Genomic DNA, 72089 nt, shown 5'->3' with positions numbered 1-72089 from the left:
GAACATAGACAGAGTCAGACCATTGGTCCATCTGGCTCGCTACTGTCTACACCAGTGATGGCCAAACTTGGCCCTCCAGCTGTTTTGGGGCTACAACTCCCATCATCCCTAGCTAACAGGACCAGTGGTCAGGGATGATGAGAACTGTAGTCCCCAAACAGCTGGAGGGCCAGGTTTGGCCATCACTGGTCTACACTGATTGGCAGCAGCTCTCCAGGGCTCAGGCAGAGTATCTCCCAGCCCTACCTGGAGATTCCAGGGATCGAGCCCAGGACCTTTTGCATGCAAAGCAGATGCCCAAATATTGATCTATGACCTTTCCCCTATGTTTAAAGTGGTCATTGAGAGGGCATCCCAGGCCCATAGAACAGAGCCAATTCCCTTCTCTCTGGATGGAGAAGGGTAGCTGATGGGTCTCAAACCCTCAGTGATTTAGGGACATGCCTTTCCTGTGAAGGCAGGATCCAGCAGATTGAGCAGATTAGACCAATAGTGGGCCCAACGGTCAACAAGGCAGTTTCTGCATGTGCTGTGGAGGGAAGCGGGGGCGATGGGGCTTGTAAACCTGGGAAGGCAGCCCACCTGGGAGAAAGGAAATTCTGATTGTCTCCACTGCCCTGCAGGATATCTTTGGGAGAAGAAAAGGCTGAGGAGTAAACCCTACACAAATCCAGAGTGGAGTCTGCAAGATGGTTGGATGGCGACTTGTATGCAATGCTTGAAACTTCCATTGTTCTAGGTGCATTTTGTGACGGGGAACATTAGTGCAAGCAGTTTCTGAATTCTGAGAGCAGTGCTGCACCTAAGATTTCAGTGTGCAGAGTGGAAGGAAAGGAGGACCTTTTTCTACCTTCCCACTTCCAGCTACTCTCTGAAGACTAGAGAAGAGGCCCTCTTAAGAATATTAGCGGGGTGGGCAGGAGAAGGACTAGACCATGTGAAAATGAACTTATATTTTAGTTGCAGTTCATTCATTTTCAGCTTTGTATTCTTGTTATAAAAAAGCACGTCAAGACATTTCATTGTTGCACCCATAACCTAGGTTTAAGGTGCCATTTCGCTCCTAGCTTTCATATCTCAGTTTCTAACACTGCTTGTATGCCTCCTTCCAGCAACTCCTACAGCCAAGCTGGTGACAAGTGTATTGCTCTGCTTTCCTTTGGACCATATCAGTGAGGCAGAGAGTGGGGTCATGTTGTCTGGGCAGCCCAAGACCTCCATAAACACTCCATATTCCGCCCCGCCCTCAATGGAGGTCACTTAGGTGCTGATAATGCAGCAGTTTGACTTCACCCCAGGGGGCACACACCATTGTCTCTCAAGACAGATGGATGCAAACAAGAAGGATGGAAAAGAAGGTTTGCAGCTGTGGAAACCTCCGTCTACTGGATCCAAAGATCTACTAGATCCAAAGATATTCCCCTAACACACACACACAGAGAGAGAGAGAGAGAGAGAGAGAGAGAGAGAGGAGGAGGAGGAGGAGTACGGTACATATATGTACTTTCCCTTCCCACTGTGATCAACAGAAGGGGAAATAATAAAAACCAATGGAAGAGACAGAGCAAGAAAGCAAAAACACTTCCCACGTACCTTATATGCTGGCATGAGGCTAACAGGGCTTTGGCCACTGATGGCTATGGTCTACCTCCACTGATAGTAGTGGTGTGCTTCTGGAAACCAGATGCTGGAAACCACAGGAGGGGAGAGTGCTGTTGACCTCAGGTCCTGCTGGCATGTTCCCCATAGGCATTGTGAGAACAGGATGCTGGACTAGATGGACCACTGGTCTGACCCAGCAGGGCTCTTCTTATGGATTTGGTGGTTTGTCCACCTTCAATAGTCTTACTTCCTACCGCTTCTGGATAGCTCTGCCTCTCACACATGGAAAACAGTAGGATTTTGGCATGCTGCGCAATTAATTTTGGCTGGATCAAACCTTAGTTATTTCCTGTGGCATCTAACCATCTAAAACAAATCCTTATGACAGCTGGTCAGTTGGAGGATGGATGGCGGCTAATGGATTGAGGTTGAATCCTGACAAGACAGAAGTACTGTTTTGGGGGACAGGGGGCAGGCTGGTGTGGAGGACTCCCTGGTCCTGAATGGGGTAACTGTGCCCCTGAAGGACCAGGTGCGCAGCCTGGGAGTCATTTTGGACTCACAGCTGTCCATGGAGGTCAGGTCAATTCTGTATCCAGGACAGCTGTCTACCAGCTCTACCTGGAACACAGGCTGAGACCCTACCTGCCTGTGGACTGTCTCGCCAGAGTGGTGCATGCTCTAGTTATCTCCCGCTTGGACTACTGCAATGCACTCTACGTGGGGCTACCTTTGAAGGTGACCCGGAAACTACAACTAATCCAGAATGTGGCAGCTAGACTGGTGACTGGGGGCGGCCGCCGAGACCACATAACACCTTGAAAGCTGTTCCCTTGAGACCTACATTGGCTCCCAGTACTTTTCTGAGCACAATTCAAAGTGATGGTGTTGACCTTTAAAGCCCTAAAGGGCCTCGGCCCAGTATACCTGAAGGAGCGTCTCCACCCCCATCGTTCTGCCCGGAGGCTGAGATCCAGCGCCGAGGGCCTTCTGGCGGTTCCCTCATTGCGAGAAGCAAAGCTACAGGGAACCAGGCAGAGGGCCTTCTCGGTAGTGGCGCCCACCCTGTGGAACGCCCTCCCATCAGATGTCAAAGCGATAAACAACTACCTGACATTCAGAAGACATCTTAAGGCAGCCCTGTTCAGGGAAGTTTTTAAGGTGTGATTTTAGTGTATTTTTGGTTTCTGTGGAAGCTGCCCAGAGTGGCTGGGGAAGCCCAGCCAGATGGGCAGGGTACAAATAATGAATTATTATTATTATGGTCATCTCACACAAGAAGGCACACACGGCATAGAAAAATTGAGAGAGAGGTCATGGGGTGACTTTGAGTTAATCTCTCTCTCTGTCTCTGCCTAACCTATCTCAGAGAACTGTTACCTTGATCTCCTTAGCAAATGTAGGAGAAAAATATAATACAGTCATACCTCGGGTTGAAGTAGCTTTGGGATGAATATTTTCGGATTGCGCTCTGCGGCGATCCGGAGGTAACGGAGCGCGTTACTTCCGGGTTTTGCCGCTCGCGCATGCGCAGACACTCAAAATGACGTCACGCGCATGCGCGGAAGTGGCGAAATACGACCCACGCACGCGCAGACGCACAGTCGCGTGTTACGTCTGTTTCAGGATGCGAACGGGGCTCCGGAACGGATCCCATTCGCATCCAGAGGTACCACTGTAACCATGTGGTGGCTGCAGGATCCAATGTTGACTTGAAGTTGGGATTGGCCATGATATCTATCATGATAAGATGGTTCACATTATGTGCTGTTGCCCAATTCAGAAAACAAGGGATGGTGATAATCACATAAGGGAGGGGAGTGGGACAACGTTCACTTGCCCCACTCCTGCTGTATCCCATCATGGCCCCTCCCCAAGAATGTCTAGATTCGTCTGTGATGGGGCATGACTGAAGAATGTGCATAGGTGTCCCCCTGGCTGCATTTCAACGATGTGTTTCCAAAGCAAGAAGCTATTTGAAGGACAACTGAGCTTTCTTCCTCGTCACATCCTATTGCCGTGCTCTTCTACATCATGCACAGCCGCTCCACTCTTTCTCAGCTCCTCCACAACTTGTTATGTCGGGTTAGCCTCAGAGACTGAAATGAGATGCAAAGCAGTAAATCACCAATGGCAGAACACAACAATATCTTATTAACCCCTTTCCTGCCTTTTTATGCATGTGCAGAAGAACACCAGAGCCAAAGCTATGCATACTGTGTGCTTTTAAAAGAATTTTAAAAGAATTTGGTATCCAAATTCTACACACAAATAAGCTTAATTTCCTATGGATTTGCTGATGGTGCGAGGACTGAGCACGCTAAACCACCTGCTCCCAGCCACTGATAATCTTATACTGACCCTTTCCTCATACCTAGATTTGCAGAGCCATTGCCATGTGCTTTCAGTCATATGCTCAGAGTCATAAGGATTTTCCCCTCTCTGAAATACAAGTCCAAATGCTCCAGTAGTTATATTCTGTGCCCTCTGCTGCATTCCACACCTCTGCACTTCTGCTGCAAAAAGACAGGTCAGTTCACAACATTCTGTTTCTGGTGTTTTATTGCAGCTGTTTTCTGCAACAGACTCTTGCTTCCCCAATGCTACCACATTATTGCTGTCCAGCTTAGCACAACAAAAGCAGGAGAAAACCAAACCAGAACATTTGTAGTATAAAAAACAAACAAGATTTTGGTAGGAAGTTGAAATATTTTGGTAGGAGATGAAATAGTGTCAGTGGCGGAGGAAGGAGGCGGGGAGGCGGTCCACCCCGGGTGCCATGTCTGAGGCGGGTGACAAGAAGGCACCCCGCGGGGGGCTCGCCCAGCCACCGCCATTGCAAATCAACCATTGCGCTCCTGCAGCCGCAAGCGGAGGATCCCGCCACCGTCCATATAGTGCTCAAGTGGCGCCGTCAGTACTGGTGCCATGTGTGCACCATACGTAGCAGCGCTGCACATGCGCCACCGGGCAGTTTGCTCTGCCCCTGTGGGCAGTTTGCCCCGCCCCTCAACACCCCGCACCGGGTGCCAAAGAGCCTTCTTTCACCCCTGAGTAGTATGATCCTTGCTGGCACAAGGAGTATTGAAAGTGGGATTGCATGTGATCACCCTGATAGCATCATGATCGTCATGAATGCACCACAAAAAGGATGTCTGTGATAAGAAATTGGGACAGCGTGTTTCCAATTTCTGCGAATCTGTTCTTCTCCCAGAAGAAATGGAGCAACCAAAACTGTGTAAATCAACCAAATTTGGAATACAAACAAAAATGCAATGGAAATGTTTCTATTTTATTTTATTTTGAGCAGTGGTTCACTCAAGCTCCCTGAAATGTTACCACTTTCTAAATGTAGTAGAATTACCACCACCAGAGAAAAAGGGTGAGGTCAGAGGCAAAAGCGAGTGGAGCAACAAATGTAAATTTCACCTTTGTACACTGGGCTTGCTTATACACACACCCTTCTTTACTCTCCCATCCAGCGAAGCAAGAGACGTTATCAGAGCTCAAGGACACATTCCAGCCAGGCATAAACACCCGGGAAAGGAACAAAGCATGGCCAATGAGAGTGTGTGGCCTGGGGAAAGGACCAGACCGAAGGATGTAAAAACCACATTTGAGCTGGGCCTAAAGTCCCCCACCTCTAATGTACGGTACTTGATATTCATGTTTGCAAACTAGGATTTCCACATACGCTTCATCTCTTGTAGTACATACTTAAAAAACAGCCCAGAGCCTTGGCTGCATAAAGTTCTGATACCCCATATGGTGTTAATTCATTGCAGCTATCCTACATTTCCTTAATGGCTGTGTACACACCATACATTTAAATCGCACCCTCCCCCCAAGAATCCTGGGAACTGTGGTTTGTTAATGGTTCTGGAAACTGTGGTTCTGTGAGGAGTAAACTACAGTTTCCAGCATTCTTGGGGTGGGCGGGTGCTTTAAATGCATAGTGTATATGCAGCCATTTCCATGTTTAAGAAAGACTAGCACCCATTTATCCAGTGTCTAGCCACGTCCACTTGGCAAAAGGAGGGTCTACAGTACCCTGCCAAGTGGTGATGAGCTTCTCTGGATTCCCAATCCAGTGCAAAAGTGCTGCAAAATAGGTGAGGGGCCACATCTATCTACATGGTAGAACATATGATCTGCATGAAGAAAGGCCCAAAATCAATTCTCCACATCTTCAATTTCATGGATGCTTTAGCTGAGATTCCTGTATTATAGGGGGCTGTGGACTAGATGACCCTTGTGTCTCCTCCAACTCTGCAATTCTATGGTTCTATGATTCTAATTTTAAACACACACCCCTTTAGGTAGCAGGGCTGGGAATGTTGCCTGAAATCTTAGGATGCAGCTATCAGAGAAGATGGGATAGATTAGGCCCAGTAATCCAATCACAGCTTCATGGGTTCATATGAATGGATTATACACACAACATTTAAAATTGGCTAATGATCACTTGCAGTCACCCAGTAGTCTACAGGAATATGGTGTCATCCTCACTTTAAAGTACAGAACACCATGCTTGAAGTATAAAGTGGAACGTGTCCAGAGGAGGGCAACCAAAATGGTCAAAGGCCTGGAAACGATGCCTTATGAGGAACGGCTAAGGGAGCTGGGCATGTTTAGCCTGGAGAAGAGGAGGTTAAGGGGTGATATGATAGCCATGTTCAAATATATAAAAGGATGTCACATAGAGGAGGGAGAAGGGTTGTTTTCTGCTGCTCCAGAGAAGCGGACACAGAGCAATGGATCCAAACTACAAGAAAGAAGATTCCACCTATACATTAGGAAGAACTTCCTGACAGTAAGAGCTGTTCGACAGTGGAATTTGCTGCCAAGGAGTGTGGTGGAGTCTCCTTCTTTGGAGGTCTTTAAGCAGAGGCTTGACAACCATATGTCAGGAGTGCTCTGATGGTGTTTCCTGCTTGGCAGGGGGTTGGATTCGATGGCCCTTGTGGTCTATTCCAACTCTATGATTCTATGATTCCATGTTGTACTTCTAATGCCTGGGTGTTCTGACATCCCTTGTAACCTGATACCATAAGATCAGTGTTAACTATTACTCATTCTGTGTAATGTTCCCGATCCTCCCACGTTAGGGGCAGAGGCACACTGGGGAAAGTGTTGGCTATGGGCATGTCCATGTGACTGTGGTTTATAAGCCTTTAGCATGTGCTTAGATTAAGTCCATCACAGCTGAGCTCTTGACAAATGACTCCTAAATGACAGCTTGCCACACCTCTTAAGAACTGGTTTTTAAGATGTAATCTTCAACAGAACAAGACAGATTGCCTGCTAGAGTATTTGACTGAGTTATGCAAAGCAGCAGGAAGCACACAGCATCAACCTGAAGCAGTCTTAAGTCATCAGTTCAGCTGCCAGGAATCATGGCAATCTTTGTTATAAAACGCATTAAGAAAACGGTGTTGAAAATTCTTATGTTCTATGGAATTGTAAGTCCCTTGCAGGAAAGTTGTGACCATTATAGCAATTTAAATATGCAATCTAATACAGGTACATCTATCCTAAGATGACTACATCATATGTTTAAGAGGGACAATGCCTATTTCTTACTATGAACTGGATAGTGAGCAAAAACTAGTATTTAACACTGGATCATCTCCACCTTAATCTCTTTGGATGCCAAAGTATCACTTATCCTAAGAACTGAACTTTGCTAGCTTCAATTTTGAAATATTGAAAATGTTAGTATTTTTAAAGCAAGATTAATGAACACACATACGACATCTTAATTTGAAATTTGGGGTAGTAAGGGAAGTGTATGTGGTAAGATTATTTCTTGTTATTTATCCCACTGGTCATCCAAGGAGCTGAACACAACACACAGGGTTCGCTCCATTACTGTTACAACCACCCTGAAAGGTAGGTTAGGTTCAGAGAGTGACTGGCTCAAGGTCACCCAGGAAGCTTCATGGCAGGGTCAGAATTTGAACTCAGGACCTCCCCAACCTTAGTCCCACACTCTAGCCATTACAACACACTGGATCAAGTTTGAGTTGAAGCTAGCAATTTAAAAAAAGGGCTTGTGTCGACAGAACTCCTAGACACAGCTTTCTTATTTGGCTTCCCATTATAAACAAAAACATTTCTCAAAACATTTAGCCATTCAGGAGGAAACTGCCAACAACAGAATGTGTGTCAAACTCTGCAGCTTCTGGAAAGAACAGTCAGTTCGTTTTTGTTTCGCAATCCCCATATAAAGGAGGACTGTGTTGTTGACAGCGGGAGCGGATGAGGCAAGCAAAGAGCTGGAGATCCATGATTCATGGTTGCAGCCGCAAGATCAAAGGGAGATGGGGCCTGAATCTGACCTTTTCAATCGAACAAAGCCAAATCTTTGGGTTTTTAAATATTTTTTTAAAATTAGTTTTCCAATATACCCCCAATAATAGCCAAATTATAACAACAACAACAAAAAAACAAATCTTTGGCTTCGGGTCTCTTTTATTTCTTCCACTCATTACTTCCCCCTTTGTGCACAAACTGCTGCATCATTTCGGCCCCTAGCAGAAACTGAGTTCCGGAGAAGCTGACCCTTTGCTTTTGGCCACAAAACCTGCTTTCATTTTCAAAACTAGGAATGGAGCCAAGTGTCTTGTTTGCGCTTGCTCGCTGCTGCTGCTGCTTCTGGAATGGTGACTCATCACATTTTGTCAGTCCAGCAAACAGTAATGCATTCTAATGAGACAGTACTGTATTTTAGCAAATGCAAGGCAGAGGGAGGTAATGGAATGCGGCTCAGAGAAACGCGGGACAATACATCGATGATGATCTCTGGGTACGGGATGACTAACCATCCTGTCATCCTGATGCCACTGTGCAAAGATACTGTCATATCAAAGTGGTTATGAATCCAAGAAGTTTCAGGGTTTAAAGTATCAGTGAGATGTCTAAAGCTGAAGACAGGTGTGGAGGTGGAGAGGTGGGCGGCTTATTTGGAAACCGGTTGCATAAAGTCCATCGAAAACTGAAACCCTGAGAGTTGATCAACAAGGGCAGCTCTACCATTAGGCAAAGTGAGGCACCTGCCTCGGGCAGCAGATTTTGGGTGTCATGAAAAGGTAGCAAATGATTATTTGTTTCTAACTGATAAAGAAAGGGAGAGGTGCTTGTGGGACTTTCTTCCTCAGGTGCCTGTATTGGGTATTTTGCATCTTGAGATGGTGAGGGAACAAGACACCATTTGCTGCTCTTCCTTAGATGGCAAAATGTCTTGGAGGGGTGTGATTTGAGAAGGAAGGAGCCAAGGGTCCTACTGATTCCTGCACTGGATAAGGTTGGACTAGATGACCCTTGGGTCCCTTCCAACTCTACCATCCTGTGATTCTATGCTACCCTGTGCCCAAGGGCCCCCTTAAACCTGGAACTGGCCTTCGCTAATACATTGGCGGCGGTGCAGAGGGCCAAGCCACACACAGTGAACCAGACCCAGGAAATCCTGCTGGCATCCCTGGTGTGCACCATACATTTAAAGCACATTCAAAACACACACCCTGAATAATTCTGGAAAATGTAGTTTGTTAAGGGTGCTAGGAACTACAGCTCTCTGAGGGGTAAACTACGGTTCCCATGATAGGCTAGGGTGTGTGTACTTTGAATGCACTTTAAATTTATGTGTATGCAACCAGAGTCAGACCATTAGCCCATCTACCTTGGAATTGTCTACTCCAGGGTTTGACAACATGGTGTTTTTCAGATGTGGTTGGACTCCCAGCTCCTACCAGCCTGAACCAATATGGCCAGTGGTCAGGGATGCTGTGAGTTGGCCTCTCACAACCTATGGGGGGCATCACAGTGCACAGTGATTGGCAGAGACTCTCCAGGTTTTCAGACAGCAGACATTCCCAGCTCTACCAGGAAATCCTGGGGATTGAATCTGGGATCTTCTGCACACAAAGTCGTTGATCTGCAACTGAGGTACAACCCATCCGCTTAAGTTCTTAAAACAGGAAATTATTTGATATCCTGCTTTATACTCTTGCTTACCTTAACAGAATGTATTCCCTCCACCCAGTATGATGTCCTTTATAAAATCCCTTTCTTATTGACTTGGTAGTTATAAAAATGCTCTTGGCAAAAAAATATGCTCAGAACAAAGCAACAGCAGCAAGCACACACCTACAAGCAGTTTCCCCTCTGCTTGTTTTGGAATCGTCATAAGCCCTTCTTTTTATGAAGACCAAAGTGCAAATACCTCCACACTATTGCTGCCTTGCGACAAATATCCAAACATTCTTGTGTATGAAGGTTCTCAGAAGACTGGCCATTCTGCAGTTAATGTGTTTTTAATAATGAAAAGAACCCCCTCCATGCCCAAACAGCTGGCTCATGGACTTAGGAACAACGGTATGGTGTCAGCACATTTGGAAACAGCCACAACCGAAAGGCTAATTGAGTGTTAGGAGGAAAATCATATATATACACACATACACAGAGGAAATGCCTGCTAGATATTTGAGTAGAAGCAGAATTAGGCTTTAATTCTAGTATTAATATGATCTATTGGCTTGGCTCAAATCTTACTCATTACACAGTCCTGCCAGGACCAAGAATTTACTTGAATGCAGTTACAGTGGTACCTTGGGTTAGGTTACATACGCTTCAGGTTACAGAATTAAATACTTAACCCGAGGTACCACTGTACTTAGAGCAGCTTTCTCTGATCTGGTCCCTTGTAGATGTTTTAGACTACAACTCCCATCAGCCCCAGCTAGCACAGGCTGAGGCAGCGCCACTAGAGACAAAACAGAAGATACCACCCCCTCCTCCTGGACTCTGTGTTATTTAAGTGACCTTACTAACATGAGCTGCCTAGAGACCTGCACTATGAGTTTAGCTCCAAACTACACAATGCCTGGTCACATCTAACATATCTGGGTTTGTTTTGCTTTCTTTTGTTAAAATAAGTATCTGTGTTGGGGGAAGGAGAGATTTGAACTGCAGTGGGTGAGAAGGGGAGGGTTAATTCTGGAGAGCCAGAGTGGTGTAGTGGTTAAGAGCAGTAGACTCGTAATCTGGGGAACTGGGTTCGCGTCTCCTCTCCTCCACATGCAGCTGCTGGGTGACCTTGGACTAGTGACACATCTCTGAAGTCTCTCAGCCTCACTCACCTCACAGAGTGTTTGTTGTGGGGGAGGAAGGGAAAGGAGAATGTTAGCTGCTTTGAGACTCCTTCGGGTAGTGATAAAGCGGGATATCAAATCCAAACTCTTTCTTTTACCCTGTGCTATGGTCCCAAGAAAAACCACTCCACCTCCCAAAATTGCTTTTTTTGCTGCAAGTGGCAAAAGTGTTGCAAGCTCCTTCCTGCTGCCAGCATTCCCAGTGAATTGTTTAGTTATACACAGTAGAGCCACAATTTACACATTTAACTTGTACGCATTCAGCTTTATGCGCTTGGCAAAAGAATTAAAAAGGAGGCAGAAATCCGGCGGGGGGGAGAGACTTTGGTAATCTCATGCACCACTGCACCCAATGCGTTTTGACTATGCGTGATTTTGGCTTTATGTGCTTATTTCTGGAATGCAACACCTGCACAAGCTGAGAGTCTACTGCATTAGATCCATGTTTCCGGAGCCTCTGATATTCATCAAACGCAACAATTCAGTTAAAAGGTTTAAAAATGAAAACCATAAAAGAAATGGATCCATGAGAAGAGAATGGTTGAAAGACCAATTTTTAAAAATAATACCAGCAAAGAAATTATAAATTATCTTTATAGACTTGGGCTGGGTATATAACATCTTACATATGCACCAATTTTTCTCTGCTTGGCTGGAGAAAATCTCTTCTCTACATTTATATTTTTTAGAGGTCAGATTTACTACTGTACTTTAATTACCTGGGACACCTCCAGACATCCTTTTTATCGCACATTTGATGATTTGTGCTTATGATGGTATAAGCAACTGTAAAATGGACATACTGCTTTGTTTCCAATCAGCGCACATCCTTTAACAACCTGCCGAATATTCTGTGCTACAAATGTTCTTTCTCTCTCTGTGTGTGTCCTGCTTTCATCATCACCATCATCATCATTTTTATTTGTATGCTGCCTTTCCACAGTTAAAAAAACAATGCTCAAGGCGGCTTACAGCATAACAAGATTTACATAATTACAGAAGTCATAAACAATAAATAAACCACATCAAAAAAATACACAACCAAATGGGAAACAATTTCCACATAAATCAAAATCTAAAACTAAGAATACAGCATTAATATCACAGTTTAAAATGACATAGGTAAAAAATAACAGCAATTTAAAACAAAACAAAACGGAGCCCTTTCTGCCCAGCAGCTGCAGCAGCAGCAGTCCTTTATAGAGCCCATCAGGCCGCGCCCCAGGCCAGATGTTGAGTGGCAGGACTGGGGTCCTCAGGCGCTGAGCAGGGGAGTTATAGTGCAAGTGGGTCCCTCCAGAAGGCAAACATGCATCTATATTTTTATTTAAGAGGATTTATATACTGCTTAAAAGGGACGCGGGTGGCGCTGTGGGTTAAACCACAGAGCCTAGGACTTGCCAATCAGAAGGTCAGCGGTTCGAATCCTCGCGACGGGGTGACCTCCCGTTGCTCGGTCCCAGCTCCTGCCAACCTAGCAGTTCGAAAGCACGTCAAAGTGCAAGTAGATAAATAGGTACCACTCTGGTGGGAAGGTAAACGGCGTTTCCGTGAGCTGCTCTGGTTTGCCAGAAGCGGCTTAGTCATGCTGCCCACATGACCCGGAAGCTGTACGCCGGCTCCCTTGGCCAATAAAGCGAGATGAGCGCTGCAACCCCAGAGTCGGCCACGACTGAACCTAATGGTCAGGGGTCCCTTTATACTATATACTGCTTAATCATCAAATTCCAAAGTGGTTTACACTGTGGAAGATTACAGAACAATTAAAGCGGTTAGAATGTTGGACTAGAGGCCATGACTCGGTCATCAAGCTCACTGGTTGTCATTGGGCCAGTCAATCACTCTCAGCCCTACCTACCTCACAGAGTTGTTGTGGGAATTAAATGAGGATGGGGAGAACCATGTACGCCACCTTGAACGCCTTGGAGAAAAATGGTTGGGTGTTAATGCAATAAATAAAAATAAACTAAACAAATAAAGTGGAAGGAAGTGTGGACTGGTATAAATCCACCACTACTGCACTATTATTGTGTCAATGATGTGTTGCAGAATACACCTGCCAAAAAAACCCCCCCACCAGTCTGGAAGGGGCCCCTGCAGTCAGAACTAGCAGCAGATGAAGTGGATGAAATAAACAAATGGGATTCAGAGCCTGCTGGAGCAAGAGATCTGTGGACTTGAAAGCGCCCCTGCCTGATGCTACAAGGAGGGACGAAAACCGCTGTTTTCAACCTATGAGATGTGAAACCAGCTAGGAAATGAGATTAGCCCTGCATCCTGGAGAAATCCAGCCAGTGTGTGAATTTTCACAGCACTTCCGGAAGGCCTTAAGCAATCTTTAATATCTAATGGGGGGTTTCTTCCTCCCTTCCCCTCCTATTCTAACTTCCTTAGTTCCTTAATAGGTTACAGAAAAGCCATTTACCAAAGTCCCTGTATCTGGCTCGGCAGATGGGTTTCTAGTTTCCTTAAGGTTTTCCTTAGCCTCCCCATATTTTATGTCACTCTCTCACACGCAGGTGCTTAAGCTGTGATCCTCCCCACCACACACACACCAACACACCTCCCCCCCCCCCCGCCACAATTAGGCTTGTGTTCCCTTTTCTCAAGGCATCATCCATATGGCCGTAATCTAGGGGATCAGGTGAACTCAGAGAACAGCCAGTCTCCACAAGAGAAACAGGCAGGTGCTGCAGCTAAATGCTGGGCTGCGCACCTGAGATGAAGGTAACTAGGCAGAGCTATTGGGCAAAGCACCTGTGCCAGGTGCAACCTGGACAAGGGCACAAAATGAACACCCAGACTCCTGTATTATATAAACAGTTGTGCTCTTCTGTTTTTAAGAAGGAATAATGTAACTAATGTGTGACTTTGGGGATGGAATAATTAGGCATGTTTTCAAGTTAAAAGGCATACAGAGCTGATTCCTCAGAGGCTAAGTGAGGGCAGCAGGCCAGATACCTGCCCCGTGCCTGTCATCCAACATAGTACAAAACACCTTCAGACACTGAATTCTGCAGCTGCTGCAGGAAGAGGTGTGGGGGGGGGGAGAGATTAGAAGAATAGCCAGCTGCTGATCTAATAGCAGCAGGATTTTTGTTAAAACACACACACACAATTCCCTTTGAGCAGGAGCAGTCTACCTGATAAACAAGAACTTTTCAATGCATAGACATGTGACTGTTTTGAAGCTCCACAGCCATTTTTAATATCTGTGAGGTGTGTCGGCGCACATACATGTTTATGGTCTCAGGATATGAAGATTAGGACTGGGTCTGCTCAGTGTCTGGGTGAGAAATCACCTGGAGATCCTTCATATTCTCCCCTAAGTTCTATGGAAGGAATATGCAGTTCCGTAAAACTGTTCATTTGGCATCCTGCTGCGAGATGAGCAATTTATTTTCGCTGAGCGGAAATGATGAATGTCACAAGACAGAATCTTCTATTTGTAAATATTTTCAAACAAGATTAAAGGAGAAGAGGTTATTACAACTGCGTGGATCTCACTTCTTAAATAAAAAAAAATATCTGTTTTGAACAAAAGCAAACTCTTTTTTTAAAAAAAATCTTCTTTACAGTTTAGAAGACTTGGCAAGTTGGTTGACAGTCATTTGGCAACTCAACATCCATTTAGAAAAGCTGTGACAACTGGTAACTTCCATATGGTGCAAGTAGACTCTCTTAATACAGGACATATGCCCTGTTGCCTTAGTTCGTTCATTTCAATGAAGAACAACACTAGAAGCCTATGGGTGCTGGTTCATTAGGGCGGATGGAGTGCTGCTCCATCAACCTTGGCACTCCCTGGCTATGTACACACCATACATTTAAAGCACATCCCACCAATAATGAATCCTAGGAACTGTAATTTACCACTCACAGAGCTATAAGTCCCAGCATCCTTAACAAACTACAGTTCCCAGGATTCTTTGGGGAGGGGGCAAATGTGCTACAGCTGTATGGTATGTATGCAATCTTAAATCGGGCAGGTTACCAGTCAATAGTTTGCTTTCTGCCATCTGGTTCTTCATAATTCTCAGGGATCCCACTGCCTTCCTAAGACCAGATGAAATTGTCTTTCCAAAACGTTCAAGGTGACTAAAAAACACTAAGACTTAATAACTTCAAATAAGAAGTCTTGACTATGCTACCACTCAGTGGATTTGTAACTGGCTGACTGACCGAACCCAAAGGGTGCTCATCAATGGTTCCTCTTCATCCTGGAGAAGAGTGACTAGTGGGGTGCCACAGGGTTCTGTCTTGGGCCTGGTCTTATTCAACATCTTTATCAACGACTTGGATGATGGACTCAAGGGCATCCTGATCAAATTTGCAGATGACACCAAACTGGGAGGGGTTGCTAACACCCCAGAGGACAGGATCACACTTCAAAACGACCTTGACAGATTAGAGAACTGGGCCAAAACAAACAAGATGAATTTTAACAGGGAGAAATGTAAAGTATTGCACTTGGGCAAAAAAAATGAGAGGCACAAATACAAGATGGGTGACACCTGGCTTGAGAGCAGTACATGTGAAAAGGATCTAGGAGTCTTGGTTGACCACAAACTTGACATGAGCCAACAGTGTGACGCAGCAGCTAAAAAAGCCAATGCAATTCTGGGCTGCATCAATAGGAGTATAGCATCTAGATCAAGGGAAGTAATAGTGCCACTGTATTCTGCTCTGGTCAGACCTCACCTGGAGTACTGTGTCCAGTTCTGGGCACCACAGTTCAAGAAGGACACTGACAAACTGGAACGTGTCCAGAGGAGGGCAACCAAAATGGTCAAAGGCCTGGAAACAATGCCTTATGAGGAATGGCTAAGGGAGCTGGGCATGTTTAGCCTGGAGAAGAGGAGGTTAAGGGGTGATATGATAGCCATGTTCAAATATATAAAAGGATGTCACATAGAGGAGGGAGAAAGGTTGTTTTCTGCTGCTCCAGAGAAGCGGACACGGAGCAATGGTTCCAAACTACAAGAAAGAAGATTCCACCTATACATTAGGAAGAACTTCCTGACAGTAAGAGCTGTTCGACAGTGGAATTTGCTGCCAAGGAGTGTGGTGGAGTTTCCTTCTTTGGAGGTCTTTAAGCAGAGGCTTGACAACCATATGTCAGGAGTGCTCTGATGGTGTTTCCTGCTTGGCAGGGGGTTGGACTCGATGGCCCTTGTGGTCTCTTCCAACTCTATGATTCTATGATTCTATGATTCTAAGAAACAGAGCAGTAAAACCCATGAAAATAAAGCCAAAAGAACACCAATAAAAACCTATCAATCCAATCAGCAGATGGATTCTCCCAAGGGCTTCATGATAATGTCAAACATATGGGTACAAGATGGAACCCCACGGCACCCCATCAGCCAAAGACTCTGGAGTGTGTGACTAGGCTTAGTTGTAGGAATCATGGGTTTTCACTTTAGGATTCTTTTCTGTTCCTCAGTTGTTGCATCCTGTGTTCTGGATTACAGAGACTGATCCTCAGGTAGACAGTCCTGGCATTTGGCTCCCTTTACCATCAGAATTATTCTTTTGTTAGCTGGGAAAAGCCTGCTTGGTTTCCCCCCTGCTATCTCTAAATCTCAGATACTCTGAAAGAAGACATTACTTTAGGAAGTGTAGGATGCAGAACACTTCAGTGGTAGACATGCAAATCACGTATCTATACACCAGTTAATATGATATGCAAAATCCCTAACACAGAGGTTAAACTCTGCAGTCAGAGTTCCTTCTTCTTGCAAAATTCTTTCTGCCTGTTAAATGCTTTGATTGTGAGCAGGAAAATCTCAGCTGCTAAGTTCCTTTATGTGGGAGTTGCTCTCAGCTGTTATAGCAGTTTCAGTTATACTTTCATGGTGAATCATTTGCTTCTGAAGCTTGCAGCAAGTCACGCAATTCCCCAGACTCTTATTTTCACACTAGCTTTATAATGCGGGGGGGGGGGGGGAGCGAGAATTGCTTGCAGCAATAGTCGTGGCATAAAGCCATAAAGTGATCAAAAGACATAAGTTAGTGTTTACACACACTTGTATAGTCTTGTTTCCCAGTCCTTTTGTCCTTTTCTCTAGATCAGGGACAGGTAATTGGATCTGGTCAGAGGGCTGGATCCAGAAGTGGCCAACGCTCTGTTGGCCGTTTTGACAGGTGCACAGCACTGCCCATCTGTCAATCACCTGACAGAGCAAGATGCCAGGTGACTGTAACTGCAATCCGCAGCTGCAAAGGAAGAGTCATAACACAGGATGAAGGCTGACAATTCTGCCCTCTTGCAGGGCCACTGTCACTTTCAAAGAGCTCTTTCACAAGTGAAAGTAGGATGGCGCTAAAGGTTTGTGCTCTCACTTACTCAGCAGTAAACCTTTCCTCCCCTTGATTCTGAAGCCAGTTAGTAAACTGACCACAACAATTTCCTTTTTTAAAAACTTAAAGAAAGCTTAATAAAATATGCAGTGTCACACTGGATCTTCTTGTGCTTATTATAAAATCAATGCCACTCAGTGCAACATCCTGCGGGAACATCTGGATGGGAAGTTATAGGTAAGATGGAAGGAAAATCCAGTGCATTCTAGAGCACGTGAGCACACTCTGGAAACATTTTCACAAAAAGCACAGCCAAACTCCAGGCACATAAAAAATGAGTGCAGCAAAACAAGACTGGTGAGCTACAAAGGACTCAGAACAGAAAATCAAGTTTGTCCCTGGAGAAAGAGGAACAGCTGGAGTGCATAATGGTGTTTTCTCATACATAATCCTAATCAAAAGTCTGTGCACAAATTTGTGAGCTAGGAACTAAGTATCCAAATGGGAGCCTGCGATTTGTCTGGATCAGGGCCAGGGTCCTTTGCCATGAAGCACCAAGGGTGATCCACACATGGAAACTGGTTTCTAAAGTCTTTCCAGCCGCAACCTGAAACTCGTTTTGCACCTAGCATGATCTAATCTGATTGTGATCTAATCTAATTAACCCTGAAGTGCGTGCTGTACTAAAGGTTATACAGAAACTTCATATTCAGGAAAATAAGTGACTGGTGCTTCTGACTTATTAAGAATATGTTTCTTCAGCACCTTTGGTGGGTTTCATGGTTTCACTTCCCCAACTCTTCACCCGCCCTCACTCTTTTGCTTTTTGCATGCATGCAGGTTTAACAACCCTAAGAATTCCAAGGAACATGTCAGTGGATCCTAATAAAGATATTTACCCATTGCTACTGGCTTTCTTTTGGAGCCTCATGGGCAAAAGACACACACACACACACACACACACACACATATCCTGCAGCGAATATGCTGACATTAATACTACTAAATCAACAATAGCTATTTTAGGGAAAGGGTGGTAGCTCAGTCTCAAGAGCATCCGCTATGTATGCAGAACGTCCCCGGGGGAGGGGGGTTGTTCCTGAATTAGCTTCTCAGTTCCAGGTGATGATTAGCACTGGCAGAGCAGAGTCTGTGTATTCCTGGATAGACACTACAATTTTACAGAAAGCAGGCTGGCAACTCTTCAACTCCCCAAACCCAAATAACATTTTGAAAGGTCCTTTAAAAAGAAAAACGAATGAGGAAGGAGAAATAAGATTACACCACTTTAGCCCAGTGCTCAAGTTCAGCTTTTCAACCACAAGACACTAAATTCCCAACCCTCTGATATTCTTAGCATAAAGGAAATACTTTGCCTCCAAACTAATAATGCAGTATGAGAGCTGACGATTCTGCCTTCTTGCAGAGCCATTCTCAGTTCCAAAGTGTTTTTTCACAAGTGACCCCTTTGTAGCACCGTAGGGTGGTGATAAAGGTTTGTGGGAAAATATGCTCTGCTACAAGGTCTATAAAAAATACCGGAAGCTTGCAACAGGAAGCATTTTCAAATTCACATTGTTTATAGTACTAGATAAAATTTAGCTGCATCTGCTAAGGATGCCTTTTCTCAAGGCTGGAAGCTGATCTTGGGAAATCCAAAAGCAGCCAATCTTTTGAACAGCAGACTGGTTGTGGTATCCTTACAACAAATATGGTGGTTCTTCTCTGATCAACAAGTTGTAATGCAAATGTACCATATTTCTCTTAACTGATAAGAAATAAACTCAGTTTGTGGAAATCAATTATGCCCACTTTAGCTTCAGGCTGTGTTCCCCTGCTTTTCCTCTTCCTTAAAGGGGCAAAATCAATACAGAATCTTGTAGCACCTTAACAATAAAGGCTGCATTCCAGAGTGGGGGAGTTAATTTGCAAATGGGGTCCTTGAGATACTGCAAATGCGTCATTAGCAACAGGTTTGCATATTTTTACTTATCAGATTTTTCCTGGAAAGAATAGAACCAGATTAAGGTGAGGGGGGTACAGACTCTGCAAAAGCAACCCCCTCCCCCCCCAAATGTTTGCATGACTTGCACTGATCCCACAATAAACACCCAGCCAGAAACATCCTAACATATTTTATTATGGAATAACTGTGGACATAAAGATGCTCCAAGACTCTTTGTTGATTTTGCTTCTGGAAGTTCTTAAAGGGCCAATATGCAACAGAGGACGAGATAGTTGGACAGTGTTATAGAAGCGACCAACATGAATTTGACGAAACTCCAGGAGGCAGTGGAAGACAGGAGTGCCTGGCATGTTCTGGTCCATGGGGTCACGAAGAGTTGGACACAACTAAACAACAACAAAAGGGAGGGGTAAAAAGGGAAATGGGAATGGCAGCACACAAAGCTCCACAACAATTCAAAAGGTGCTTTCAGGCCATCACAATGTTTGGGTGGGATTCAATTACATACCAGCAAATTAAAGTTGTACAAGCTATTCCCCATGAAATCTGCTTCCCCCCCCTGCCCCCAAAATGGACTTTTTGCAATAAGGGAAATGATGGGAAAAGGCAGCGTTTGTGCAATAGCCAGTGTCATCTAATCTCCCTGAAACAAATGCTCAGTAAACAATTTGTCTGGAAATGGCCTCAGATTCATATACTCTCTCCACCTCCATGAACCCAGTCCACTCCACTGTGTTCAATGCGAGGCAGTATTTAGCTAGCTGCACTCATAGGTTGTCTCCTCTATTTCTGTAGCCTCAAAGGCCCAGTAGCAGTCCTGTGTGGCTAGCAGATGGGTGAGTAGCTTGACACTCCTGCGCTCACCCGGAGGCAACTGCTGCACTCTCTGCAAATGAGCAGGGAAACTGCACATTACAAGCCTTTTATTACAACCAGATTGTGAAAGAGATGCAGTATCAGCAGCAGTAGACAGAGGCCACGTTCACCCTACACATTTAAAGCACTATGATACTACGTTAAACAGTCATGACTTCCCCCAAAGAATTTTGAGAACTAGTTGAAGGGTGCTGAACATTGCTAGGAAAACCCTATTCCCCCTCAAAGAACTACAGTTCCCAGAGTAGTTTAATAACTAGTCCCTCTTCCCAGGGAACTCTGGAAATTGTAACTCTGTAAAGGGAATAAGAGTCTCCTAACAGCTCCCAGCACTCTTATCAAACTATACTCCCCATAATTCTTTACCATGACTGCTTCAAGTGGGATCATGGTGCTTAAAACGTATGGTATGGATTTATTTTTGTTAAGTGTATACCGCCTGATTATAAATAAAAACCCTCAAAGGATGGGAAAGGATGATTTCAGAAACTGGTGCAGTCAATGGGTGCAACTTCCTATAAAAATCCTTTGCCTGATTTCCGTCTCGTGGACAGCTGATGAACTCTCATCTCCCCCGCAAAGGGTCAAAAGTCACAAAGGTCAGCTGGGAGACGGCAGTTCATTGCATGGCTGGCGGGAAGCTTCATAGGGGTGGCACTCACAGAATTTCCAGGAGGCTGATAACAGAAGGCCCATGACTTGGGAGATTTCCCAGCAACTGCTACCTTTCCCCACCAAAGGGAGACAGAGTTCCTAATGGCAGCCATTCATGATGCCATGCTGTAAAACCTTCAGAGAAAGGGGTTTTTTTGTCCTGTAATGGTACACATTATTATTATTATTATTACACTATCCCCCTTTCTTGAAGTCAGTCAAGCCAAGCAAAATGACTTTAGTTAGTGAGCTATATATTTCTTGAAGTGTTCACATCCCATCTTTCTACCTGGTCAGCGTAACCCACAAAATTAGCAACACAATATAATAAAAAATAATAATCACATGGCAAATAAAACAGCCTAGCAGACAAAATAGGGACAGGGAGCCTTTTTCAGAGTAAAAGGGCTGAAGTTCCCCCATGGATAACCTTCCAAAGACCGCATACCACTGGCAGGCAGGGTCAGAGGCTGATATCATGTTGGAGAAATACAGTAAATACCTATTTGTTTAGGCTATGGTGCAGAAGGACCTAAGAAGAGCCAGTGGCCCATCTACTTCTGTTCTCACACCAGATGCCTCTGGGAAGCATGCAAGCAGGAACTGCATGCAGCAGCACTCTCAAAGCCTGAGGCTTCCAGGACCCAGGGCTAGCATGAGGCATTATGGCACCTGGGGCAAACCACCAAACGGTGCCCCTCCCTGCCAGGGAAGAAAGGGTGAGTGAAGAGTCATAAGGGCCAAACTCTCCTCAATTTTATTGCAGTTATTAACTTGCAGTTCTGTAAGCATGCAGAAAGTCAACAAGCCAGTCACTTAAAACACACAAAACAAAAACAAAAAATAATAATAATAAATAATAATAATAAATTTTATTTATATCCCGCCCTCCCCAGCCGAAGCTGGGCTCAGGGCGGCTAACAACAATCAAAATAGTCCATCATTCTAAAAACATTCATTATAAAATTAATTAAAATCAAATTAAAATCAAATTAATGGCAACCATCAAGCAAAATTCTGTGCAGTAAGTTGCCTCTATCTATACCAGCAAGTAAGTTGCCTCTATCTATACCAGCAAGTAAGTTGCCTCTATCTATACCAGCAAGAAAGAAAAGTGGGAGGTTCTAAGAAACCAATGTGGCTGCATGAGGAGCTCACAGATGAGCTGAGAGTTAAGAAGGGCATGTATAAGAAATGGAAGAAAGGGGAAATCACAAAGGAGAACTGGGCACAAGCTAACAAAATGAATTTCAATAGGGACAAATGTAAGGTTCTGCACTTAGGCAGGAAGAATGAGATGCACAAATATAGGATGGGGGACACCTGGCTTACTAGCAGTACATGTGCAAAGGATCTAGAGGTCTTGGTGGACAGCAAGCTTAACATGAGTCAACAGTGTGATGCAGCAGCAAAAAATGCTGATGCTATTCTAGGCTGCATCAACAGAAGCATAGTGTCCAGATCAAGGGAAGTAATAGTACCACTCTATTCTGCCTGAGTCAGAACACACTTGGAATACTGTGTCCAATTCTGGGCACCACAATTTAAGAAGGATGTTGACAAGAACGGGTGCGGACAAGGGCAACAAAGATCATCAAGGGCAGGTGTCGACAACCTAAGGCCCATGGGCCACAAGCAGCCCACGGGGGTCATTTTACCAGCCCACAAGCCACCCCCGAACCGAACTGGCCGCTCAGCGACTCCCAGTGCGCTGCACTAAACCGGTGCAGTACGGCACGGGGACTTGCTTCTGGGGTGTTGGAAATCGTGTCTGCACATGCACAGAAGCCGGAAATCGCACCTGTGCAGATGCAGACGCCAGAAATTGCGTCTGTGCAGACGCAGATACTGGAAATCTCACACGCGCCCAATATCTGGCCCATGGAGGAGGCCACGTGGCAGTGAACTGGCCCAGGCAAGGTAAGCCTTGCCGACCCCTGATCATGGGTCTGGAAACTAAGCCTTATGAGAAGTGCTTGAAGGAGCTGGGTATGTTTAACCTGGAAAAGAGGAGACTGAGAGGAGATATGATAGCCATCTTCAAATATCTTAAGGACTATCACATGGAGGAGGGAGCATGCTTGTTTTCTCCTGCTCTGGAGGGTAGGACTCGAACCCATGGCTTCAAGTTGCAAGAAAGGAGATTCCGACTAAACATTCAGAAAAACTTTCTGACAGTAAGAGGTGATCAGCAGTGGTACAGACTCCCATGAGAAGTGGTGAACTCTCCTTTCTTAGAGGTTTTTAAGCAGAGCTTGGATGGCCATCTGTCATGGATGCTTTAGCTGAGATTCCTGCATTGCAGGGGGTTGGACTAGATGACCCTTGGAGTCCCTTCCAACTCCAAGATTCTATGAATCTATCTTTCTTCTCGAGAACAAACCCTGGAAGCGCATGGAATCCAGTAACCAGGCCTGCCTTTAACAAGTCTCTCATGCTAATAGGCCATTTTCAATAGATCTCCTTTTCTTTCGTTATGTGCACAATCTTGCAAACAGCACATTTTTGCCATACTGTGTTCCAAAAGGTTAAAAAGAGATCCTGGGTTTTAAAATATTTTTGCAGTACTTTTCACAAGACAGAAACAGCAACTGCAATTAACTAAGAGAAGAATAAAAGAAGAGTATGATACTAGTTTCAAAAGAGATAAAAGCTGACGCTGCGACCAATCTTTTTTACCCTGAAACTATGGACAGCAAGAATGTCGAATCCTCTGGAGAGTTAAGTGGGAGGTGGTCATTTTGCCCCTGCAGAAGTGAACTGGCATACCATATAAATTTTAGCTACAGTCCAGAATCATAGAATGCTTAAAATAGCACTATGCAATGCATTGTTTTTAGGTTTTACATTCCCCACCCTCTAATATGTTGTGTAGCACAAACACAGTTTCTCAGTCACTGGACAACGCCCTACTGGGTGACACTACAATATGTACCTGAACTCTACATGTGTACAATGTGTATCAAGGCTCCCTCACCCCTCCCTTGTTCTTTAAAAATCTAGGCAGCCACAGTAGGTCAGAAGTACTTGGATCACAGCCCAAATCAGATTAAATTCTCATCACACTTCTTTGGCAATAAATGCCACTGAATCCTCAGTGAGGATTACTTCCAAGTAAATGTGTTTAGTGCAGAAGTGCCAAACACCGTAGTTTAAATCCTGTTACTTCAACTAAACTGGGCTGTGAGTTACGTTCTGTCTTCAGTCAATTGCCAATTCATTCAAGAATGTGTTTTATTATTTACATTAAGTGCCTGAGATTTATTCTCCTCCTCCTCCATTTCTCTCCCATAAATGTGTAGTGCTTAGAAAAGGAGACGGCATGGGATGTTTTAGCGCTGCCAGATCTTCAGGTCTCACCTGAAGTCTCCAGGTTTCCCGGGCCCTCTCCAGGTGGCAAGTGGAAGGCTTAACTCTCCAGGTGAGTGGAAGTCCCTTTAATTAAATAATAACAATTAAGAGGACTGTGCATGCAGCTTGCAAGATTCAGCCCAGCAGAATCTAGCCGCAAATTCTAGCATAGACATTTTTTTTGGGGGGGTAGGTCCTTGCCCTCCTTAGCTCACCTTTCCCAATTAGCCGCCATCACTGTTATTTTACCGGGGCACCCCATGAAGCATGACAGAATGGCTAGTTGGCTGAAACTCCAGCCGACGGAATGAGGAATTCAATTCAGTTCACATTTAAAGTTTAATTTATCATATTTCAACTTTTCAAAACAAAATGTGAACTGAAACACAGTCATCCTTCAAATTCCCTATTTTTTCAATGCAGCTTCTCCAACCAAATGATGGTAACAAAAATGCACCTATTAGGGGAAAGTGTGCCGAAAAATGAATGTATACCGGTATATTAGTGAAAAGAACATACAAAATGTGTTATATTAGTAAAGGTTGTTTGCGAAAATATATGCATTTGTCAAAACTGCATACAAAAATGTGTCCATTAGGAGAAATTCATATTAAAATGCTCAATAAGTTTCATGAGAATTTATTCATAGATTGTTAAAGAAATGTGGAAAATTGAATTTAAGATTGGAAAGATGAAAAACTGAGAGAACCAAAACTGACAGATCGTTCCACACCTATTCTGCTTTCAGCATATTGCAGGTTCTACTTGTCTTTGCTATCTTTGCCTTAAATAAACAAATAAATTAAAATTATGTAAGTATAAACTGGTGATTTGGGAGGGACCTCAAAATTGTGCAATAAGTGACTATGAGGCCACTGAGAGATGAGGGGGAATGGAATGGGTTATCTTGGAAAAGGTTATGACTGAACCCTGAACAAGGTGACACCCATACTGCAACATTTCATTGCAGCTACCAACTTATATCTTTTTCTGGAACAAAACAGGAAAAGTCATTTAGAAAAGCTACTTTCCTTTTGTGGCTAATTGGCTTCAACATTGTTAAACAGCTCTACATTTCAAGACAAACTAACAAGTTCTTAGCCTAGGAGTTTACAAATTTGGAATTAAATTTCTTTTTACTAGGCTCTGAATGGGGTGGGTTTTTTAGGGTGAGGTGGAGAAAACTGAATGGGTGTCCTAAGAATCTGATTCCTCCTATAAAATATCAATAGGGACAAGGATTTTATTGGCTAAAATTATCAACTAATCCCACTAACAAATGTTTGAGAATAAGAGAATGGATTGTTTCAACCAGATTTGCTTCTTCTTATGCAATAACATTTCTTCATTTACCAGCCTGTCTTCACCTTTATATTTTAATGCTCCAAAGCTGATACTCAAGCTGTCATTAACCTCCATAGGAGGAGAACAGGTTTTGGATTTTTGTGTGAAGCAGTCAACGTTCAAAACTTTGTTTAGCTTTCTTTTAAAATGTGAAATATTTTCTTCCAGCATTATTTTTGGGTGAACATGAGCCTGTGCATTGCTTCATCTGAAAACAATGGACAAGTAAAGGAGAAGGGAGAATTATTTTATCCCTTGTTTCCATTTGTAGAGACAAGAAACACTGGAAATGCCGTTGAGCAGTGCAGAACCACTGAGGATACTCTGTTAAAATACATCATTGTCTAGTATAAATATAGGCATGTTCCATATGGTAGTGTTGCACAAAAGGGATATAAGACTGAATCTGAAAAGGTTAATGAACTTCTCTGTAAAAATAGCTGCAGATCTTTTGCATAATTCTTTGGGAAGTGTTTGTTCAATTATGGGCCGCATTAAAGGTGCATCTGGTAGAAAGAATTTGCATATAATTGATGGATGTGTTGTATGTTTTGTCTTAGATCAGTGGTTACCAAACTCCCCACCGCCATGTGATCTTTCTGCCTGTTGTATCAATTGCATTGTGCTATGGTAGATGCTGTATGATTTTTTCAGCGTATTTTATTGCTTCTTTTATTTCTTATATTGTATGAGAATTCTACGTCCTGCTTGCAAGTTTCCCACAGGCCATTGTGAGAACAGGATGCTGGACTACACGGGCCATTGGCCTGATCCAGAAGGCCCTTCTTATGTTCTTACATAAGAAATAAAATAAACAATTAAAACACAATTAAAAATCAATATTATTGCTTAATGCAGACATGCCACAGCCCACCTGAATATAGCTTGAAGACCACTGGTGGTTCACAGACCACAATTTGGGAAAGGAAAGGCATATAAACGTAGGCTAAAACTGTTCCTGTATTGCTCTAAACCACCAAACTGGTGCATTATTAGAAATATACCTTTTTTAATCAGGAAAAGGTTTTTAGAAAACTTGCAGAGGCAAAAATATCAGCATGCACAATAATTTTAAGACTATCCAAGTGAATATTGATACTTTGAACTTCTTTATTCTTAGAACTATCCTAACAGCGCCATGGGGCGATCAGAGTGAAGAGTTAATGATGTATTGAAAACAGTGTTGGCTCCTGCTGGTCATGGTGACAGGGCTTCTTTTGAGGGGAGGGCAAGTCTTGGGGAGGGGTCTGGCCAGCCTAATTCTGTCCCTTAAACACCCCATTTTGGGACCCAATTCCGGCTAAATTAGTAGCTTTCCATCTACAGTGGTACCTCGGGTTAAGTACTTAATTCGTTCCGGAGGTCCGTTCTTAACCTGAAACTGTTCTTAACCTGAAGCACCACTTTAGCTAATGGGGCCTCCTGCTGCTGCTGGGCCGCTGGAGCATGATTTCTGTTCCCATACTGAAGCAAAGTTCTTAACCTGAAGCACTATTTCTGGGTTAGCGGAGTCTGTAACCTGAAGCGTATGTAACCTGAGGTACCACTGTACTCTGGTGGAGGTCCTGCCTCTGCAACAGCAGCAGCACAGTCCTCCATCAGCAGTGCTTCATACTAACCCTCACTCCAGCCATTAACATCCATTGGGACAGGATTGCTCTCCAAATTAGATTATCTGGCTTGGATTTGTTTATTTTATTTTTTAAAAAACACCAATTATACAAAGCAGAAACGGAATGAAGCACACACTTGCTGAGCCCTAGTAATCCTCAAAGTTTGGAATCTCTTGCAGGAGCAAAGCAGTTTTTTAAAGTCTCCTTTTTAAAGCCAATGCACTGGCAGAGGAAGTACTAGAAGGAAATTTATCAGCACCTTTGCCGTTGGCTCTGCTGTAACGAGCAAACAAGAAATAACTCGAATGACTCCCCTATCAGCTGCGAGAAGAAAGCACGTGACAATCATTAAACCTAGAGTACATTAGACTGTACCGCTGCTGCCAAAATTTGATAACTACATGTTTGTAAAGTGTACAGCCCTTTAAAAACAAAGCATGGACTTTCTTCCACAGTCCACACATTTTGTAAAAGACACAGATGATTCAAGGAAACTACAGAGGGGAGGAGAACAAGAATTCTGCTGTATGTTACAGGGGGGTCAAAAGAGAAGTGAACAAGTTGGTGTAATGGTTGGCATGTTTGTGATTACTTTGGGATCAAGGTCCAAATCCTGTGCTGCCATGAAATTCACTCACCAGAGGGGGGCCCTTAGAATCTGGGATAGCAGACCCTAAGCTGTGAAATTTTCTCCCCACAGCAAATTCTGAAGATGCACCTCTTTATCCTGGTCTTTGATCGTTGAGATGTATATTTTTAGGACCTACCCTATTCTTGAGATCTTGTGTGTAATTTGTTTTAAACTGTTTTTAATGTTTTGATTCAAAGTCTTGTGACCTGCTCTGGAACCCTAGGGTGGAGGAAAAAATAATGGTAATAATAATGATAATGATAATAATAATAAATCTCACTGAATCTACCTTTCAGGGTGGTCGTGAAATAGAAGATCTCTATTGCACTTCCTTTTTATTTATAATAAACTAAACAATAGTGATAGATCTATGAGAATAGTACTGTGGTGAATTTTTTTCCTGTGGGGAGGGTGGGGGGACCATTTCCCAGCAATTAATTTAAAAAAATTGCATTTGAAAATTATCAATTGGGAGAGAAAAATATGGTTGGGGAAGGATATTGCTTTTATGTGTTTATCTTTGAGGTAGCTGAGAGGTTTTGTAATAAGGTTGCTTTAAATGGACGGTGTGGATATGACCTTTCTTTCATCCTACACATCACCTCACCAGAGGTCTACATTCTGCACCCTCCCCAGAAATCAAACTTTTAGTGTGGCAGCACTCACACCTTGGAACTCCCCACTTATTGATATCAGGTAGCGCCTTCACTGTATTCTTTTTAGCACCTGCTAAAAACATTTTTACTTAGGCAAGCCTGCCAGACATGTAGAAGCTATCACGTGTTTTAATCTGGATTTAGTTTACTGAGTTGTTGGGGTTTGATGTTTTAAATACTTGTTTTTAACTGCCTATTTTACTGATAATTTTATTGTTATATTTATTTATTGGGGGGGGGCAAACAGCTTTGAGGTTTCATTACAATTAAGCAGTAAATAAATGTTGTTAGATAAGTATATTATTCACCTTGGAGTTCAGAAAGGGAGTAAAAACAGGGCTAAAGTGACTAAAATGTTTGGCAATGATTGTGCCCCCCGCGCTGGGATTGTGTGAGCAATTAAGAGTGGGTTGTTTTATTTATTTATACAAGTATTTATATACTGCTCTTTCCCAAAACGTTAAGAGGTGTGTATAACAACATAAAAATATTTAAAAGCAATACAATTAATTAACACGTTTAAGTAAAGTGAATATGCAGAGGGAGACAGAGGGAGGTAGCTGCACCCATGGAGCTTTTTTCACATCTGCAAGCATGGGCAGCCTGGTATGGTGCTAAGTCTTGGAGAACCATTCCCTGGAACGAAAAAAGCACAACCCACAATCTTGTGCCACTTTGCAATGCTAAGGTAAACTCAAAACACAACATCTACTGAAATCCTAAAGCATTCTGAAAGTGAGGCAGAAAAATTGAAGACTTTTTTGTGTGCAAGGGAAGATAACTATTGAGTAATTGTAGGGCAGATTTTGGCACAGCATTCATGAAATTGTGGATCACATTCCAGCGGTAGGGAGGGTTTTGAAAGTCCTATGCCTGTTTACTGATCACCACGAAAGAAGAGCATAATACAGAGGGGAAAGCAGTTAATCATGTGATTAGCTGATGGTTCAAGAATGCAGTGACTTGGAGCCTTCTCATCAGAGCTCTTGTCTACAGTTTTGTAAATGTAATCATGTGAGTCTATTAGTCAAATCTGCTACCACATCAAGAATGGCAAACTGTCTGCATAGCAATCACTTCCTGTAAACATACTACTGTGTATATCCTTAAGAGAGGCAAAAAGAAAGAAAGAAATCTGCAGGACTCAACCAACCTGTGTGCTTGCATTTCCTTACTCCACTTGCCACTGAGTTAACACTGAAACAGCTCAGAAACAAGCAAAGAATCCCCCAGTCTTCCTGAGAACTGCAAATGAAGATAATTTCTACCTAGAAGACTTTAATACAGTAGACTTCTCCAAACAGAATCCTGTTTATCCTCCCATCTTTTAGTCATGCTAATAGGCATGTGAGATTAATTAACATAGGTATCTGGAGCAGAGTCTCTCTTTACACACACACACACACACACACACATACACACACACACACACACACACACACACAATTTCCTGGTGCAGCTGCAGAGTTCTGAACAATATGTTCTATGGAACTTTTGGACTAGGATGTTTTTACAATAATGGTCTTACATTTAATATATAAAGAGCACACACACAGGCACACTGTGACATTTAGTGTTCCTATCAGAACAATCCTAACCCCCAGATATGCTGGCGGGAGGCAATCAGGATTGTGCAGAAATGCCCCACAACTAGCAGAGAGAAGCTCCCTGAGCTTAGCTTTAAGTACCAGTGGTAGCTGGCATTAGGCTTTGTAATGTGGTCTTATGGGAGGTGGGACAGAAGTGGCGTTCTCTGGCGAGTCCCCAGTATCAGGGCCCACCCACTACCATCCACATCAGCCTGGAAATGGTATAAACAACCCCCTCCCTGAAACTAGTGGCTTGGGGAAAATGGGTGGGTGGAAGTTCTGGTCAACGCCAGCTCGCAAAACTTTGGAAGTGCTCAGCAGCCTCACTTAGGATTTGCAAAGTAAGGAGCAACACCAGTTTCAAATCAGTATTTATACTTAAGCATATTCCATTTACAGTTTTATCGCATTCGCTTTTATCCCAGTTTTAGAGGACCCTTAGGCAAGTTACTTATTTGTTAAAATATTTGATCCCCCCACCTTATTTTGCTACCCTATGTAATGTGTAAGTTAGCACTTTAATACTATTTTTAAATTATATTTTAAAAAAAATCAGGACAATGGGCAACAGCCTGTGATTACATAGGCAATAAGAAAGGTATACAACTTGGACATGCATTACTAGTATTTAAACAATACTTTTACTAATACCGTATACATATAAACCTTAAGGGGAGGAGAGGAGAGGGGAAACCTTTTTTCCAGGAACATGATTTGTTTAATCCTTGTGAAACACTTCAGAATGTCATTACATTCTATATAAATATACTAATATAAGTAATTAAATTTCTTTTGATCTTTCAAACTATAAACTGAAATTCACATATGCACTTATTGTAGTTATGTATAATCTGAAAAGGGCAAGTAGTAATTTAAAATACCTATTAGTAAGCAGGATAGATAAGAAGTTTCTCCCAGCCCTTAAGCTACAGTACTGTTCTACTCTCCTGGCTTGTTGTTTTAAGTTGGATGTGGTGGGCTGATCTGACAAATAACAGAACAAAGTTTACCCTCTCTGTCCCTTCTGTGCATAGTTTTTATTTATACTGAAGAAATAAGTTGCTGCAACAACTGTTAAAAGGTGGATACAAAAGGAAGGCAAAAGAAGAGAACTAGCATATTTGTACATATTGATGCCTCCCATGTATTAAAATGAGCAGAACTATGAAGCCCTGTACATCTCCATGACTAATGGAACCAATCAGCAAAACATAATGGGTGGTATTCAACTAAGTTTTACTCAAGAGAAGAATTAATGAACCTAACTTAACCTTATGGGGTCTGCTCTGGGTAAAACTTAGTTGAATACCACCAAATAGGATTAATTATTGCATCAATGTGCTATCTGTGATATATTTTAAGAGTGTATTAACAAAATCCCGTAACTTCTGAATATGTAAATTGCATATTTTATTAAACAGCAAAGCATGAGCAGAGGGGATGAAATGCCTTAAAGATATGTGGTGGCTTGCCATATGTAGCTCTGAACTTGTGTCCTTTAGATAGCTGGGGTCCTGCTCATTTTCATAAAGCAACTTACACTTGAATACCTGTTGGAAGACTGGTTGAATTATATATATAATTATATATATTTATTTAGCAATAGATATAGTGAGAATGTCAAAAGCCAGAGTATGTGTGATATGACCTATAGGAGAAAACTGCAGGCTGGAAATGCAGAGAGCGAGTCATGGCTGATTTCCGCTTGAATCCAAGACCGTGGCTATGGGAGAAACAATATCCTTTCAACATTTTAATACTATGAGCCCCTACATCACATGCTCAGATTGTATACATGTGTAAATAAACCATCATAAGGACACCAGTCTTCTCTGTGCCTCATTCCCAAAAGGAAACACAACCCCTAGGAACGCGCCTGGAACCGTTGGAATTGCACATTGCTCAGAGATTGGGATGGCGTACAAAAATATGTCGGTCACCATAAAGTGTTTCATCTATTTTAATGGAGCTACATTTTATTTTGTAAGAACTTGTAAAACTAGCTTCTGTTTTCTACCAAAATACCCAACCAGCAAAATTAATGAATGCACCCTCAGCCCAGGACTGTCACTATCCAACATTAAAGAACCAGGGAAAACACCATCCCTTCCTAAAATACATGATGAAACATACAGATTTTAAACAATATTTCCAAATTTGTTTCCTCAGTCAGGAATGCAACAACCTTGAGTCTTTAAGCTGCATGAAAGCCAAGAATCTCATGAATCCATGAGCTAAAACTTAAAAGGGAAAAGTATATAAGTGAGATAGTAAAATTATGTGGGGTTTGCATGACACTTCCTACTGACCACTGAATTGTGATTCAAAGCTGAACATAGTTTTCCAAGAACAGGTGTGTCAGGTTTAATCCCCAGTGAACAACACATTCCATTTGCATAGTACTACTAACAGCAGCATTCGTTTACACCACACTACCCAAGTGATCAAAATTATGTGTGTCTTCTGAGTTTTGAGTCCATGTAAAGATATGCAAGCATAAACAAGGTTTCCATGGTGCAATCTGTAGCGTGCCCAAGCTACAACTTGACAAAGGATAACCCTGCAGCTTCCAAGTTTCTCCTTAACTCACATTTTAACCTCCAAAGGCAAGCAGGCAAAGGCTATGCAATGCTTAGTTGACACTAGTTATAAATTGGAATGATAAACTGTATTCGCAGGAACAGGGCAGGGATACTATGGAAAACATTGCATAGTGGTGCTTACAAGGATGAGCGCTGTGTTGATCTCAAAGCTAAGGATATAAAATGGTTCCCTTTTTTACTGAGTCACACAGGCTCCTTTTGTTCCTGTCTGAGGATACATGGTTGTGCCTCAATCATAGCCCCTGCCTGTGCCCTGTGCAGCTTCTCATACTGCATGGTTTAGTGCTGTTGTTAGTCCAAGGCAGTCCTCCCAAATTCAAGGGAGTACTCTTATCTGTCTACATAATTGCAGTTCCCAGCATTCTCTCTTTCTCGCATTCTTTATCACCCAAGATACTGTCACACTCCAGTGTTGCCAGATTACTGATATTAGATATTTATCCCAAAGCCTACAGATTCTTGTTTTCTGATAGCTAGAACCTCATACACACTCACTCACCAACTTTAGTTTCCTTCTATCCCCCTCCTCTTTGTGGCCACAAGCTTCTCCCTGCGCCTAAATAGTTTAAAGATTCTCCTCCTCCTATGTTCTTTTATATCTCTCTGTGGGTGGGGGTGGGGACTTTAACTTCTCATTCATCACTTCCCTAGCAGTACTGCTAGATCTACTGCAAATCCCTTGCTGATCTACTGCAAAGCTCTCAGAACTCTAGCAGTAGATTTTGATCTACATTCTGCTCTCCGCTGTAGGGCTTTCTCAGTGGTGACCCACAGGAGGTCCACTTCTCTTTTTCTTTTGCTGTTTTTCAAACAGATGGCAAATGTATATATAATTTAAAATCCATTGGATATTTGGGGAGCATAGTGTGTTAAGGGTTTGCTGTTTGCTGTTGTCTTACATACACCAAATTCTGGTTTTTATGTATTCCTTTTAGGTTTTTTATGCTAATTTTAAATTCATTTTTTGTGAACTTTTTCCTCCACTAAAGAGAGGAATGTAAATATTGTGGGTGGTTAGAGGAGAAAGAACACAGTATCAGAACTCTCCTTTGTGCCTGCTTGGGGCAATGTCAGTAGCAAACTAGGAAAAAATAACAGTCTCCAGCACATTCTCCCATGCAATGATCTTGCCTGAGTCTTCCTGTACACAAGAGGAAATTCCTTCTGTGCTGCTTTTTTCACTAAGAAGCCCTGAATAATTGTGCTAGGAGACCATCTGCCTGCAGCTATTCCTCAACAAGAAGTTTCCATTGCGGCTAGTCCTTATAAGAACTGAAATTCTGAGAATGGGTGTCTGAGATTGCTTTCTTCCTCCTCCCTCTTCCCTCCACATCCCTTTTTCCTTTTGTGTTGTGTCATCTGAAATGCAAGGCTGAGAACAGGGACTGTCTTGCAATAGACTCTAGGTGCCCTTTTGGCTGAAGAGCAGGGCATCAATCAATCAAACAGTCTTATATATGAACAGGAATTGTTATGTATCTGGTAACACTGTTAAGAAACAACCTGGACCAGGGATGTGCAGGTGACAGGGTGGAGTTCTGCTCAGAGAGTTGGCTCAGATCTCAGAAATTCCCACTGAATTCTGTTACATCACAGTACATTAGCAAAACCTCACGATGACTCTGAGTGTGCACGTTATCCATTAGAAATTAATGGATGACATTCATTTCTAGGAGGGAAGCCTATCGTGAGGTGCTTGGAGACGACATTCCAGTGCAGACAAAACATGCACGCTCAGCCAGTGCCAGTGACCTGGTTGCACAGAGAAGGTCGCCAATGAGGATAATGTGCTTTAATATGCAGGGTACATAGGATGTGTACACATTACTGGCTTAAAACATAGCCAGGTCATTCTTTAGTTCTAATTTGGATTCAAGTTGGTCTGGAGGGGAAATGCCAAAGGGATGCCACTAATTTTTCAACCCGGAATCACATAACCTGAAGCGTCTGTAACCTGAGGTACCACTATACAGTTCAGCTGCCAGTCAGATAGGCAGGCTTCTCTATGTGGAACTGGGAGCAAAGTGCCTTATTTGCTTATTTTTTATTAAAATATTTCTATACCACAAATATTTCTATGCCCACCACAGCCGTCCTGAGGCAGCATAGCATCTATATCATCATCACCATAGAACTGTAGAGTTGGAAGGGATACCAAGGATCATCTAGTCCAACCTCCTGCAATGCAGGAGTCACAACTAAAGAATCCCGAACAGATGACCATCTGTCCTCTGCTTAAAAACCTCCAATGAAGGGGAGTACACAACCTCCCAAGTAAGTTCATGCCATTATCAAACAGCTCTTGCTAGAATACAGCTGGAAAGCACAGATGTATTTTTGGTGCATCAAAACAGCTTCTATCTGCCTATCTGAGCTCTGGCCTTGTGGCTTCTAATGCCAGAAGTGAGCCTGGCTGGGAAAAATGTATGGGGATGGGCTGCTGGAAAAACGGGAAGAGTACAGCACAAATACCAGCTTATCCTTTTAAAGTGCAGCCTCACCTTACTGAGTGGGTAGACGTGTGTTCAAAGATCTAGGCAGTCATCACAAAAATATCTGTCTTTGCTCTTTTTGTTTCATCCTTATATTGATATGTGTGGGAAAGTGTTAATGTATTCTAAATAAATGCAGCCTGACTGCCACACTTCCAAGATTCCAATAGGTAAAGACAGTAACAGTATTGGATACAACATTACCGTAAAACACAGTCTTCCAAAACTGCACAGCTGCTGTTTATTGTTGCTGCAGTAGCCTTGGAGGACAGAGCAAAACAACAATACCTATTATTTCAAATTTACAGAATGCTGCAGTTGTTGGGTGCCTGTTAACCTTACCTATGCCAAAGGAAGTCAGATAGAAGAAACAAAGTAAAATTTACAGTAGTGTCCTCTTCACTATTTAAAGAAGAAATTTACATACACACAGAGAAAAAGAGTTTGCTCAAAATGTACTTGCAGTGATAAAGAACAACTCAACTTTTGTTAATAACCTTAGTCACTATTCCAAAGCAACCTTGAAAGCTGTTGTTTTGATTGATGAGGTACAACAGCTCAGGCCCAATGCATGGCCTGCTCTAGAAATGTACTGCTCTATCTGACCAAATTGTAAGAGTAAGGAGTAAATTACAGAACTCCATTCTCCTCACCACAGTTGTGACCATTATTTCTCCTACTTGTTGCTCAGTCCCTTTATTCTTGCTGGTCCTCCATTGTTTTTAAATTAATTCTTACACCACTTAAAATGCACTGAATAAATAGGGACACATTTAAAAAAGTACTAGCAGTGCCTTTTTTGATTCACATGCACCAATTTTAAACAGCACCATGCTAGGTTCTTTGCTGCATTGAGAGACACGCACCACCCCATACAGTGATAGCATTTTGTTTTGCTGCACTTTATGTGGCAGTCCAGAGTTCAAATCTCACCCCAGTCATGGTTGCCATCCATCTGTCTCGGGAGACAATGGAAGAGTGCGCCATTCGGGGTAAAGTCAAACTGCTGGTGAATTACAGCGTTGTAGAGGATGTAGATACCAACATGGGAGAGACATGTTATACTGCAGCTGGGGCAAATGAAGCCATTCTATTAGACAAACCTCTATCACTCAACCTGAGGACCTCACCTACCATTTAGAAATAATAATGCCAGCCTGCCTTACCGAGATAACACGAGGCATTTCAAATGCTTAAATATTGTTTTATAACTATTAAATAATATATCAGAGAGCCAGAGGGTTGCAGGTAACGCAGGGGAGATCCACCCCCATGACCTGGATAAGTGACCAATAAGACACTAGTTTTTGGCCTCACAGATGAATAGGGAACATCCCCCCCCCCCGCTACATCTTGGGGGGCAACAGTTCCCCACAGCAGGCCTAACTTACCTCACAAGGGTGTGAGCCTGTGAGAGTGCGGCCCCATGCACAACTCAATGTGCCAGATTCAGGGGTGGGTGGGTGACTGCACATAGTGGGGAGTGGGACAACACTGACCAGTAAATAAATACTGTATAAAACAAATGTATCTGCCTCCCAAAGCTAAACCGAAAGCATTTTTTCTTGGCCTCATAACTTCCTCACTTCCCTTGTTCTTCATCCATGTCTGAAATCTTTGGCCCGCCCCCCCAAAACAAACCCACACATTTTCTCTCCAAAACCCTCCTCAGATTTAGGGAGGCGGAAGATAAATAGCATTTTTCTTTGTTTCGGGGTTTTTCTTTATCGCCACGACTAGTCTTGCCTGAGACGTTCCCCACGGCAGGAGCTAAGCGGCCTGCAGCCCGCGGAAGCCGACACCACGGTAAATTTTGCTGAATCTTTTAAGGTGCCCCCCCCACGCACCCAAGGCCCCCTCGTTGTCCCCTGCTCTCACAGACTAGGGAGGAGGGGGGGCGTCTCTCTCTCTGGAAACTTTATTAAAATGCCCCCCCTCTCCGCCCTAGATGAAAGAGCCCCATCACCAACAACTCCTTCTTCTCCTTCCCGCCCTCAGGCCCAACTGCCTTCCTTGGCGCGCGCGCGCGTGTGCCTTGATCTCCTCAGGCAGCGGCGGCCTCATCTCTCGATTCCCTCCTCCGAGCTGTTGGGGCTGAGGCGCCACGAGGGCAAGGGAAGAGCGGAGGAGGCCCCGAGGCGAGGGCTGCGGGGAGGCCGAAGCGCCTTGCCCGCTGCGTGGCGGACGACGAGGCTGGGCCTAGCCGAGTGGGCCGCCATGGCGACAAGCCAGCTCCTCAGCTTGGGCGAGTCACTGTGCAGGGAACCTGCAAGGCCACTAAAATAGCCCCTTTCCCTGTGGGATTTTGTGTGCTTGACTATGGGGATTATGGCTCGAGGGTCATTTTTCCTCTCGAAGGTGACTAGCCTTCCCCCCTTTCTCCAGAGGATGTGCCCATGGGCAAACCACTAAACGTTAGGCCGCGCTTTTGTAACCACTGCCCCGGGAGTAAATGCCATTGAACTCAATGGGGTTTTTTATCTGAGTAGACGGGGATAGGACTGTGCTTTAAGGATTCCGCCCCCACCCGCCCCCTGCTTCCATCCAGAGGGATTAAAATAACAGAATTACTGCCTTCAGAGCTGGCACTTTGCGTTGGGGAATTGTTATCATCCTCATAATCATTTATTAAATTTGTATTCCACCCCTTCATCCAAAGATCACAGGGCGGGTCGCAATTTCAAAATACAAAATAACACAAAATGTGTAACGAACCAACACACACACACACACACACACACACACACCCCTACCTCCCACAAACACCTTTAAAAGACTTTAGAATATTTCTTTCAGCCAAAGGCCCAGGTTATACAGAAACGTTTTTTGCCTGGTGCCTCAATATATGTTATAATCCCACTATTTTTTTGTTGCTCAAGTGTGTTTGATGAGGAACGAGGCATCTCTGGAATGAGGTGTTGAGTTATGGGATTAGGGGTTTAGGCCGCAACCTTTGGGCGCATGCACCCACAAATCCCATTGTGTTCTGTAGGTTTGTTTTTTTAAACGTCTTAGTAGTTGTGCCAAGGACTGTTCACTACATAGGGCCTCAGCGGATCTCAGCAAAGCCTTGTGACATGGCAGTGGGTATGGCGCTTAACAGCATCCTAGATAAGTTTTGAAACGGCTTAGTATTTGATTGTTATGGTAATGATGCATTGATTCTCATTTTAGTTGTTCTTTCGTAAGCATATTAACATGGAAAAGTGGCTTACTAAGTGGCTTGCTTCAAGGAATATTATTAGTTTTAGATTTTATGATTTATGTGTTTTCCATTTGGTTGTGTACTTTTTGATGTGTTTTATTTATTGCTTAAGACTTTTGTTATGTTGGTAACTATGTAAATCTTGTCATGTTGTAAGCCACCTTGAGCATTGCTTTAACTATGAAAAGGGGGCATACAAATAAGATGATGATGATGATGTTTACAATTTAAAATAATTGAGGAGGGCATGTAGACACTTTAAAAAGCATTTTATATGGGAGGGGTCATAATCCTGTCCTGAAATTTTGTAGGGAATTATGGAGAAAACTATGGCAACGGGATGATGTGTATGTACTCTTTAATCAGTACAGTGGTACCTCAGGTTACATACGCTTCAGGTTACAGACGCTTCAGATTACAGAGCCCGCTAACCCAGAAATAGTACCTCGGGTTAAGAACTTTGCTTCAGGATGAGAACAGAAATCGTGCTTTGGCGGCGCAGTGGCAGCAGGAGGCCCCATTAGCTAAAGTGGTGCTTTAGGTTAAGAACAATTTCAGGTTAAGAACGGACCTCCAGAAAGAATTAAGTTCTTAACCTGAGGTACCACTGTATTTTAGTGTGCGATTGTGTTTTCATGTTCCTCTTTCATTCCTTTTGGAACTAAGGCAGTGTATACATGTTTAATGTAAAGTAAGCAAATGAAGTGTCCTTTCATACACATCCTTGCTAAACCCTGGGACATAAAAGGTGGCACATTAATTCATCTCCGCCGTTGAATTGGGGAGGAATCGCCCCCTCCCCAGTAAAAGTGGACAGGTGTGTGCTTGCATACACCTAACTCTTCTCCCACCCATCCCTTTTCAAGACTGGTGGTTTCCAGCAGTGCCCTCATTGCAGCATCTCTCCTCCTCCAATGACTTTTGTTGGGAAATGCCCTCCCTTAACCTTTCTCCCAAATCCTCCTTTTCCCCAAATGGTATCAGGAAGAGAAAAGCCAAAAGGATCAGGTGTGTGTGTGTGTGTGTGTGTGTGTGTGTGGCTGTAGCTCACGCAACCAGCCTTAAAAAAAAAAAAAAGCTAACTCCCAATAGCCCTCCTTCCTCCTCCCACAAGAATCCCTCCTCCCTCTCTTCTTTCTCATTCAAACGCAGCAACTCCTGTTGTGTCAGTTTTTATCTTCTTCCTACCACCACCAACAGCCACCACTAGGCAGAGGAAGATCAGCAGCAGGTAAAATAAACCTCCCTCCCCCCCCTCAAAAAAAGCACCCCATTTTAAAGGTCTCGTCGTTATGCTATATTTCTTCCTCTTTCTTTCCACCCCTCCCACCCACTAAAAGGGAGGAAGATAAATAGATGAGGAAGGGGAAGATTAGCCTCGCTTCCTCTAAACTTCTTGCTGTGTGTGATTTCTGCCTCGTCTCTTCTGGCTTGCAGCCTCTCTCTCTCTCCCTTCCTTCTTTCTCTGCCATCCAAGTAGAGGTTTGAAACTTCCATTAGAGACATAGGTATTTGTTTTCAATACTCGATATGTCGATCTTAAGGAGGAGGAGGTGGGGGGAAGAGGAAGGATCTTCTTTGTGAGTCAGGGATGTTCCTGGAGGAAAGGTTTGCAATGTGTTTTGCTCATGGTTTGGGGAGGGGGTGCGCGGGTGGAGGGGGGGGGGGCTTCAGATTTGCTAATGAAAAGTTTATTGATCCGTTTTTGTCAGTTTCATTTTGAATGCTGCTTCTGCGGAATCTAATCTGCCCCGGGGCGTTGCAGAGTTATTTCTCCCCCACCTCAAATTGTGTGTGTGTGTATACAGTATATATATATATGTGTGTGTGTGCGTGTGTACACAATTTTTTTAAAAAAAAGGGGGAGTGGAAAAGGAAGAGCTGTGGCTCTTCAACAACAATAGACTTTGCTAGGAGAGGAGGAGAATACAAATTCATTAAAGTGTGTTTGGTGATGTGAACTGACTTCCGTATACTGATACCTTACCTATATATGGGGAGACATTAATTATTGGCTAATCGGCTTCACTTTGGGTGTGTTAGGATTTCTGCAGTTGAAATAAACAAAAACCTATTCGCCAAAAGCAGTCATTCGACACGCAGTCCCGTGTGCCCACCCCTCCCCTCCCCCATTATAATGTATGCTGTGTGTGAATCGCCTTGTGAGTATCAGAATCGAAGTGTTAAAAAGAGTTTCTGAAGTGGTGGCCGGCAAAATTTCTGTCTTGGGTTTCTAGCTTGAAGGGCTTTTGGATGTTCGAATAACTTCGGCATTGTGGTTCAGATGGAGTGTTTGCAAAGGAAAACAAAACGAAAAGGTTCCTTGTTATTTTTTTGTCCTTCCTAAAATGACCTTGAAAGCTAAAATATACACATCGCTTCTGATGGGTGGAAAGGGTGGGGGGGCTGAGGGGCGAGTAGAAGAAAGAATCTAGGATATAGCCAAAAGCAGAAATAGGAACTTAATCATGTAGATGAAGTGAAATCTTTTACAGAAGAATGTGAAAAGGGAAGTTTCTGCATGTAAAAGGAACAGAAGGAAATAACACACTTACAAATATGTCGTGGGGGGGAGAGAAGAGTCATATCATTCTTCACAATGTATTAGGCCTTGAGAAGCTTGCCTGATATGATCAGGAAGGCAGAGAAATAAAACGCCTAACTACACACTGAATAGCAGGCATTGACTTGCTGACCACTTCTGTTGGCAGCTAGGGGCTGGTTTTTTTGTCTGCAAAGGTATCTGAGCACAGTGCTCTTATAACAATGGCTTGCAAATGTTTTCTCTCGCCATGTTTTGTTACACTTCAGGGGGTCTTCTGTAGATTTGGGACTTGAGATGCCTTTTTTAAAAAAAAATGTTATGACTTCATGATTAGTTGTTTTCTGGATCATCATGAAAGGATTGGCTCACATAAGTAGGTTAAACTGCTTTCTTTGGAGGTGGGGGAGGGAAAGTAGGTGGAGTTTGATCCTCTCTTCTCTCCCCCCCCCCCACTAGTTTTATGTGAATTGATGAGTCAGTATTTAAGATGTGCAATAGGCATGCCAGCTTGTGATGGGACATCAGTTACTTCTTTTTATTAAGAACTCCCACTTGAGCGAATACTAAAATGTATATGTTGCATGGTTAATAAATCTGGGGGTGGGGGAAAGAGAGAGAGGAGAATTCCCTTGGTTTTCTTGAAGTGATGCTACTGTTGAGGCTTTATTCAGATAATCATCATGCATAACAAACAGCTGTAGCTGAGAAAATATTTCAGTGGACTATTGATTGATCTGACATACCAAGTTATATTCCCTTCTGCAAAGTTTGAGTCGTTGATTTCAGTTTCATTGTGGTTGTGTGTGCATGCATTGGATTTCTTTTTGTTTTTTGGAGAGAAAGAAGAGTGTTAGCCTGTTTGGAAAAACTTAGCATGTGCATACAGCTACTTGATAATAGTGGGTTTTTAAAAATATAAAATAAAAATGTATAAGGTTGATTCAATTATGTCTTCATCGCTTTGGAGCTGCTTGAATGACTTGACATGAGATTAGGTGCAACAAAAGAGAAGGCAGGGGAACAACAGCTGCCTTCCAGTTCTGAGGCACTATTGCTCTTAGCAGGAAGGCATTTTATCTTTTAGTGCTGTGTTGTCAGGTTTAAATGTTAAATATTTATATTCCTGTGAAAGGTTGTTAGACTACACTTGTGTGTTAAAAAAAAAGCACACACAAACCATGCATTTACTAGAGCCTTAAAAAAAACACATGGCTTATATTTCTGCCTTTACCACAGCCTGTTTAAGATCTGATGTTAAAATACCAAATCATCCCAACTTTTAGCTCAACTTATTTTTTGGCTCTGAAAAGAGCCACCACTAGTTTGTACTTGCTTGGCTGCTGTGTGGTAAGAACTTTTTAAGGTGTGGCTTTAATGGCAGCTGACGATTCTTGCTGAGAAACAAGTCTTATTTTTGGTACGTGTCTCTATGGAAATTCTATGTGAGGCAAAATTGCAACATTGAATGTCCTCTTTAAAGGGGAAAAAAAGATTTTATATTGTCCACTGAATAGCTCTTCCTTAAAGGAAATAAAGACCAGTACTGAAAACTTCCTCCCAAGTTACATATACAGCATACATATTTTAAAGTATGGGTGTCTTTTCTATAAAGTTTCAACATAAATAACTTTTTCATGACCTATAGATGTTGGGGTTTTCTGATTGGTGTTGTTGTTCCAAACCACAGCATGTCTTATAATGGTAACCCATTTTAGAGTAGATGGGAAGCCATTTCCTGGATTTGTTTTAATTAAGCAGTGTTATTTATAAATTTGTGGTTCTTAAAAAGTGCCATAGCAAAGGGAGGCTATATTTATAGGGGTTTTAAGAGGATTGCTACTGACTCCTTCAAGAGAAATTGCATTAGATTCCAGATGGAGAGCTACTGGGTAGCTTGGAATATCTCCTTTGTTTTGGTGGAGACTGGCAAGGCGAGGGGGTGGCGATATGACTGGAAAAAAGGTACTCTGCACTATTCTTTCACATTTGTTTGTTTCATTTAGGGCTTCTTTGAAAAACTCTCTGCCTCTCAAACACTTAGCTGCATTACTTAAGAGTGTTGCTATACTTTGCATCAGTGAAATTGCACGGTTGAAGATTTTATTTGCCTCCTATATGTACAAGATCAAAGTGAAAAGCACGTCCCTGATCCTAATCATGTTGCTTGAAAGTAAGTCCTACTGCTATTAGTGTGGTATAATCCCAAGCAGTATGTTCAGCATCAAGGTGCAAATTATTGCATGTTTGCTTGGAAAAATAGTTGAAAATGAAATTACAGATCTCATTTGACTTTCAGTATGGTAGCAGCTGTGTAAAACTGAGACTTTGTAATTAGGCTTTTATAGGCCAGGGAAGTACTGTAGTGATAAATATGGCCTAGTTTTAAAAATATCTAAAAGAGAAAATTCTCACTACTTCTATGCCAGGTATGGCGAAATGTTATTCATACCACACACAAAAAAACACACTCTATTGGCGAATGAAGGACTTGTTTCAGCTCTTTACCTATAGTTAAAATGACTAAGCTTTCCTATCTTTAGGCAAATTTGAAAGAGAAGCTTGACCTTTGAGTTTACTTGCTTCCACAGAGATTCAGATGATTAAATAAGTAAGGCTATTGGACTGTCATTTACTTATTTATCTCATGTCATCCTTTCCAGTTCAACCTACTATTTAAATGTAGAAAATCAGCAAAATTTCTGCCACAGCAGGGCTGCCATTACTAAGCTTACAAGCCCTCCTTTATTCTCATTCTCTTGATTAGAACATCAGGAGTCCAATACAATTGCCCCCCTTCACATAATTACATTTGCTACGCCTTTGGCATAAAAGATATTCATTCATTATGAACACTTTTTGAGCATTTTTAATGACACTCAAATCTGTGTAAGGCTCCAGCAAATAAAAATTAGCAGATGAATAATACAGAAAAGTATAAAAAGGTTGGATCCTATCACTGGAGATTTGTAACCACTTACAGTATTTGAATTGGGGAAAACATGTTTGTATAATGTCTTGTGTAATCAAGTTTTTGGACCTTAGAAATTGGGTGAGTAATCTGTGCAGCTTGTGTGTGTAAATGTGGATTAACAATTGTAAATTTAAGTTTACTAGCCCAAAGTTAGTGAGCTGGTAGCATTTATATTCTTGTTCCCAATCTGGGGCAAACATGTGGTGGTTCTTTAAAAGTATGTTTTGTAGTTTATCAGTAGTTAGCTGAATTCTTGGTTTAACATTTTTAAAATTGGTTCATAATAAAGTTAAATAACGTTTTGCTCTAAGCAAGGAATCCTTGGGTCTGTTCAAGAATTAGAAGAATTCCACAAGTAGGAATTTTCTCCTTTTCTCAACCTTCTGAACTGTTCACATCAACTATATCAGCAGCTTTAATTAGCATCCTTGAATGACATAGCAAAAGAGGTTAGTAAATAGCATTTTGTGTTGCCTGTTTGTGTATGTTAGAAAAGTAGGGGGGTAGCACATAAATTGGCTCATGAGGGCATTCCACTTTTGGGGAAACAATTTCTGGCACTTTCGATAATATGACAAATTCCTTTTTGCCAGATGAGTCTCTTAGTCAGTTGGGTTGATCAAAAGGACCTCACATTCTCCACTTTAAATATTGAAAATAACAGTCCAGGTTTAGAAAGCATAGATCAGGTCAGCAACCTTTTTTCAGCCGTGGGCCGGTCCACCGTCCCTCAGACCATGTGGTGGGCCGAACTATATTTTGGAAAAGAAAAAAAAAGAACGAATTTCTATGCCCCACAAATAACCCAGAGATGCATATTAAATAAAAGCACACATTCTACTCATGTAAAAACACCAGGCAGGCCCCACAAATAACCCACAGATGCATTTTAAATAAAAGGGCACATTCTACTCATGTAAAAACACGCTGATTCCCGGACTGTCCGCGGGCCGGATTGAGAAGGCGATTGGGCTGCACCTGGCCCCCGGGCCTTAGGTTGCCTACCCCTGGCACAGATCTTGCATCTGATATATATTTAGGTTGCAATGCTATGCACACTTACAAAGGGACAACACTTACATACCTGTGAATTCCATTTAATACAGTGGAGTACACATGCATAGGATTGTGCTGTTAGGAGTTTTCGGGTTTTGCTTCAGACACATTGGCTTGGTGTCCAGTAAACATTAAATGTAGGATTGTCTTCCTAAAAAGAAACAGAGATCTCCAGAGTAGGTAAAGGGACCCCTGACAATTAAGTCCAGTCACGAACAACTTGGGGGTTGTGGCGCTCATCTCGCTTTACAGGCCGAGGGAGACGGCATTTGTCCGCTTCCGCAGACAGTTTTTCCGGGTCATGTGGCCAGCATGACTAAGCTGCTTCTGGTGAAACCAGATCAGTGCACGGAAATGCCGTTTACCTTCCCGCCGGAGTGGTACCTATTTATCTACTGGCACTTTGACGTGCTTTCGAACTGCTAGGTTGGCAGGAGCTGGGACCGGGGGTTTGAACCACCGACCTTTCGATTGGCAAGCCCAAGCGGCACAGTGGTTTAACCCACAGAGCCACTGAATCTAGGGCAGGGACAATGACTTGTTTCCTCCCCAATACTAGATATCAGAGAAGACAACATTTAGTTCTTTGATACAGTTTTATTATGTAATTATGTATTATCTACTCTGAAAGCAAATTAGCGTGTGATTTTTCCTTACTGGTGAATACATTTTGCTTGTAGGTGTCACAATTAAACTGTAGGAAAGGTACTTGGAATAAAACAAAACTTGTTGCAACATATTTTCACATGATCCTCAAATGCATTTGAATGGAGTAAATAATTTTACCCACTGGGAAATCTTTGGCCTATACTTTCAAGGATTATTGGGCTCCTGAGCTGCACAGATGCCGTGAAGTGATCATATTCTTGCTTGTTTAACTAAGTATAATTTTTGTTCTTATTAAGGCCGAGTGATTGTAATTATATAACTTGAAATCATGCTGCTTGATAAGTTGATTATAGCATATGCTGGGTAAGTCAGGGTTGGTGACTATTTTAACAAATGTTGGTTGTTTGGTCAAAAAACACAAATACCAACCATTGCCTTCTTAAAGGTAAAGGGACCCCTGACCATTAGGTCCAGTCGTGGACGACTCTAGGGTTGTGGCACTCATCTTGCTTTACTGGCCGAGGGAGCAGGTGTACAGCTTCCGGGGCATGTGGCCAGCATGACTAAGCTGCTTCTGGTGAACTAGAGCAGCGCACAGAAATGCTGTTTACCTTCCCGCCGGAGCGGTACCTATTTATCTACTTGCACTGTGTGCTTTCGAACTGCTAGGTTGGCAGGAGCAGGGACCGAACAACGGGAGCTCACCCCATTGCGGGGATTCAAACTGCCAACCTTCCGATTGGCAAGCTCTAGGCTCTGTGGTTTAAACCACAGCACCAAGCTCAATTATGTCTCGTGCATTGTTAAATTGGTCATAGTGATCTTTACAAAGAAGAAACCAGCTGTATTGCTAAATATTAGTTGTACTGCAATGATGTTTAGGTTGTGAATTATAAACACCTGGGAGTTACTTCCATGTACCTTCCTTTTTTTCCTTTTTCTTTTTTCTTTAGTAAAACCTTGGCAATAGGTTTAGTTTTTATTTGAAGAGTTGCAGCTAACCAGAATAGCAATAATCTTTCAGAGCTGTGGTTAATCATAGAAATTGTTCTACATTAGTCCATGATTTCTATAGAACTGGTTAATTTGGGTTATATGTCGGCCATGAACAAGTAAGACTCTGTGCTTGCTAGGGTGAGATAGAAGAAACTTGAGAGTATAAATATTCAGAAGGAAGAGTTTGGTGTGTCTTGATTTTATAGCTACAATATTTCTGTGCTTACTGCATTCTGCAGTCAGCACAAAATGGTAGAAATTCCTAGGTGTCATATAATGTGCGAATGTTTGAAGTGGCACACTCAAAGACACACTCTTATCAGCTAGAGGCCCGCATGATGAATGTTCTGCTGGAGTGTATCTCTTCAGACTGCAGGTGGGGGAATCAAATGGTTGAATCTTTTCTCCATGTATAAAAAGTTTGCTAGCTTTTGTAGCTGTAGGGAGCTACATTCTCTTACATTAAAGTTGCAGGCGAAGTGTTCAAACTACAGGTGAAGTATTCAAACATTTTATTTTCCCACCTGCAGTGTGATGTAGTATAATTTAGCAGCAGATTATTTGGGGGGGGGGCCCTTCTGATCAGTTGACTCTTAATGAAAACTCATTTATTGGCTACAGTCTATCAGGCCCACTGAAGCATTGACTCTGAGACAGTTCACACATTCAGATGAATAAAGTGGAATGAAACTCTGGGAATTAGCCAGTTCTTCCTGCAGGTGTTGCATCATGTGTTTATATGCTGCCCATATTAAACAAAATTAAACACATCCCAGTATATGGAAAGCAGCAAGAAGTTGGTGTTTCATTCCTTTTCAGTTCATTCTGAGGAACATTTGAATGTACAATACTGTCCAGAGTTTAAAATGGTACAGTCCGAGTAACTTTGTGCCATGCAATTTATTTTGACTATGTTGTAAACTGGTTTGGCAAAACACAGATAAGGCCAAACAGAAATTCTTACAGCTTTTCTACCTTAAGTGATGTAGGGCTGGTAGCAATATCAAAATCTGGTATTTTATACATGGTAGGCCTTAAATAGTAATGGCAGTAGTAGTAGGATTTCTTGCTGCAATATTACACACAGCATCAGAAAGAAATTAGATACTATTTGCCAGTTTGGGGTTTCTTTAAAATCCTTTTCATCGTTGAGAGCCTTAAATACTGGGCTGAATCATCTAAAAGTTGATACCCTGCAATAAATCGATACAAATAATTTTTAGTACTTAATCCAATACTTATGAGACATAGGATAGCTGCACATTATCACCATGGAGGTATTTGATTATACTGTAGAATTATTCTTGGTAGGCTAAAGCTTGATCTTAATATTATTAAAATAAAATTGCTTTATAAAGTGAGGTGTTGGAATTAGATTAACCTTTTATAAGCAGTATTTTAAGGAACTTCAGAGAGTCTGAGAACTTTTTTGAGGACATAGAAATGTTTAAGTGCTGCCTGCTCCTATATAAGAATGAGAACCCCTAACATAAGGAAACTAAAGAACACTGGGCATTTACCAGGACCCATGCTAGTAAGTCTTCAAATGGGAGCCAGCCTGCATTCCACCCTGCTTCTGCCAACCCATCACTTCAGTAGATATTGTTTTTCCTAGACTAAGGTACTTTTAAAAAGCACCCCTTTCAAGGCTGAAGTATTTTAATGGTAGGTCTTAATGTTTTCACACATAATGTATCTTATCCAAATGCAGAACTCTTTAGCCTAGGCTTCAATTCTCTCAAATATGCTAATCCATACACCTAACAAAAGGCAGATACAAAAAGACAGAAGGAGTGTTTCAGCTGTTTTGTTTCTGCTCTGGGTCAGGCTGACAGAACTAATTGGTCCCTACTCTGTATGTGCTGGAACTTCCAGTACTAATTAGAATGTGTTTAGTGTGTTGTTGGACACAGGTATCTCCATCCCAAAGATACTCCAGTGTGATAGTGTTCTTCTGTCTCAAACTTCAGATGGGAACATAGAAAGGGATTAATAAAGGATATGGGGGATAAGATATTCCCTCTCTCTCAAATAACAGGCCCTTGAGATATATCTCAAATTAATTTCTGTAATTTTGCATCAGCATTAAAAGTAGTTTGCCAAGCGGCCAGAGGCTGCCCTTCTAGAAACATCAATCCCCAAACCCCTTGGGCATGTGAAGCAAACTGAGTGACTTCTTTGAATCCTGACCACTACACTAAAAAGCATGAATGTGCCAGACAGCTGTGATACTGTGTAGATTGAATTGGCTCAAGTGGTGGTAATACTTGTAGAAATAATTCATTTAAAATGTTTGCATTTAGCCAAATGGTGTGTGTAGTAGAGGGAGCAACAGCAGTGCTCCTTTCTGTGGCTACTGGGAGGGTTGACTGCCTGGGGAGAGATTCTCAAAATCCTACTTTACGACACCTTCCCATGGACCATATGATTGTGCCCGCAATATGTTACAGCAAAAAAAAAAAAAAAAAAAAAGCCCTTTCCAGTTCTGATACCCTTATGGAACTTGTGTATGGAGATGTACATTGGCAACCTATTAACATGTAAAATGTTCTTGTGGCAAAACCTGCAAATGTCCTTAAGTACCAGCATTTACTCTTTTATGGACCTGCTTAGTAAAGAAAAGGAATGTAGCTTTTTCTAATGAAGGCAGTCAACAATTGATACAAAATATGTGACTCTCAACTGGCTGTAGCTGCTCATGGCTGTAAAATCTGTGCCTGTAGTGATACATGACTATTCTAGCTTACTTGTAAGATCAGTGCATTTTAAAATAATGTTGATGCTAAAACTATGCAGCTGTTGGAAACATTTACATGGGAGTTAGGGTCAAATGCCCAAACTTCTAGATTATTTTATTTTGATCTCTTCTGCAGCTGAAACAATATCTAGGAAGTCCTTTTTCTCACAAAATAGTTATGCTTTGTGTCCTACTGATTTTAATCTTTTGAATCAAGTATACTTTGTTTCCTATGCATACACAGGAGTTAAATAGTTCCATAATTGGGCAGCATATATTCCATAAATAAAGCGTAGGCTGTAATACACAAAGTCCAATTTAAATGTTTCTCCCTTTTATGTATGTATATTTAAAGATACCTTCTCTGAATCATGGATCCTACCTACAATCTAGGTATGTTATTATATAAAATACTAGGTTGATAAAATGGAAGGAAAACTTTCAGTTGGTTTATAAACTTCTACTTCAAGTGGTTTTTCAAATGTTCTCTGATACCATTACCCAGAAATAGATCTTATAAAATTATATGATGATATGAAGATTCTTAGTTTCTCTTCTATAAGAAGAAACTCAATCTGATTACTAATCAGTTCTTTAAAAATTGTAGCATCTCAAATTTAAACAGGAATTTGAATAGATGATCGTCTGTGCTCATCCAATGCAGAGTGCAAAATAGATTATCAGTTTGCATTTGTTGTCTCATTTTTGTCTGGAACACCAAGAATTTTGAATGAGCTGTGTGAAGTTGTGCTGTGCCTTGCAATTTGGCTACCTTTTTACAAATGCCTCTTAATTGGTCTTGGAGTTTGTTTAATAAGAGCCTTAATACACAGCAGAGTTGAGTGTTGGACTAATGTGATGAGTTTTCCCAACTGACATTCTTTATCTACACAGTTGAACTTTTAATTAAACATCTGAATTCATACAGATACCTGCTCTGTTCACACATGGCATCTCAGTGAGTCAGCACCTGTACAGAAGCCACCCAGAACTTGGAGTGTTGGCTGCTGCCTACTCACTCCAAAGTAGCCTCATCTTTTCTTACTGAGAAGCACAAGGGAGTTGTGTTCCAGCTATTTTGCTTTCTGAAGCCAGCTGCTTTGCTTGCTGTTCATTCAGGAGCCAACAGGGAAGGAAAATGGTCAGGAGGCAACTTCCTTGTTCCTTTTTTATGAAAAAGTGAAGCCCTACAAGAATGCCATTGTTCTTCCTCCACTGTTGCAGGTAGTATGCAACTAAACACCTGTTGCTAGGAATCACAAGTGGGAGAATTCAGATTCTGCTTGCAGGTTTCCCATTGTCATCTGGTTGGCCTTTATAAGAACAGGATGTTGCACTAAATGGCCTTGGTCTGGAAGGCTGAAACAGAGTGTTCGGCTTAAAGGCTGTCGTGTGAAGAGAGTATAGAGAGGTAAAGCATATTTCCTCATTAAACTGAAGCAACAGTAAAATGTAAAACTGCTGTTAAAGCTTATTATTCTTGCAAGATGCATTGTGGTGTAAAGGTCCCTTAACACTTAAACAGGGAAATTGGAAGTGCTGCAGTGCCAGGTCAGAATTAAGCTACACTATAGAAATGCAGTCTGGTCTGTAGAACTCTCTCAAACAGAAGTGGTCTGTAATAACATACTTTGGTTATGTTTTATGAAGGTACCACAGATTCACTTCTGTTTTCACAAAATACCCTATATTAAAAGCCTTCTAGCAATTGGACAATTATGTTAATAAAAGGTATATCTTCATATACTGTATGTATAATTTTTAACAACCAGAGAATGAGAAAATACATTTGAATACTGTCAAGTAGAATTTAAAATTCGTAAGGTATTTTTGATCTTTCTGTCCTTCCCCCTGCCCTACAAATGGTAGACATGAGATTACACATAGGACTTTCAGGCTCATGTTATTCAACAAAAAGAAGCACACAGAGGTCTGTTCAGCTATCGGAGAAATATGAGCAATGTAGTTTTGCATCTAGCTTAAGATTTAAGGGCCTACTGACATGAATGGTTTCTAAGGTAATGCCTGTAAACACAATTATATTGTTCACAAAGAAAAGTCAGTTGACTGGTGTACAGAGAGAAAATATAGCACACATCTGCCAATGTTTGTTGGACTTAAGTAACAAAAAACAAAACAAAAAACAGCCATTATCCTTGTTGGATGAAGTAATTAAGAAAATATTGATATTTTTCATTACTAGGATTTGCTGGTAGCTTTTCAAATACATGATGAATTTAATGTGCGGTTATCACAGGACAGACATAAATTCAATATATGAAAGTGTTTCTGTTAGTTATGAAGTCAAGGGAAATCTATACAAAACAAGAATTAGCTGTTGGACAGGATTGCTGTAGCTACATGTCTGAAAACCACTAGGAATGATTGGTTCCCTGTGAGGAAAAAGGAGCAGTTCAAACTGCTTTTTTTAAAGCTGCATGTGATACGTACTACATTTTATGTATGAGCACAAATGTGTATTACATAGGAGTTTAATTGACAGGAATAAGCATGATCCTGTGCCTTGTGTGCACACAGGAAAATTGTATGATGAAAATGGGGTAGTGAAACTTTTTTCAAAACTATATCCATTCTAGCTAGTTGAATAGCACCTTTAAAAAAAACACACACACACACTTTTATGGGCATCATACAGTGAGTTGGGCATGGAAACTTTTCAGTTTGGGCTATGATCCCAAGGCTGACCCTGTAATGTAGAAAAAGCTCACATAGGTAGGTTAAGTGGGTCCAGAAATCCAGATGTCATGTCTGCATGGGCAACTCATCATACCCCCATCATTCCTTTCCATCTGCTCACCCACCCTCTCTTGTGTATTTCCTAGAACGCATTAGTTTCTATTGTTCTCCAAAGCATGGTGTAAAGTGAAAGGAAAGACCCTTCCCCTCCCCTATACGTGCCAAAGGCCTTTGTGGGGGGGTTGGAGGCTCCTGCAGTACTGGAATTTAGGTTATAGAGAGGAAGATGCAGTGCTGATCTCTCTTGCTGCTTCTGCCACTTCCCAACATGAAGTGATGTGAACTTCAGTGGGCCTTGATTCCCAGTGATAGGCAAACTCTTTCCTGACTTGAAAGACATACAGTTTACTGTAGTTTTAAATACGTTAACTCAAACTCTCTAGTTTTTAAAAAGGAACAATTTAATTTATCTGCATGGTGATGGTGGTTTGGCACTGTTGCCTTTAGAGAAATAAAGTTCTGTAACTTTTCATGGGTGAATTTTCAACAAAATGAGGAAAGAAGATGATCCAAATTTGTCCTAATTGTGGTTTTCTGGACACAGATTTTTTTTTTTAAAAAAGTTACAGCCTTGTGCCTTATTTTGTATAAAGTCTGCATTGTAGACTGTTCTGTTTCCAAATATAGATTGACATCTCCCATTGGTTTCTGTCATTCTCCAAAGCCTGTTTACTGTGCTTAAAGTGAACACTGGATCTTGAAGCTACAAGAAATTCTCATGTTGATTTATTTTCTATGGTCAGTTTTCAGTACAGTCAGTGGTATGCTTGGGTGTCATTTCCGCATAAAAAGCTCAGTTCCTGTTCCTAAAAGCTTCCTGTCTGATCATTTCATTTGTCATATCTTCCCTTATGACTTGTCATCTGCTCGGTGTTAAAATGAAGTGGTTTACACCAGAAGTGGTTTAGTCCTTGCTGGCCACATGACCTGGAAAGCTGTCTACGGACAAACACCGGTTCCCTCGACCTGAAAGCGAGATGATCCGCAAACCCATAGTCACCTTTGACTGGACTTAACCATCCAGGGGTCCTCTACCTTTAACTTTACTAAATGTAGTGTGTGTACATGTGCCAATTTTGGAAGTGGAAATTTGGTGTTAAAGGGCTTTGGCTTTTCATGCTGACTTCTTTGTTTGCAAGAATGGAGCTTCTGAACCCTAGAGTTACATCCAGTACCCCATGTGGAAAATCTGATCAAGGATTTATGAGTTGTGGGTTCAGAAGACACAGAAATGAGTTGTGAAACTCCAGGTGCCTAGGGTGTTGCTTCTGTATTAACTAGAACATTTGGATTTCAAACCACAAGGAATTTGTGGTGTGCCTGCATGTTTGGCAAGGTCATTTTAGATTTGGAAATGGTTGCAGTGTCTACCATTTTTTAATACAGTACTGACAAATAAATTCTAGCTGCAGTGGGATCCATGGAGCTGAAAGCGAAGAGACATTACATCTAGAAAAGGCATCAAGCATGTAATGGAAGGATGGGGAACCTGGGTTCTTCAAGGGGTTACAGGACTACAACTTCATTCCTCAATCCATGTCAATCTTGGTAGACATAATGCTATTGACAAGTGACATCTCTTGGTTTAATCAAAAGAACCGATGTGGTGGTGTGCTTAGAAATGTTCGACTAGGACTTGGGAGTCATGGGTTCAGATCCCCTGTCAAGTCATGAAACTCACTCTTGACATGGGTCAAATCTCCTATCCTAACAGGGTTGTTGTGAGGATGAAGTGAGGGTGGAAGAACTAAGTGCCTTGAGCTCCTTGGAGGAAATGTGTTATATAAATGTAGCATTTCTTATTAATATGTTTTGGATTGTGAGTGAAGGCATAAGCCTGGTACGCTTGGAGGGAATGCATTGTGTAGTGTGGTTGCACATTGTGGTGTCTACGCCAGTCCTGTGTCGGCATTGCACTTCATTTAACAAAGTTTTTATACTGCTTAACTGTAAATAACATATTTAAGTGGTTTACAAAGAATATGAAACACAGAATTGGAAGGGACCATGGCGGTCATCTAGTCCAACCCCTGTCAATTGGGGAGTGCGGGTGCTTTTTAAAGTAACACAAAACTCTCCTCCCCCCATCTTGGAGAGGAATAGAAAGCTGAACCGTGTATAAATACTAGTAAATAGGGATAAAATTGTTCCCTGTTAAACGGCATATGCTGGTGTATTGTGGTGACTGACTTGGGGAAAAGCTGGTAGTCTTCTGTTCAATCATTATGAACTCATTAGGTGGACTCCAGGAAGACCCTCTTTCCAACCTCTGCCCCCCCCACTCTCACCATTTTATTTGCTTTTATAGTTGCAACCTTTGTGTGGTATACACCCCCTTTTTTATACAAAAGTAGTTTATAAATATTTAAATACATTATTAAATGGCGATAATAATACTGACCCATCTTATAGGGTTATTTAGACAAGAATTAAGCCAAAGTACTTTGAAATGCCGTTTTATTTCTGCCAAAATGCAGCCCTGTACAACTTGTTGAGCTTTCTTTTCTTTTCTTTTTTTAAATCAGAAATAAGTGTGCATTGAAAGCTGGATTACCAGGTCTACTGGACCAGTGAAATTAGAATAATTTTTTATTCTACTTGCTTCTCAATTGAGATTTAAACATGTTATTGCTTAGAATGGATCACCAAAATGCAGCTGCTCAGAAGAGTTTTATTTTAGGGCTAACGTAGTCTTAATCTCTTATCTGGTAGGTCTGCTGCTGATGGTGCTGTTAAGTAATCCAAAGGGTAGGAACTCCATTTGCTGAGTTGGCTGCCTGCTGAAGTAGCAGCAGACAGTGTAGCTTCAAAATGGCTGCCAGATGGGCACTATCCACAGCAGATGTTGCATATAGTCATGAATAAGAGCTTTACTCACACTTTAAATTAATATTAAAAGTTCAACCATTTTTGCAAGGTGAGGGCTCGTATAAAACAATCCAAATTGTTTGGATGCAATACAGTGGAATGTGATTCTGCTTCACCTGACTTTTTCAGCCAGAATGGAAATGTAGATTTAGGATTTTGGAGGCGAAAGAACTTTAGTAACAATCCTGACCAGATTTCTTTCACTGAAGCAGCTTCCTCCATATGAATATAAAAGCATGATGTGAGTATTAACAGTAACTCCCTAGGGCAGGTTCCTCGCAGAAATTAGTAACTTCCTTTGACAGTTGCATCATTTTAAAGATAACTATGTATTGAAATCTGAATTCAATAGCTGTGTTATACTTACTTAATTGTGGAATACGCAGAATTGTTTTTTAGACTTGCCTGGGCAAACTGTTAGCTGTAGTTGCAGTTTTTAAATGAATTCTAGGAAGAATAATGTTGTTTGGACTAAATGTGTGTGTTTTGCAATCATTTTAAAAGGGAGAAGTCACTTTTTATAAGACAGCCTTAAATATTAGCCATAAAAAGCCACTAGCATGCCAAAAAATAAGACAAAAGAAATACCTGCCCACTTTGAACTCCGCAAGAGGAGCTTGGTAGGATAGATAGATGGTCATCCTCTGTTATGAATAAAAATCAGGCTAGTAAAAAGCCGTGAAATGCAACAGTCTGGCTGAGGAGGCATTAAGTGTTTCCTGCTCCTCTGCCTTCCTGCTTGATTTCTGTGCTAGTCGCAGAGAAAGGGCTTTGCCTCCTTTTTTGCCAGCTTATAAATGCAGTAGACTGGACAAGGAGAAATGCTTCACTCTGTCCCTTTTCCATAAGCCCTGCTGCATTTCTATGCTGCGTGGAGAGAAATGACCTTCACTTTCTCCAGCATAGAAGCCTAGTAATACACATATTTTCCTCTAAGCTGTAATTTCTTTTATCGAATTCCATACATTTTCCTCCCTGACATTCCTGGTTATCTATGGTGACTTAAGGGAGTAGTTTATGACTTAATCTGAATATTGGTAGCAGTATAAAACATGAATAAATCATATAAAATATACTAGTTTAATCTCTTGTTTTTAAACAAAAGTATTTTATTATATCCATGTTTCCTTAGTTAATGTTTGTGTGTTAAATCTTCTCTCCATAGGTGGTGAATTTCTTGGTGCTGCTAAACCATTTCCATATTTCTTTGGGCTTAAGAAGACCTGAATTTTTTACATGTGGAGATATATGCAGGCTAGTTTCTTTGAAGTTTAAATGAACTGAAAAGGCTTCACAGAGAGCATAAACAATCCAATACCTTCATTGGAGAACCGATGGGACACTTTTATAAATAGCTTGTATTGCGTGAGGATCTCTACCCCTACCGATGAGCAAAAACATTCAACAAACTTCTCTTGATGGTCCTCTGGGCTTGGACATTTGTGAGTAAACAGGTGGGAAGCCACTGAAGTGGCCTTAATCTCCAACGCAAAAAAGCCTAGAATCCATGTTAACATCTTCAAAGGAATATGCCTACTCAACCTCTTTTAGCATATATGGATGGACCAGATGGCATAGCAAGTACTGTTGGTTCACGTATGGAGAACAATGATGCCACTATGCCAATAAAAGGGGCCAACACAATCTCGTACAAGAACTTGCAAGACAAGTTCTTAATGCAAGGGGAAGGATGCATGCCTTTGGATTGCATGTTTTGTGATCAGACTTTCAAGCATCCAGAAGATCTTGGTAAGCATGTCTTAATGCAGCACAGGCCAACACTCTGCGAACCAGCAGTTCTGCGTGTAGAAGCGGAATACCTTAGCCATCTTGATAAAGGACAAGTGAAAACAGACTTGCCACCCTCAGATGCCAATGAAAAGGATAGCCAAGATTTCAGTTGCGTGGTTTGTGGACAAACATTTGAGGAGGCATATGATGTTGAGGCCCACATGAGAAAGCACAAGGACTCTTTCACTTACTGGTGCAGTGTTTGTGGGAGGAGATTTAAGGAGCCATGGTTCCTCAAAAATCACATGAGAACACATACTGGTAAGCCTGGTTCTAGAAGCAAGACACCTCAAGGATCAGAGAGTCCTATAACCATAAATGAGGTTGTACAGGACCAAGTAACTGAAAGTATTACATCACCTTACAAAATCTGCATGGTTTGTGGCTTCCTATTTCAGAATAAGGAAAGTTTAATTGAGCACAGTAAAGTACATACCAAAGATTCAGTAGCCAGTGATGATGGCTCACAAGCTGATCCAGATGACAAAGGAAATGGACCGCCCAGGGAAGAGTTTTTGCAGTTTTTAAACTTAAAACCACGTATGCCTCTTAGCAATAAAAAGCAAGAAAAGCCTGTGAAATGGATAGCAGAGTTGGATCCGTTCAGTACGTATCAGGCATGGCAACTGGCTACCAAAGGAAAAATTGCTACTGGCCATGGGCAAGTGAAAGAGCCAGGGCATGAAGGAAGTACAGACAATGATGACTCCTCTTCTGATAAAGAAGAGCTTGGGGAAATTTGGAATGCAAACAAAGCAAGCCAAATTGAAAGCACGGGGAAGATCAAGGCAAGCAAAAGTGGAAGTTTCACAGCGATTGGTAATATACCACAAGACAAATTCAAATATCCTGGCCGTGAAGTGCCTTCTATGGAGATGGATTCAAAATTGTCCCAGAACAAAGACAAGCCCACACATTGTTCAGAGTGTGGCAAAGCCTTTCGAACTTACCACCAGCTTGTCCTTCACTCAAGAGTACATAAGAGAGACCGAAAGAATGATTTAGAAGCCAGCTCTGTTGAAGGAAAGCAGCCAAGAGCATGCCTTACAGATGTCGGGACTGTGGATGAGAATGGAGTAGGAGAACGAGGGGAAGGAGGCTCTGAAGATGGATCAGAGGATGGACTAATAGAGACCTTAGGTAAGAGCTACTAAGAAGTTGTGATTCCTTTTTAGCTCACTTGTTTTGTTCACATATCCATTATCTAAACCACATTGATTTATTTTTTTAAAGTTACTGACCGAGATTTTTGCTAGTAATGCTATATTAACACCCTTCTTCCTAGGTGCAGGTACTCAGCATTTTGCTGCTTAAAAGTCATTGCATAATTCCTTTCTTGTAAGTGCACTTAAGGGAAGGATGCTTGCGTAATCCTTTGTACAACATGTTCCATGTACACATGACTGCATCTTGTCCTTTCTAGCAATGTGCAGACCTGTAGTTCAGGTTAGTATAATGGAGCACTAGCCATTCTGTTGATGGCTGAATGACTTTTGTTTCTTTGCCATAAAACCTGGAGAAACTTCGTTGTTTCTCAATTCTTTGCCAACTGGTACTGAGCTCCAAGCACTATAGGGACATGTTTGTACATATTCATGATCATTTAGGTTGTGGTGTCATTAGCGCATAGTTGCTAGTGCATTAATTGTTAAAATATGAAAATTTTGAGAAGATAAAAATTACTCTTATTTTATGAGATGACTAGGTGCATTTCCTGTCCATGTTTTCTGTGTGCACCACCATTCTGCAGCCGTAAATGAAATTGCACCTCCAAGCAATGGCATTAGAAAGAACCTAAAACGCCCTTTGTTGATTATAATACTGTGCTTGCTGCCCTCTAGTGTTATTTCATGGGAGTTGCATGTAGGAGCTAGAGGGAGGGAGAGAAAAAACTGTTTATATGACTATCAAATGAAGAACTGGAACCTGCTGTGATGAACAGATAACAAAAGATTTCCCTCCTTTAAATGTGTTACAGAAAACCAGGCACTTGTTAGGGTGAACATTTTTTTTTACTCAAAACAATTAATTTTTATAAAAGAGAAATTCTTCTGTTCCAGTACTATGAAAGACTTATACAAGCAAATGAACTATGAAGGTGTCCCACACTACCGTTACAATATTTGAACAAAATTCTGTTTACTGTTGAGCTAAAATACTTCCATAGGGTTGGGTTTAATACTGTACATTCAGTAATAATAATAAATAATAATATTTGTACCCCACAGATTCGGTAGATTTGTTTCAACTTGTGCAGTGCACTTTGGGTTTGTTCCTCTTGGAAGTCTAACTTTACATTTTGTTTTTCCAGTACATCTCTTGTTGAACTAGCAATGCAAGTCTAATAAACTCATTATGCCCACATACACCATGCCACTTAACATTATTTCTAGTTTGGGGTGCGGCTGGGATACAGCAACCTTATGTGTTGCTGTTGCATGCTCAATAACCCAGCCGAAGTGTGTGTGTGTTAAATGGCCAACAAAACTCCCAAACAAACATATTTAATCTCCATTCTGGTGACTCCTGCTGTTTCCCCCCTTTAAAATGGCCCCAACACAACATAGCATCAGGTCATTTGGGGATTAAGAAGAATAGTTGGGCCACCTATAGACTTGAGTTAAAGCTGTGTCAAAAGTTAAAACTAAAAACCACTCAAAACATCAGCCCCCACCCCCTTGTTGGTATGGTTCTCCATTCTCAGGTGCCCACTCGGAAGCCCCGTCTGGTGGAAATTGCTTGAAACTTAGGAGACCTCAAGGGAAATAATCTGTGTTCTCATGGGGTTTACAAACTCAAAATTAACTCAGAGTTAATTTTGTTAGAATACGGTGCATAGGCCAATTGATAGTGATGTTGATGCTGATAGTGTGTTAATACACTGCATGGTAGTAAAGGAAAAGGAGCTGTAGGGGTAGGAGATGCATGGCTCATACTGCATATGTGTCTAGTGGTGGTAGCCACAATAACGCATGCTGTTGTCATTATAGATGCCGAACATGCTTGGATCCAGTACAGTGGTACCTTGGTTCCCAAACTTAATCCGTTCCAGAAGTCCGTTCCAAAACCAAGGCACGTTTTCCCATAGAAAGTAATGCAACACGGACTTTTAAAAACAACCCCTAAAACAGCATTTTTACTATCTAACAAGACCATTGATCCATAAAATGGATCCATAAAATGAAAGCAATAATCAGTGCACTGTAGTATAAAATAAATAAGACAGTATTGTAGATGATAAAAATTAAAATTATTTTTTTTCCTTGCCTGCACTGATGATAGTCATTGTTTGGAGGGGGGACTTTTATCCATTTCCACAGTCACACAATCAATCAATCAGTTGCTGAACTGGGTTCCAGTCAGAAAAACAAGTCACAAAAATGAAGTCACAAGTCAAAGTCCCATAAAAGTAAGAACAAGCCACACAAACAAAAATGCAAAAAAAAGCAAAAACAAAAGCACCAAATATCACCTCAGAACACTGCAATTGGAAATGGAAGGCTTCAGTTACAATGGGGGGGGGGACAACAAAAATAAGCAGCGCAACAGTACAAACAGAAGGCAGGAAGATTTAATTACGATGGGGGGGGGGAACACACAAATAAGCAGCACAACAGTACAAACGGAAGGCAGGGAAGCTTTAATTATGATGGGGGGGCGCAAATTAGCAGCACAACAGTACAAATGGAAGCTCAGGAGCACATTCGGCTTCCAAAGCAAAGTTCGCAAACTGGAACACTGACTTCCAGGTTTGTAGTGTTCAATTTCCAAGTTGTTCGGGAAACTAAGCTGTTCGAAAACGGAGGTACCACTGTATTCACTTTTATAACATGGTTTGTCTGTGTTTTTTCTTTTTTTCCTCTTTCCAAAGATAAGAACGAAGATGGCATAGAAAGGGCAAAAGTTAAAAACCTTGGCGCCTCTAGAGAATGCAGCTATTGTGGGAAGTATTTCCGCTCAAACTATTACCTCAATATTCATCTCAGAACTCACACAGGTAAAATGAATTAAACTCTCTTCACATTAGTTGGTGCCTGAACTGAAGGAAATTTCATGATTAGGATAATTCCAGCTTTGGTGTTTGATACACTTCCCAGAATCAGCTTACTGCATGCTGAGGAAATACAGTAGCCCCTAGCTGTGACCTCTAGACAGATGAGGTGGTTAAGAGCTATGCTATTAACTCCAAATGTCCAGAATTGTGAGCCAACTGGAAAGGATATTGGAAATTGAGGGATTTACAAATAAGAGAGCACTGCTGCTTCCCTTTTAAGATTTTAGTCTCTTTCCATAGTATGTGGTGTTCAGTGAACTCCAGAGAACTGTGATGTTCAGTGCTAGAAGCTATATGTGTGTTGGGAGGAGAGGCTGTTACACTTCCATATTGGCTCCAGGAATGTAAGCATCTTCATCAACATTGATGGCTCAGAGCCCACCTCAGAGATTTAGCTTGTAGAAGGACGTGGAAATTCTCAAGTTGCTTTGCCACTTGCTTGAGGGTGGGGGAGTGTGGTAAAGGTCCTTGACATGCCTTATGCTATTCCAGAAGGATGTGATGACACTCCTTAGTGTTCAGCTTCAGTTGCTTACGGCTACATGGCTCAATCCTGGCTAACCAAGAGACTCACACAGTGATGCTGACCTCTTGAAACTGTATGCAACTATAGGGAGGATTATCACTTTGGCTATATGCTTTGTTGTTTATCCTTACTTTTGTCATGTGTTTAGCAAAATGGTCATCTAAACTAAAGCAGCTAAAACTTCCTCTAAATCAAAGAGATATTAGTACTTAGTGAAGCTCCAGTGTTAGATTTTGGCAAAATATTGATTCCCCCAGCATATTTAGTGGAGATGGGAAAAGATAGCACAGATTCCCTTCTTGTGTTCTTTTAGCAGAGGGAAATGGTAACAGCTCTGACTTCTCGTTTGCAACTCTTTCAGGTGAAAAACCATACAAATGTGAATTTTGTGAGTATGCAGCAGCCCAGAAAACATCTTTGCGATATCACTTGGAGAGACACCACAAGGACAAGCAAACAGAAGCTACAGCAGATGTGAAAATTGACAGTAAAGGTTTGCTATCTTCTCAGGAGATGGGCTTTTTGCCAGTCGGCAATTGTGTTCAGGAAACCAAAAATCTGAAAAGGCTCCTGGAAGATGCCAAAGATGCTAAAGGAGGCCCACCTGTAAAACAGCAGAAAGAAATGCTTTCCTCTTTTCAGACTGCACTGAACAATATCACTCAGGACACAAATAAAGGTACAAACTATGGTGGCTCAAATGATGGTGCATCAGTTCCATGCCTTGAAAACTTAAAGTTGGAAAAAAATGAAATAGAGCTTCAGGAAAACAAGCACGTTGATAGGTGTGAGAAAAGGAATTATGTTTTGCCAGAAAGTGTGCTTTATTCTGGTGCTGTAAAAAGTGAAACAAATATGGCTCTTCTAAGCGACATTTCAGAAAACTCGAAATGCAGACTAATAGCTCAAGAAAAGCCCTTAAATTTATCTACTGGCTGTTCTCTGGATGCTTCAGTAACTGCTGCCTCTCAGTGCTCCTTAGCAACCAGCACCTGCTCCTTTTGTACTTACCGAACACTATATCCAGAGGTTCTAATAATGCACCGGCGATTGATGCATAAGCCCCCCAATAATTCCAACGCTGCTAATAAAAATAGCATCAGAAATAGGGCAGCTCTTAAAGCCAGACGTACTGGATGCCCACCTTATCTTCTGGGAAAGGATGTGCACCCTCTGCCTCTTAACCCTGGGAAAATCAAGACTTCCTTGCCTACCCAGTCAAAATCCCCGCATGTGGAGAAGGCTAAACATTGTCCCACTCTACGGAGCAAAGCACCCATTTTTTCAGCGTTGAACTCTAGCAGCTCGGCACCAAGTAACTTGAAATCATGCAAACTGCAAGTGATTGGAGGTCAGATTACTAGCTCTAGACCACAGCATGAAACCCACAACAGCCCCAGTAGCACTCCTGTACAGGATAGAGGGAAAAAGCTGGATCCTAAAGCAAGAGTTTTGGCTTCTCAATTAGGCATAGCAAGTAGCAACATAAATGGCTCCCTTGAGACTCCGTTGAACGAATCTGCTTGGTCAAGCAATCGAGGAATAGAGTTTCTCAGTAACAGACCTGCAGGGAATATAAACTTGGAATTTGATGGACTGCCTTCTAAAAGAGCAAGGTCTAATCTTTTGGCTCCAGAACAGATTGACCCTATGCTGTATCGGAGAGGGAACGATGCTGGCAGATTACATATTGCAGGCAGATATGCAGGTCTGCTACCTCATGAATATTCACACACCAAACCTGCTGCCTCATTCCTCCCAGCCAAACAAGGGCTCATGAGCTCTGAAGTAGATGCTATAAATCCAGTGACTATTCTGAAGCCATACGAAACATATGGTCCTGGGCCATATTACAGTTCCTGTGGATCAAGTAGCAGCCAAGTCCCCGGCTCTTCAAAAGAAGGTATTCACATTGTGTTTCAGCACTTTAAAAACAAACTAATGCTTTCTGCTTGCTGAATCAAATTATCATGTTTTAAGTGACTGCACTGCTCACAAAAACTAGAATTTACCAGCCATTTATCTAATCCTCAGTGTGTATTTAAGAACTTGGATGTGATTGCTGTTGTCTCATTAATCCTGGGCTTATTAAATGTATCTGGGGGAAAATAGGATAGCAGACATATATTTACTTGCTGCTACAAAGTGGTGCCCAATCACAACTATGGCAAAAACTTGGATTTCTCTGTGGGATATTTTGACTTCTGCCCCAGAGGAGATCAACGCATGGCTTCCACTGTGAACCCAAAAATTTCCCATCTAGACATTGTAAGATAGGTCACTCTGTTTTTCTTTCTCTGACCAATCACCAGTAATAATTTCTTTTTTAAAAAAATGAGAGTGATCACTTACCGCCTCCTTTACTTCCCCAAGGGCTTACATTACCAGAAGACAGGGATTTGGCACCACACTATGTTTTCACACAGCATGTTGCTAAGAGCAGCTGCCTTCAAGCTGCATAGTTTCTGTTTTGCAGAAACTGTTGTGCATGTAGATTTTATGTCAGCCACCCTGGGTGCTCTTTTGGGAGGAAGGGCAGGGCAGGAAAAAAGAACAATTAATAAAAAATTAAGGGAGGGAGAACAGAGCCCTAGTTCCTGCTCTTTGTTATACAGCACTGGATGGGTTGGGGGAGGCTAGGTGTGGGACTCCCTGCCTCCTTTTCTAAACTTTGTCAGTAACTTCTTAAAGCTAGAAAGAAAAGTTATGCCCTATGCCAGGTGGGAGAAGGCTGCAGACATGCCAAATTCATGTGTATAGCTGGTGACCACACCTGCTGGCCTGAGTCTTTAGGTTCAGGTGGTGACCATTTTGTGCATGTCCAGTTGACATGTGACCAGTGACGTATGGGTTGTTTGAATACAGAACAAGGGCAGAACAGTATGGGCTTATGCGCACTTGGGGGCCAGGAATGGAACCCCCACACAAAATGGCGACTGCCTGTATATGTATGCCAGCTCAGAGAAAAAAGCATCAGCACAAGATGTGCTACCTGGACTTAGCTCCAGGGCCAGCACAACGCTTGAGAGTACCTGGGACAAAGTACTCTCACTAAAATGCTGCCTTGTTGCCCCTCCTGAAATAATAGTTTTCCAGGTGCAAGGGGAGCAGCAACAGGCACAAGTGGGAACAGACAGCAGTTGGGGGGCCATGCAGTACTGAAAGTAGCGGAACTCCAGGTTCCTCAGCACAGGGAAGCACTAGGTTCAGTCACGTGGCTGCAGCCGCAGATTTCATTTCCCCAGAATGCTTCAGAGCTGCAAACTGAAATTGCGGAGGGATTACACATTTGGGTAGGGCATTGGGTTTAGTGAAGATGGTGGCACTGGAGCTGCTGGGCTCTTCACAGGTCCCCCCCCAAAACACAGGACCCTTCACAGGTCCCCCCACCTAAATTAAAAAAGGGAAAGGGGATGCCATCAACAGCTACTGGACCCCTGGGATTTTTCCAGCCATGCCGTGTGCTGATTCAGCACTTGCCTGAATCATGTGACTAATGCACCACATGAAGCAGTAGTATGGTAGTGGCTCATGTTGCTTTATCTCTGCAATGGTATGGACTTACTATGGTTGTATGTCACAGGAGCAGTTCCTGAATTTCATTAGTGATATATAATTGCTATTCGCCCTTGGCTGCAGTGAAGTAAGAATAAAGAAAGCATGAGGAAGCATGTGGGAAGTGCCTGCACCTACATTTTCATGGCTGTAATGGTGACAAGGCATCCCTCTTGTGCCACTTCTTTATTTCTATTTTCCAGAGTGGTCTCAATCGGATTATTTGTTTTGAATACTTCAGGAAATTATGTATGCTAAGAGTTGGGACAAGCAGCGGCTAAAGTGCTTTGCTGCCTCAGGCCAGGGTTTTCGCTAGATGATTTGAACCCACGGTTCTACAAACTCGCTGCCTTGTTTTGCAATAAAGCTGCATTCCCGTGGTTATTATTCCAGCACAAGTCCCGTCCTCCCCAAATTTGGGTATAAAAATAGCAAGTCAGTTGTCTTGTGGAAATAAATTGGTAACAGTGCATAAAACGGGAGTTTGATTTGGCTTGTGCAAGGAATCTGTGCTAGTCTTGTAACATTTTTTTGCACCTCCCACCCAGCTTTAAAACAATTGGATTCATGTCATGCTACAAACTGCTTTTGGTTTCAAAAGCAGTTGGTGCTGTTTTGAGGGGAAAGCTACTGTGTAGCAACCCCCCCCCCCGCCTTGAGCTTGTGCAAAAAAATTCATGGTTCATTGGCTCCTGACCATTGTGTTTCGTTGAGGTATGCAGATTATTATCATTGTCTGAAGTAATTCTTCCAGCATTTTGCATTCAAGATAGATCCAGCTGAGTTCATGAAAACGATCAAAATGTAGTTGCAAAAAGTGTGTTTATAAACAAGTTATTCATTTGAGCAAGGGCAGAGGAAGAATGCCATGGTTATTTCACTAAGTTCTTGAAATTAGTTTTGTGGCTATTTCTGGCCTTACTGGTAATGTCTTCTAATGTGCTGGTGTGTTTTTTTTATTAGGAAAAAGGCCAGTGTCGTATCAACACTTGTCTAGCACCATGCTGCAGAAAAGAGGTTACGAGAGGCTTATTGGCAATACACATAATCGACTGAATGACAAGAGAACATGATTTTGCTACAATTAATGGTAAACAACTTTTTTAATAAAAAAATTAACCTCTGGAATAAGGTTCTCGCCCCTCCCCACAATTCACATATTGGCAGGAGGAACACAAAAAAGTCATGAGAATTGATTGTTGCAGACCCTCTTATCCCAGAACAAAAAGTGGGCATTATGTGCTTATCAGTGGTCAAAATGTAAAAATATCATGAGATACAACTAAAAGGGAGTTACTGCCCAGCATGCTTGTGACGTGCAGCTCATTATATGTTGTGCCATCCTGTTGTAGTTTAGTTTCGGTGAGTTTTAAGAGCTTTGCTTCTTTATGTGAAGCACAGAATCTTTATTGAAAGGCACTGGTTTATTCCTGTTCTCATGGTATCTAAAATAATGCTTTGATTTGCTTATGCTCAACTTTCGTAATTGAGATGGCTACCCAGGACTATTCAGTTTAAATATTCCCTGTTCTGTGGTCCTGCTGCCTGGCTGTCTGAGAAACTAGGGTGCAGTCCTAAGCTGTGTGGTTTCTCCATTTTAAGGAGAAAAGGGTGCTGTGTGAGAGGATTTACTCTGTTATGTAAATATGAGTTACCAAGCACTCTTACTGGCCCAGTAGCTTTGATATTCCAGTGGTCAGGGTTGTCCTATATTGCTGGCCCAAACAGTTTAAGTATCAACACTTTTTAAAGTAAAAATGTTTGTGTGTTGACATATCTCAAATAGTGTATGATTCACCTGAAGATTCCCCTCTTCACCTTCCTGGAAATGTTTTCTTACTTAGTTTTCTAAGTGTGTGTCCTTCATTTACCTTGCTTGACACCCCCCCCCCCCAGTTTGACTTGTTTACAAGAGGATACGTGGTTAAGGCCATTTAACGGGAACATTCAGGTCCTTGGTAGTGCACTAAAACTAAAATATAACTCTTGTAAGGCAAGATTGAGGGGAAATGGGTAACACAATGGCAATGTGTCGCTGATCAAGCATTCCTTTATGTAATTGGGGAGAATTTGCCAAGGGGTGTGTGTGCTATTTTCTTGTTCTGGCACCAGAGTTTATAATCTGTAGCCTAAAGTTCAACACAGTTTTTCCTACATTTGTAATCACTTCTAAGTAGTATTATTTCTGAAGCTTCCAGCCCCACTATGCTGCTTTTTTTGTATCTGTTGTGAGTCATTGCCATAGAACCCTTTTTGTTTGTGTGTTCCAGGTATGAAGATGCAAATTTTGATTTCCCTTGCAGTTCATCTCTTGAGAATAATGAATGATGAAAGCTACCAAACTAAGCTGTGATTGTACTGTTGTATAGAGAGAAACACTACAGTTCTGTAATGGAAGGTCTGGCCCCATTTGTACATTGTGGACCTAAACACTGTCTTCTCAAGACTAGCTTGCAAAGAACTGGCAAATGCATCTGTTCCTGATCTTGAATAATATTTTTTCTCAGAATTATCATTGACCAAATATTCAATATAAAGTATATTTTTGCATACTTGAGTGCTGCTGAAAAGAGATCCAATTTAGAAGCTGTGTGTAACCCTTGCACCTCAGGTAAATCTGTGCATTGAGTGTGTTTGGTTTAAATACTGGGATTATTTTTGTATAAGGGTAGTAGTTTGTCAAATTTTGTTTTGTGCTTTAACCTATGTACATTTTTGAAAACGTTTCCAAATGAACAACATACTTTTGTTTTCATCTTATGCAGTTTAAATACCAGCTGGAATAAGGCAAGAATATTAACACAAGTACCACAATCTTTTCAAAGAAACCGTGTACTTTATTTTCTATCAATAGGGAGTAACACGTCTCATAATCCTTGGCATGCAGTCACAATTCAGATAAAATGCTTTTTGGCCTCCAAGCTATTACTGAAGAGGGAGTTGTGCTTGCATGAGATAGATTCAGTTTACCCCTCTTCTTCCTAAATACTCAGTTTTGACTCCACAGATGCATCATATTGCAAAAATGCATAGCTTTAAAAAAATTTTGTACATATGCCTGAAGCAGAAAACAGCATTCCTGTTGAACCCTGATGCAACTTGTTGTACCAGTTACAAAACTTTATATTTGCAAATATAGTACTCCTTGTTTGTCCAGCAGCCAAAGCAAGGACATGACCCACCCATTCATGTAGCTGTATGCATGGGAAAAGATTTCCACATGGTACTATGAAGTCCTATTCCACTCCCCACCCCACCCCCACCCCAACATTCCTGTCCATTTTGGGCCAGAATATAATGTCATGTGCACTGCCATTACTTTCAACTGAAGGCCTGTCTCGCCTCCCCCCCGCCCACCTCACCCCACTCCTCCACAGATCTGTGTATAAGGGGCAACTGTGGGCCTTCCCATGTTGAAGGCAATGGCCTGCACATTTCATTGTGCCCAGGGCTGTATTCACCAAAGCAAAGAGGAATGATGGTGGCTTTACTTAGGGACCCACTCCTTTACATTTGGAACTGTGTGCTGTGCATGCAGTGCAGCCCCAAGTTGGTTTGATAGCCTTGTCAAGGAACTGTTGGGGTTTTTGTGTGTGTGTGAACCCAATATTTTTTCCATTGCACATGACAATAATGAATGGAAGAGCCGTCTTGTTACCAGCCATGGTGCTGTGCATATTGATGATACAGCATGTGAAGCCTTTAATGACTCATTCTTTTCTTTGGGTTTGGATGTCAAACATTTCCAGGAAACAAATGGTTTCAAAAATAATTTTTGCACTGTTGATTGTGTGTTTCTTATCAGATGTAAAACAGCAGAACACAGACTTTCTTGGCGATTACCCCACAACCCCATATGCAACTTTGAGACATTTTAAATTAATTTCTTACTTCCTGTGTATTAAGGGATATGTAATTTTGATGTCTCTGTAAAACTGGCAATGTAATGAAGTGCTGTGTATCAGGAAATTGTACACAATTTACCATTTTCCTGTTCATAAGCTGAGCCATATGTACATAAAATCTAGATTTGTTTTCCTAGTTTTGCACTTTTATAGCCTATTTTTTGAAGATAAATTTGCGTGGAAGATGGTTATTCTATTTTTGCCTTACCCTTCAACGAGTCTTATAGGATGTGTAAAATAACTTGTCTGTATCCTTTTTTTCAAGTAATAAATCTTAAAATATAAAAGACCAGGGCTATGTTTAACTATAGTTTGTATGTTTTTAAAAGAATCTTCCTCTTCGTTTTGGTGCAGTTTTTCTAAAACTCTCAGTCTCTTTTCAGTTTGGAAGAGAACAAAGAACGCTTTCAAATTTGACTTGGGACATCTCTCTCGTGTTACCTTTATTATGTCACTGGAGCTGCTCCAGCGCAAGCTTCCTCCTTCCCTGCAGAAATTATAACACAAGTCCTGCACTTGCTGGGTTGGTTTCTGGAAGAGGAGACACTGGTGGATCCTTTCCCCATGGCCTGGGGTTTCCAGTGCTCCTTTTGCAGCACAAAACAAAGCGGTGAGCATATATTGTGAAGTTAACACAAGAGATGCCCTCAATTGCAGCTGTACACCCAAGCATTTCCACACGGGAGTGCCATGAAAGCCCTGTCAAAACAGGATCTGCAGCAGCAGAGCTTTGTAGATTGCAGCCCTGGTCTCCAAAGTAGGTTTTGCCCATCAGTATTAACTATGGGATACTACTGGTTTTTTTGGTTTTTTGTTTTGCAATAGCAATGAGTATACTGGTACAAATTATCAATTTGTTGTATTTATTTCCTACCATCTTGATTTGTTTTAATTGTGGAACCTCCCTTAAGTTTGTCAGGCTGTAGACACCAATTCAAGTCATTTAATTTATGATGTGTTTTCAGTTTAGTGGAATATGTTATTACATGTGGATGTAAATACAATTGGTGTTTTTTTTTCAAATACTCTCGTCCTTGTTTCACTTTCTGAACACTAGACAGTCAAAATTTTACAGGGTGGTTGCGTGGTTTTTGCTTGAACGCAAGTTGCATGCAAAATTCCAAGTACTGAACGGTCATTCTGCAAGAGGACTAAAGCAAGAAAATTACTGAGGAGTGTCTTAGGGGGATTTATGGATCAAAGTGAAGTAGTAAAACTGATGTCAAGTGGGGGGGGGGAGTCTCGATTGTTTTCAAAAGTTTACTAGGGTTTCTTTTTAAAATATACCGTATATAGTGGCACCTCGGGTTACAGATGCTTCAGGTTACAGATACTTCAGGTTACAGACTCCGCTAACCCAGAAATAGTACCTTGGGTTAAGAACTTTGCTTCAGGATGAGAACAGAAATCGCACAGCGGTGGCGTGATGGCAGTGGAAGGCCCTATTACCTAAAGTGGTACTTCGGGTTAAGAACAGTTTCAGGTTAAGAATGGACCTCCAGAACGAATTATATTCTTAACCTGTACTTGAATCAGTCGTTCTTTGGGGTCTGCTTGCGGTACTGGTGGTCAATATTACTTTAAAAAATACTTTATGGGGGGGGGTTCCTTTGATTCAACAAATAGGTGTTCTTCCTTCATTATCAGTTCTTTGGAATCTGAATGAGGGAAAGGGCAAGGTCTGCTATATGCAGCCCCAGTAGTTAAGTGAAAATAAATGGAAAGGGCTCACTTTAGAACTAATACAAGTAAATACCAAGTTTCACTTCATTGCTCAAGAGAGGGAAAGAGCCCTTTCTCTCGTGGTTGACATCACTGTGGTGTTTGAACTTCAATTTTAGAAATGCATCTTGACTGCACACACAAAATATCCACGATGTAGTATTAATCTTCAAGGCAGGTATAGCATTGTCACGCAAGTTGCATTTTTATTCTTCCCCCTAGAAAATGGGTGCAGAGGTCAAGCAGGTGTATGCATTAGTAATAAGAAAATGTCTCGTTGTACTTCTACTATTTATTAGTATTTACTAAATTTCTATACCAACCTTCATCCGAAGATCAATATAAAAACACAAAAAATACCATAATAACAAACAAAAACAATACCTTCCATACGGAGTTGAAAAGGTGACAGATTGATATAATGTTTTTGTCTGGCTCCTAAAGATATGTAATGAAGGTGCCAGGCGAGTACTAAGAAAGTCTCCAAAAAGAACAGTCTCAAAAGAATTATCACATGGAGCTGAGTTTGATTTCCTCCCACTTTTGCTATGTTGTTAATCTTATAATCAGCGATTCCAATGCAGATTTGGTTCTTGTGTCTCCTTCTGTGTGCCATGCAGGCAATCTGCCTTAAAAATAAAAATTAAGCACACACTTTGATTTATTTAAAAAATCATTTGGCACATTTTTTAAAAAGTACAATCAGCTGGAAAAAGATTGAAAAACTATCGTACAAAGCCAGTTTGAAGCTTCCTCTGCAGTTTCTTCCGAGTGTGATTCACAAATGGAACATGCACGTCTGATCAGCAAAAGGGCACAAACTTGTACATTAAAGTAGCTTTAGAAAACAGGATACATCTCTTCCATACAGAAACATGAAAGTATCACTTTTTGTATCTGACAGGCACCCTCTCAAAATTAGGTAGCAATTTGGGAAGTGAAATCTTCCTAGAGGCTTTTGCTTCTGCTGGAGTTGGTTATGCATATTTCTCAGGTGAAGAAGGTCTCCTTGCAGCTGTTTGGATCGCTGCCAAAAAGAAACCCGGAGGACTAATGTGACTACTGTATCCAAGAGATGTTTCATACAAGCAGTTTTACACACATTACAAGTGTACACATCGGCTTCTTCTAAAGCAAGTATTGGCACCGTGAGCATTGACTACTGCCTGATTAATGCTCACAACGAACAGATGAAAGTAGCTCATGCCAAATCAGACCACAGGTCAGTGCTCCCATTCGCTGCCTGACTCACTCTCGCCACAGCAGCTTTATAATAAATCAGGAATGGGGGGCCTGTGCTCCTCACCAGATGTTGGCCTTTCTGACTGCAGCTGATGGGAATCGAGAGACCAAGAACGGTTGGTAAGCCACTGGCTCCCCATCGCTGGAGGACAGCATTAAAAACAAAAAGCTGAGGATAGCAGGGAGTGGCTGCCCCCAAAGCAGAGAGCCAGTCCTGTTGTCTCCCCTGCTCAGTTGCAACTCCCAGGTGTCTGGTGGTTTGTTCTTTTGAGCCTTGACTACAGATTCAGGTACCGTGCATATATTTACGATGTAAACTGCTTTACTTACAAGGTTCTATGGGAGACAGAAGGGTTAAAAATGCCTGTAAAGGAAGAGAGAAGCACCTGGGGACATGTTGTTTAGTCGTTTAGTCGTGTCGGACTCTTCATGACCCCATGGACCAGAGCACGCCAGGCACTCCTGTCTTCCACTGCCTCCCGCAGTTTGGTCAAACTCATGCTGGTAGCTTTGAGAACACTGTCCAACCATCTCGTCCTCTGTCGTCCCCTTCTCCTTATGCCCTCCATCTTTCCCAACATCAGGGTCTTTTCCAGGGAGTCTTCTCTTCTTATGAGGTGGCCAAAGTATTGGAGCCTCAGCTTCAGAATCTGTCCTTCCAGTGAGCACTCAGGGCTGATTTCCTTAAGAATGGAGAGGTTTGATCTTCTTGCAGTCC

At 41.9% G+C, this 72089-nt stretch overlaps 1 protein-coding gene across 4 annotated transcripts; it reads left to right on the top strand.

Moving 5' to 3' along the window:
• Positions 1-39161: 39161 nt before the first annotated feature.
• ZNF217 (zinc finger protein 217) lies at positions 39162-68696 on the top strand. 4 transcript variants are annotated; one of them, XM_053394283.1, is made up of 6 exons: positions 39162-39268; positions 55742-57507; positions 60239-60364; positions 61309-62850; positions 65466-65592; positions 66773-68696. In XM_053394283.1, the coding sequence occupies exons 2-5, from the start codon at positions 56106-56108 to the stop codon at positions 65573-65575; spliced, it is 3180 nt and encodes a 1059-aa protein (XP_053250258.1). In that variant the 5' UTR covers positions 39162-39268; positions 55742-56105; the 3' UTR covers positions 65576-65592; positions 66773-68696. The 4 variants fall into 4 exon arrangements, with proteins under 4 accessions (XP_053250258.1, XP_053250259.1, XP_053250261.1 ...); XM_053394284.1 differs by lacking the exon at positions 39162-39268 and adding an exon at positions 39381-39545; XM_053394286.1 differs by lacking the exon at positions 39162-39268 and adding an exon at positions 39622-39645.
• Positions 68697-72089: the final 3393 nt, after the last annotated feature.

This window comes from Podarcis raffonei, chromosome 6 (genome assembly GCF_027172205.1).
Source record: "Podarcis raffonei isolate rPodRaf1 chromosome 6, rPodRaf1.pri, whole genome shotgun sequence".
NCBI classification, from domain to species: domain Eukaryota; kingdom Metazoa; phylum Chordata; class Lepidosauria; order Squamata; family Lacertidae; genus Podarcis; species Podarcis raffonei.
This window is presented reverse-complemented; position numbering and strand designations above follow the sequence as displayed.

Coding starts and splice junctions, on each gene's coding strand:
- ZNF217 (XM_053394283.1), top strand. CDS start 56,106: ATGCCTACTCAACCTCTTTTAGCATATATGGATGGACCAGATGGCATA. Junction 60,365..61,308: donor TCATCTCAGAACTCACACAG/GTAAAATGAATT, acceptor CAACTCTTTCAG/GTGAAAAACCATACAAATGT. Junction 62,851..65,465: donor CCCCGGCTCTTCAAAAGAAG/GTATTCACATTG, acceptor TTTTTTTATTAG/GAAAAAGGCCAGTGTCGTAT.